Raw genomic sequence first — 72,089 nt, forward strand, 5'->3', positions numbered from 1 at the left:
GATGATATTAAGAATTGTTATTATTTTTTTCAGTTGTGATAATGATTGCCTAGTTATCTTTCTTATAATAGAGTCCAAATATATAGATACTACAAACTAAAATATTATAGATGAAATAATGTGTCTGGACTTACCAAAAAATTGGGAGGGGAAGTAGGTGGGGGTAGAAAAAACAAAACTGGTCATGAGTTGAATTGGTCATGGGAACAAGGTCATTATTCATTATCTCATTCTTGTGTGCTTTTGTACACATTTATAACTTTCCATAACCCAACAGTGAAAGAGAAAAAAACAAGTAGCCACTCAAGTAGGATGACCAGCAGGATATTGTGATGTCATGAAGCCTAGGGAAGGATAGGTTTCATGAAGGAAACTGTCCACTGCTGCTGCGGGCAAGGAGGACGGGACTGAAAGCGGACCGCTGGATGGGACAACATGGCTGTCATTGATGATCTTGTAGAGTCATCTTTGGTGCAGGCAAAGCCTGGTGGGAGGGGGTCGTGCAAAGAATGGAGGGGGAGTGGAAAGAGAAAGACCAACACCATTACTCCTCTAGAGAAGAACAGAGAAATGGGGAAACAGCTAGAGAGGGGAGGGGAGGAAGGAACTTATTTAAATAGGTCACATTAGGACTTATGAATATGTTGATTGGAAGGATCCAGCAAGGACAAAATTGATGGTGTGGGAGAGGTGGCTGGATGGAGAACATGAGGACAAGGGCTGGCCTTGCATGGGGGGCAGGGGTTCTTCTTCCTCTGTCCCAGCTGATAAGATAAAGTATGTGGGTCTAGACACAGGTTTCCGGGTTGGTGGTGGGAAGATAAGGAAGTTCTCATGTGATCATAAGTATCATCCCAGTGAAGTACAAAATGAAGTCACAAGCTGAAAAAGCAAGGTTTGAGGTGGGAAGAGAAGGTTATTATTATCCTAATAATCTTCTGGAAGAGGAAATGTGGAGTCCCTTAGGAACTGTCATGAATTTAAAGTAAAAAAATAAAACAGTAGGATGGTGTGAAGGGCTCCACCCAGTCTCAGCTGCTGCAGGGATGAAGGAGGCAGATGGCTGGGTGTGGCCAGGGGAGGAGCTTTACCAAGAGAATCCGGTGGTGGGAGAGAAGCACAGAGGCTTGTGGGGAAGAGGCTGAATTAATGGACCACAGGCTCTAGGCCTGGGAAGGAGGGAATTGAGTGAGCAGCTCTGTGTATGGGCTGGTGTGTGCGTGTGTACATGAGTGTACTGGGGATGAGAGGGCCTTATGAGATGGGAGGGGGGCTGAGTGAAAGAGTCAGGAAGTGAGGAGGGGTGGCCAGGAATAAATGAGTGTTTGAAGTACAGAATGAAGGTGAGGTGGGTTACTGGAGAATAGAGAGTTCCCCTGTGCCTGTGCGGACAGATGACTGAGGTGGGCAGAGAAAGTGACCACTGGGGTCAGAAAATAAGAAGCTAAGAGACTGGGTTCTGCTCCCTTCCTCCCCATCCAGGGTCAAGCACAGGGCTTGTTGACTAAATGTTAGGCAGGAGTCTGGGTACAGTGAGGACAGGGAGCAGGAATGGGATTTAGAAATGGGAGAAGGAGAGTAAAAGAGGTAAGAGCTGTTTCTAAGGGTGCCCCAGCCCCTTGGGTCTGCCTAGAATGCTGCATTTGTGGTAAGTCTCCGCAGTCTAATGGAGCAATCAGAGAAAAGCACATTCAACCCATTCCATATGAGTGTTTATGAGCACTCACCATGTGTAGAACAGCAGGCTGGGTGCAAAGAGTCCCTGGGGAAGCTGGTAGTCTAGTTGGCCAGAGAGCGTAACATGTGCATAAAACTGTCAGGCAGTCCATGCTAAGTGCCGAACAGTGAATAATTAGCTTTGGTGAAGTGAATTCTGGGAGAGGGTTTTGGAAAACAAGGGTCTCAGGAAAGCCTGCTTTAATTTGCTGTGTAACTTAGACTGAGGAGGCCACAAATCAGAAACGTGCCAACTGACAGACCTGGATTGTTTATTTAGTAATTATCTTCCACACCCTCCTCCCACCCCTTTCCTGAAATGTTCCCCAAACCATGAAGTATTAGAGTTTTCCAGAGAAATCAAATCAGGACACACAGACACACTGACACACAGACACACACACACAGACACACACACACACACACACACCATGGGTAGACGGCCGATTGCTGTATTTTAAGGCCTTGCTCATTGGATGTGGAGACTGGCAAACTTAAAAGCCACAGGATAGGCTGGCAGGCTGGAAATTTCAGTATGAGTTGCCATTGCTGTCTTGAGTCCAAATTCTGCAGCCAGCAGATAGGAAGCTTGGGCAGAGTTTCTGTGCTGCAGACTTGAGAATTTCTTCTACTTTGAGGAGCCTCAGTCATTGCTTTTAAGGCTTTCACCTGACAGGGTGAAAATGAGAATCATCTGCCTTACTCAAAGTCTACATATTGAATCTCAGTTTCATCTTAAAAATACTTTCACTGGAACATCTCTACTGGCATTTGACCAAATAACTGGGCACAATGGACACATAAAATTAACCTGTAAGCTACTCAGCATTAAAGGAGTCTAAGCCCATTTTACTCCATCTAGAATTCAATTCATTTCTTACAGAACTCCTAGCCTGTAGGTCCCAGCTGGAAGGCCTGGGAGTGAGAAGTAGACAGAACGGAAGAGGCATTACTACCCCAGAAGCAGGTATCCCTGAAGTCATAGTCATTTTAAGCTGTTAGCTGAGTGTTCCAGCCCTGTTTCCTCAAATATAAAATAAATGTAAAATGAGAACAATTGTGCTGTTTTTTTTTTTCTTTGAGAATCTTAGGTTTGTTGGGAGGGGAAGCTCTATTTAACTCATTTTTTAACCTACTCCCAAACTTATCAGAAGTTGCCGTGCCATCAGGGCCTTTGCTACACAATTCATATGCATTACTATTATTACCCTTTTATGGGAAGCAAAGGAGATTGGGGAGCCTCCTAGTGTGCAGGGCTGCTGTAACAAAATCCCATAGACTGGGTAGAATATAAACAAGAGGCATTTGTTTCTTCCTGTTGCAGTGGCTAGAAGTCTGACATCCCAGGGTTGCTCTCTGGAGTCTCTATAACTTGCACTGATCTCATGACAAGGCCTCCACTCTCATGACCTAATCACCCACCAAAACCCTACTTCTTAAGACCATTATCTTGGGGATGAGATTTTCAACATATGAATTATGGGGAAACACAAACCCTCAGTCTACAGCAGAAAAGGTAAGTGGACCTTCTGGACCTTCCATGGAAAGGGTGATGTGGGATTCAAGCCCTGGTTGGCCTGCTGCTCAGGCCCACATGACCTCCTTTCAGAATGTTCTGGCGTTTATTTGTGATTCTCTCTGCCATGAAGGCTCTCCCTCTACCTGGGGTTCCTGCTTCTCTCCCAGAGCCAGCTCCTGTCCCACTGCTTCTAAGAATCTGATGTGCTCTCCCCCAGGGACGGCCAACCCAGGCTGGCCAGGACAATGGTGCTGGTTGTGTTCTGGACCCAGGAAGGGGTGGGATGGAAATTTAGCCTCTATTTCCTGGAAGTTGGTGAGCCCTAGCTTATGGAAGGGACACCTTATTGTGATCCCAATACCCAGAGGGGCTTATTCTTCACACAGAGGTACCTAGAGTGACCATTTCTTCCTCCAAACCTCACCAGCTCAAGTGCTCAGGAATGCCCATCTCCTGTCTCCATCTACCAGTAGTGGCCCTCTGGAGGGCATGATCCGTTTCTTTGGTTGCCTTGTGTAAACTCTGTCCAGCATGGGGACTGGCACATGCTGTTCAAAGTTCGTTGAGCAAAGGGACAGAAGGAAGAGTAAAGGAAGGGAGGAGCCCCGTTGTATTTCTTAGAGTTGACAACAAGTATTTTTAAGTACCTATGACACAGCAGTCATAGTGTAGACAGTGGAGATAAAAAGACACTTAAGATGTCCTGGTTCTGGCCAACAAGGAGAAAATCATTTATTATTTTCTACCACTTTATATCAGAGAGGAAAAACAGCAGTCATACATACCCTCCTATGTTTCCAGGATTTCATGCTTGTAGGCTCCTAATTACTTAACATGGTCTAAACAGAAGAGTCTTTTTATGTGCACCAGGGGAAGGAATTAAAAAATACTGACATCTGTGGGACACAGGAAGTCCAGATTTCAGATGTCTCCCCTCTGTGTGCTTCCACCCTTCTTGTTTCTCTACAGTACCCACTGCCCCCACCAGGACAAAACCCAGAGCTCTCCTCTCCCCAAAGCAGCTGCCCCCTCCACCAGACCTGAGGGCAGCACTAATTTCATTCCGGACTGTCAAGAGGAGGCTTGTGGCTCATCTGTGAGAAGCAAAGTGAATTCGCTGGCCCGGGTAGCTCCCAAGTGGATTGGTGCTTGGGACCTCCCCATGGATTTGGCTGAAATAATGCAGTTGCCTCGGCTTTGTGGAATTCTTAAGTCTCCAGCTATTAAAACCACTGCAAAATGCTCTTTAGAAGCTAAATACACGATACCTCTCCTAATGCTGTTTTCTCAGACCAGCAGCTTGCTGGCATTCGACTGCACACACCCACTTTAGGAGGCACCCACTGCCCCTATCTTCAGAGCTGGGAAATGAAGAGAAGCCAGTTGAACTAAGGAAACAATAGCACCAACTTAATGTGAGAGTCAAGTCAATGCTCACCAATGCCGGGAAGTCCATAGTTTCTGTTCGTAAGTAGAAATTGACATTTCCTAATACAGCTGAGGTTGGCTTGTAGTGTCAAAGAAATGAATGATTTGCATCCCCAGCATTGGCTAGTGGTGGGAGGGAGCACAACTACTCAGCATTCCGGAAACGCAGGCTCCTTGTCATTCCAATACTGTCAAATGGGACGAGAGCTCCAGCCAAGGGGTCACCTCCAGCCATGAGGTGTGTGTGAAGTGCCCAGCATGGGTCTGGAACTTTAATTTTAACTGAGTATGTGAATATTGGGAACATGTGTCCTTCCTAGAGCGAGAGCTCGTCAGAGTAATCCATCCCGCAGGTCACGAGGGCCTGAGAATCCATTCTGAATTATTCAGACTGGGAAGTTTACACAGGTGGTGGAAGAGCTGGTGAGACCCAGCAAGGAACTGAGGCTACTGCTGGGCCTGGGCTGCCAGGACACAGGAAGGGGACGGAGTTCCAAAAGCCCAGGGGTCACACATATAGAACACTCCATCCCAAAGATAAAGAATATACATTCTTCTCATCATCCCATGAAACATTCTCCAAAATTGATCATATCCTGGGACACAAAACAAATATCAACAGAATCAAAAGAATTGAAATTTTACCTTGTATCTTCTCAGACCATAAGGCACTAAAGGTGGAACTCAACTCTAACAAAAACGCTCGACCCCACACAAAGACATGGAAATTAAACAATCTTCTGTTGAATAACAGATGGGTGCAGGAAGAAATAAAACAGGAAATCATTAACTTCCTTGAGCATAACAACAATGAAGACACAAGCTACCAAAACCTGTGGGATACTGCAAAAGCAGTTTTGAGAGGAAAATTCATCGCTTTAGATGCCTACATTCAGAAAACAGAAAGAGAGCGCATCAAGAAACTCACAAGCCAATGTGAAAGAAGTGGATCAATATTTGGAATCACACCCTCTCCCTAGACTCAGCCAGGAAGAAATAGAGCTCCTGAACAGACCAATTTCAAGCACTGAGATCAAAGAAACAATAAAAAAGCTTCCAACCAAAAAATGCCCTGGTCCAGATGGCTTCACTCCAGAATTCTATCAAACCTTCAAGGAAGAGCTTATTCCTGTACTGCAGAAATTATTCCAAAAAATTGAGGAAGAAGGAATCTTCCCCAACACATTCTATGAAGCAAACATCACCCTGATACCAAAACCAGGACCCAAACAAAAGGGAGAATTTCAGACCAATCTCACTCATGAATATAGACGCAAAAATTCTCAACAAAATCCTAGCCAATAGATTACAGCTTATCATCAAAAAAGTCATTCATCATGATCAAGTAGGCTTCATCCCAGGGATGCAAGGCTGGTTCAACATACACAAGTCTATAAACGTTATCCACCATATTAACAGAGGCAAAAATAAAGATCACATGATCCTCTCAATAGATGCAGAAAAAGCATTTGATAAAATCCCACATCCTTTTCTAATTAGAACACTGAAGAGTATAGGCATAGCTGCCACATTTCTAAAACTGATTGAAGCTATCTATGACAAACCCACAGCCAATATTTTACTGAATGGAGTAAAACTGAAAGCTTTTCCTCTTAGAAATGGAACCAGACAAGGTTGTCCTCTGTCACCTTTACTATTCAATGTAGTGCTAGAAGTTCTAGCCAATACAATTCGGCAAGACAAGGAAATAAAGGGAATCCAAATGGGAGCAGAGGAGGTCAAACTCTCCCTCTTTGCTGACGACATGATCTTATACTTAGAGAACCCCAAGACTCGACCACAAGACTCCTAGACGTCATCAAAAAATACACTAATGTTTCAGGATATAAAATCAATGTCCACAAGTCAGTAGCCTTTGTATACACCAATAACAGTCAAGATGAGAAGCTAATTAAGGACACAACTCCCTTCACCATAGTTTCAAAGAAAATGAAATACCGGGTGGTGCCTGTGGCTCAAAGAAAATGAAATACCTAGGAGTATACCTAACAAAGGAGGTGAAGGACCTCTATAAAGAAAACTATGAAATCCTCAGAAGGGAAATAGCAGAGGATATTAACAAATGGAAGAACATACCATGCTCATGGATGGGAAGAATCAACATTGCTAAAATGTCTATACTTCCCAAAGCAATCTACCTATTCAATGCCATTCCTATCAAAATACCAACATCGTACTTTCAAGATTTGGAAAAAATGATTCTGCATTTTGTATGGAACCAGAAAAAACCCCGTATAGCTAAGGCAGTTCTCTGTAACAAAAATAAAGCTGTGGGCATCAGCAAACCAGATTTTAGTCTGTACTACAAAGCCATAGTGCTCAAGGCAGTGTGGTACTGGCACAAAAACAGAGACATAGACACTTGGAATCGAATTGAAAACCAAGAAATGAAACTAACATTTTACAACCACCTAATCTTTGATAAACCAAACAAGAACATACCTTGGGGGAAAGACTCCCTATTCAATAAATGGTGTTGGGAGAACTGGATGTCTACATGTAAAAGACTGAAACTGGACCCACACCTTTCCCCACTCACAAAAATTGATTCAAGATGGATAAAGGACTTAAATTTAAGGCATGAAACAATAAAAATCCTCCAAGAAAGCATAGGAAAAACACTGGAAGATATTGGCCTGGGGAAAGACTTCATGAAGAAGACTGCCATGGCAATTGCAACAACAACAAAAATAAACAAATGGGACTTCATTAAACTGAAAAGCTTCTGTACAGCTAAGGAGACAATAACCAAAGCAAAGAGACAACCTACACAATGGGAAAGGATATTTGCATATTTTCAATCAGACAAAAGCTTGATAACTAGGATCTATAGAGAACTCAAATTAATCCACATGAAAAAAGCCAACAATCCCATATATCAATGGGCAAGAGACATGAATAGAACTTTCTCTAAAGACGACAGACGAATGGCTAACAAACACATGAAAAAATGTTCATCATCTCTATATATTAGAGAAATGCAAATCAAAACAACCCTGAGATGTCATCTAACCCCAGTGAGAATGGCCCACATCACAAAATCTCAAAACTGCTGATGCTGGCGTGGATGTGGAGAAAAGGGAACACTTTTACACTGCTGGTGGGACTGCAAACTAGTACAACTTTCTGGAAGGAAGTATGGAGAAACCTCAAAGCACTCAAGCTAGACCTCCCATTTGATCCTGCAATCCCATTACTGGGCATCTACCCAGAAGGAAAGAAATCCTTTTATCATAAGGACACTTGTACTAGACTGTTTATTGCAGCTCAATTTACAATCGCCAAAATGTGGAAACAGCCTAAATGCCCACCAACCCAGGAATGGATTAACAAGCTGTGGTATATGTATACCATGGAATACTATTCAGCCATTAAAAAAAATGGAGACTTTACATCCTTCGTATTAACCTGGATGGACGTGGAAGACATTATTCTTAGTAAAGCATCACAAGAATGGAGAAGCATGAATCCTATGTACTCAATTTTGATATGAGGACAATTAATGACAATTATGGTTATGGGGGGGAAGCAGAAAGAGGGAAGGAGGGACGGGGGTGGGGCCTTGGTGTGTGTCACACTTTATGGGGGCAAGACATGATTGCAAGAGGGACTTTACCTAACAATTGCAATCAGTGTAACCTGGCTTATTGTACCCTCAATGAATCCCCAACAATAAAAAAAAAAAAAACTCCACTTTACAAAGAGCTAAGTGTGTGTGTGTGGGGGGGGGGTATCCTGTGACCTACACATGGCACCATTTTCTACATGCCTCTTCCCAATCTGATTGGACTAGAGGGGCTTTCAACACTCATCCCAGCCTCAACACCTCTCCAGAAAGCTGTCTGCTTAGGAAGCTAAGTTGTTCTTTTTTAAGGGAGAATTAAATATGAAAGATTGAAAATTAAAACAAACTAAAATGAAAGGATGCAAGCTCAATGTGAATCAGTTAAACCTATTGAATGTCTTACAGCAAGTGTATCACTTTCTCCCCGAATTTTTAGGTCCCATGGTTGGAGAAGGTAGATGTGTATGAATCCATGTATAGCCTGTGGATGCTATAACAATAACTGTGAACTCAGTGGCTTAAATTAAAGCAAAAGAAATTCATTTGTACACAGTTTTGCAGAGCAAAAGTCCAAAATCGAGGTGTCAGCACGGCCACACTCCTCCCAAAGACTCCAGTCTGGTGGAACTTCCATTGCCTTTCCCAGTTCCAGTGCTCTGGGTTTTCCTTAGCCTGTGGCCACATCACATTTCACATGGCCTCCTCCTCTGCCTGGGTCTTGGGCTGTCCTTTCTCTCTCTTACAAAGATACATGTGATAGCAGTTGGGGCTCATCTGGATAATACCAAATAAGCTCCTCCCCTCAAGATCCTTAATCACAGCTTTTGCCATATCAGGTGATATCTACAGAATCCAGGGTTAGGGTGTGGGTGTATCTTTGGTGCCACTCTTCACCCCACTACTTTAGTTCATTCTCTTCTCTGTTTTATCACAGAACAGTCCTTCCTGCACCTCAAATTTGCTGCTTTCTAAATTCCATGACTTTTCAAGTTTCACTTCTATTCTTCCCCCTTTCTGAATGACCTAAATAGAAATGTGACTCACGTTGACTTCTTCCTTTTGATCTTATGTTATGAAAACAGGCTACTGTCTGATGCTCTAGAAATTTAACAGTGTTTCTGATCTTTTAAGAAACCACAGGTTTACGAGAACATACGAGGGTATGTTTACGAGAACATACCCTCCAGATTCAAGCTTACCTCTCTAAAAGTCTAAGTAAATGGCTCTGTGGTTAGTACAATCATGTAATCAGCAAGAAGCTGGCCCCATTCCTGATCTTAGTGGAAATACTTTCAATTTTACACCATTCGAAATGATATTGGCTGTGGGTTTACTGTCAATGGCCTCTGTTAGTTTAAGAAATATCCCTTCTATGCCTATTTTCTTAAGACTTCTGATCATGAAAGGATGCTGGATATTATCAAAGGCTTTTTCTGCATCAATTGAGAGAATCATATGGTCTTTGTTTATTTTATTGATGTGATGTATTATATTTATAGATTTGCATATATTAAACCAACCCTGTAACCCTAGAATAAAACCAGCTTGATCATGGTGTATAATTTTTTTGATGTGTTGTTGAATTCTATTTGCTAAGATCATATTGGACCCCCACCTTTCACCATTAACAAAAATTGATTCTCACTGGATAAAAGATTTAAATGTAAGACATGAAACTATACAAATACTAGAAGCAAGTGCAGGGAAAACACTTGAAGAAATCAGCCTGGGAGAATATTTTATGAGGAGGACCCCCTGGGCAATTGAAGCAACACCAAAAATACCTTACTGGGATCTGATCACACCGAAAAGCTTTTGCACAGCCAAGAGCACAGTAAGTAAAGCAAACAGACAACCTTCAGAATGGGAGAAGATTTTTGCAGGTTATGCTTCTGACAAAGGTCTAATAATTAGAATCTATGGAGAACTTAAACTAATCAACAAGAAAAGAATAAATAACCCTATTTCTATGTGGGCAAGAGACTTGAACAGAAATTTCTGTGATGAAGACAGGCGCATGGCCTACAATCACATGAAAAAATGCCCATCATCCTTAATTGTCAGAGAAATGCAAATCAAAACCACTTTGAGATATCACCTAACTCCAGTAAGATCAGCCCATATCACAAAATCCCAAAACTACAGATGTTGGCATGGATGTGGAGAGAAGGGAATGCTTCTACACTGCTGGTGGGAATGCAAGCTAATACGACCTTTTTGGAAAGAAGTTTGGAGAACACTCAAAGAACTAAAAATACACCTACTGTTCAATCCTGCAATTCCTCTACTAGTTATATACCCAGATAATCAACAATTATTTTACAACAAAGACATTTGAACCAGAATGTTTATTGCAGCCCAATTCATAATAGCCAAGACATGGAAACAGCCCAAGTGCCCATCCACCCATGTAATGGATTAACAAATTGTGGTATATGTACACCATGGAATACTATGCAGCCATAAAAAAGAAGGGGGACTTCACATCTTTTATGTTTACCTGGATGGAGTGGAAACATATCCTTCTTAGTAAAGTATCTCAAGAATGGGAAAAAAAGTATCCAATGTACTCAATACTACTATGAAATCAATATATAACCACCTACACACTCATACGAATGGCAAAACATAACTATAGTCCAGAAAGTAGAAGGGAAGAGGAGAGAGAGGGGAGGGGAAGGGAGATATCAGAGGAGGGGGGGTATCTGGGGGGATCTCACCTAATGTGCATGATGCAATGGTACACGTCAAAACTATTAAGAAACGAGTATAATTGTGATGGATGTGATACTTAGTTCCATGTAAGCATTTCACATTGCATATCCAAGCAGTACCCTGAACCCCATAAATGCATCAATGTACAAAGTTATGATTTAATAAAAAACAATTTAAAATAAAATAATAAATAATAAAAAAAAGAAGCTTGCCCCAATTCTCCTAACTCACTTGGTCGTCCAGGAACAGACTTTGAGATTTCTTGCAAAATCTCTCACAGGCTGCTGCAAGCTCTTGAGAGGCCCAGAGAAGTTCTGTGCGCCATACAGACAGTGAAGGTGCCGCCGTGCTTTGCTCAAAGTCTCCAGAAGCAACAAATTGCATGTTGTGTTTTCTTTCTCTGCTCCCTCATGATTATCTTCTTTTTTGAGTTGCTGGTATGTTCTCCCTCTACTCTAAATGGTTGGCTTTACTCTTCATCCTGGCAAATCTGTCTAAAATGCATTTCTCATAGCATCTGGCTAAGTTGTATAAAGAAAGAGCTTCTAATGGGTGCTCCTCAGTGAAGTCACTGCCTATAGAGAGCTTAGAGATCTTTTATTTTTTATTTTAAAAATAAAAGAAAGCCTAAGAAGTTTCTCCTTTCCTGAGGTTTACAGGGAAAGGGAGCTTTCTGAGCTCTAGCCTAGGCTCCAGGCGGGTGTGACATTGACTATCTGTGTGCCATGACTGAGCTGCTCACAGGTCTGAGCCTCTGTTCCCTCACAAGCACCATGAAGGATTGGACTCAAGGATTGTTAAGGTCTGTTCCAGTTCCAGCAAACAACCAACAGTGAAACAAACAAAGCCTTCCTTGTTTATTTTTAAGAGCATTTTGTGACTTCCATCCAACACAAGTAAACTTCTCATTGTTTACCATTTTGTGCTTTTCTCAGAGCTCAAAATAGTGCCTTTTATTTTTGGAGAGAAACAAATAGTGCAGCTGGTTGGAGTGTGGAGGAGGCAGAAGGGCAACCTATGGGAATGCAACCCCAAAGGGGGCCTGGGTCTGGACCATGAAGGCAAAACCACTTGTAGACTTGGGCATGAGGAACCACCATCCTGGGGCCACGCTTTGTAGGACCCCTCTGTGGTCCTTGTCCATCCTCTTCCTGTCCCGCAGGGTCTGGGGTTCTGTGGGACTAGGTGGCATGCACCTACCTTCTCTGGCTGTACTGTGCTTCAGAGATCTGACAATGCCCCAGCCAAGTGTCCACAGGTCCTGTGGCTTCTTCCCCAGGGGAATTTCAGCATGCAATGTGTGTAACCCTACCTTCTGGAGATGGCCAAGGGCAGCTGTTTTTTATGGAGACTAGACATAAGGGCTGGTGTGTCCACCTGCCTCAGCGAGGGGCTCCTGAGAGTGTGTGAGGGACTGGGAGAATGGGAAGACCAGAGAAGCTGCAGGCTTTGCCAACTTTGCCTACATGGCCACATTCAACCCCGGACCCCAAGGAGTCTGAGAAGTTGATAGAAAAGTATAATATGGGGGTTCAACAATTTGCAAACAAACATACACTGTTACAAGAAATAGTGACAGTGGTCAGCACTATAAAACAAAACAGAGCAGGGCAGGAGGTAGAGGGTGTGTGAGGGGAATCTCTTTGGGGGAAAGGGAGACCAGGCAAGTTGAGTCTGAGGATATGGCACTTCACCAGGGAAGCAGGGGATGAAGGTATTGGACACAGGGGCCAGGAATAGCAGCGGGGAGTCCTTGACTGTTGGAAGGGCTGATCACACTAGGCCTTTGTAGACCAAGATGAAGATTTTTATTCCAAGGATGTTGGGAAGCCATCGCAGGGATTTGAGTAGAAGGATGACATGAACTGCTTTACTCTTTAAAAAGATGATTATAGAACACCAAGAGCAGAAACATAAATTAGGATGTTACTGAGCATTCTCTTTCCTTTTTTCAGAATTCTAATTAATTTTTCTGAATTATTTTTAAAAATTGTAGTTGAATATGCATGACATAAACTTTATGTTATGTATGACTTAACTGTTTTTAAGTGTACTGGGCAGTGGCACAGTGCTGTGCTGTCACCACCATCATCCACCTCCAGAAGTCTTGTCATCTTGCAAACCTAAAACTCTGTGTCCATTAATTAAACAACAGTTTTTATTCCCCCGCTAAATGATAAACTTAGACATATTAAGGTTTTAAAGAATTTATTTCAGTGGTGCTGTAGGAATTGGGGAGAAGGCTAGTATTGATATCTTAACACTATTAAGTCTTCTAATCCATGAATATGGGATATCTCTCCCTTTATTTTTGTCTTCCTCAGTTCCTTTTGGCAACATTTTGTAGTTTTCAGTATACACATCTTTCACCTTCCTGGCAAAGCTAACTCCTAAGTATTTTATTCCTTTTTTTCAATTTTACAATATTTAATGTTTAAAAATTTTTATTTTTAATTGACACATAATTATACATATTTATGGGGTCCAGATTAACATTTCAATACATGTGTACAATGTGCAATGATCAAATCAGGGTATTTAGCATCTCCATCACCTCAAACATTTACCATTTCTTTATGTTGAGAACATTCAATATTCACTCTTCTAGTTATTTGAAAATATGTTATTTATTATATGGGCGGCACCTGTGGCTCAAAGGAGTAGGGCGCCGGCCCCATATGCCAGAGGTGGCGGGTTTAAACCCATCCCTGGGCAAAAACTGCAAAAAATAAAAATAAAAATAAATTGTTATTTATTATAGTCACCCTAAAGTGCTATGGCATACCAGAACTTATTCCTATGTGGCTGTAATTTTGTGTTTGTTAACTAACCTCTGGCTATCTCCCCCCGACCCCAACCCTTCCCAGCCCCTCGTAACCACTCTTCTAGGCTCTACTTCTACGAGATAGACTCTTTCAGCTTCCACATGACTGAGAACATGAGAAGGACTCAAGAACATGGCATATTTAACCATGCATATGCGGGCTGGAGGAAGATGAAGACTGAGAAAGGACCTTTCCCATGAGGGGCATGGAGGCTGTGGTGACCTTTGAAAGAGCATTTCCAGCAGCACGGAGGAGGCCTCTGTCGGAGCAGAAGCGAGCTGGAAAGCGAGTGGGTGATGGAAGTGCACTCAGCAGCTCCAAAGTGCTCTATCAGGTGGTGTTGCTGTTACTGCTGCCATGGAAACAGAAACCATTTGGGAGAACTAAAAGCCACACAAAACCCCTAACTCCAGCCCGTCATGTTCACTTCATCTCTTTTGGAAGACGCTGCTAAAAATCAGTCTTTAGAAGGGCAGGGCAATTTCAAGTTTCTTCCTTTTTGAGGTAGTCTTAACAGGAAATCTGCGCGCCTGCCCCCCTCAGAAGGAAGCCAGCACCATCATCCAGGCCACTTCTGCAGAACGCCGGTGACCTGCTGACACTTTGTGACTGTCCGGGTACTGGCTGACGCTGTTCACAAAACACAATTTGCTGTTTCACTTATTATTTTAAATGAGCAAGCCGAATTACTTGGAGGAGAAACACAGGAAAGAGAGGAGCGGAAGCCCAGGCAGCTGAGAAACAGAGGCCTGAGGTAAGGATTTTCACCTTCGTTAATCCATTACTGTGAGTTGTGCCTTGATTACCACTTCGTGGTCAGAAGTGTAATTTTTAAAAAGCAAATTTATTTTGTTCTACTGTCAATGTTTTTTCTATCATGATGTGAGAGGTTTTAAAAATGCCAAGAAAGTACCCAAAAAGTTGAAGAAAGCAAAATCCACTACCCCAATAACCTCTACTGACATTTTTGGAAGAATTTTTCCATTCCATTTTCTGTGAAATACTGTGTGTGTGCTTATAATTTTTGTTTTACTTTCATAGTTATGTCCACGTACTATGGACAAGTTTATCCATTGCTTTTATTACAGCCTACTTTTTGTTCATATTGCTATAGATGCTTCACAATAACCATTTAAATTTGCTACATAATATTGAAGAGATTTACTACACTTTACCGGAGAATTCCTCTATTGGGGAGCACATAGCAGCTCTCCTGTTTTTCTGGAGATAGGCTCCTTTTATTATATTTTTTCCATTCAAGTTCTTGTTTGGGGGAAAAGGAGGTTAAAGGCATGCATTTCAGTGGTTTTGGTCAGAGGCATAATGGGAGTGAAAGACCATGTGAATTGTGAGCTTGTTAGCTCTTTACAAGTCCTTTGGACCCTGATCAGAGTTTCTTGACTCTGGGTGCATATTTTACCAGAATCACCTGATTCTGAGGAGATTAAAAATTACCCCTAGAATAATTGAAACTTAACTTTGGGGGATTAGCCAGTCATTTGTAGTGTTTTGTTTTGTTTCCAAAAGCTTCCCAGGTGGTTGTAATGAACGGTGAGTATAAAACAGCCAACCTAGTCATTGGGAATATTTTTTTGCCCCTGACATATACTTGAAAGTGGTATGTACCAAGAAAAAGAGAAGTACAATTTCAGACAAGCCACCCAAACCTCCCTTCCATCACTGTATAAATAATGCAAATGATAGAGTAATTTGTGGGAAACATACGACTTACAGAAATTTCTAATTTCTAGGATCTATCTCAACTCCATAAATTCTTGAGATGAGCTTCTACTTCAGAGTTTCAGTTTACTGATGTTTTAAAGAGAAGGATTTGTTTCCAGTGCTTTGCTGGTTAGAAGTTAGAGAAGTGAAGGGCTTTGGCATGTTCTAAATGTATCAAAACTAAGCCTGTTAGTACCTTCCAAGCCAGCCAGACTTCCTTTCTTTAGCAAACTCTTCAAGGTCAAACACAAGGTGGGCATTTAATAGCTGACCGGTCACGAACACGTTGTAAAGTATTGCGAAGATGGATCAACTTGGATTTGGAGGCAGGAAGGGGCCTACCCCCAGCATCAGAGATGTGGCATTTACCTTCTCTGGGCCTTTGTTCTCATAAAGAAAGTGGACAGAGTTTATGCCGGGGCTGCAGTCTGATTTCTCCCATCAGAAATTGAGAACAGACCTAAAGCATCTAACCCACCTTGAAGCATTTGCTGTATTCATTTATGCCTACCTCAAGAATGTCCTTTTCATTTAACGCAACTCGATCAATACCATGATAATCACATTCTTGTTTTGACTCGGTGGAGGAAAATAACTGTTAAGCATTTTATTGGATGCACATAAATATTCATATGGCACTTTACTATGTAAGAAACACATTCATGTACATCAATTCATTTGATGTGCAGAGTAGTCTTGAGCACTGGAGGGCATAATTCTTATTTTAAAGATGGCAAAGACGAAGTCCAGAGAACATAGGATCTTTCCAAGATGGAACGATAACTGGCCCAATTGGGTTGAGCCTGGTGCCCATGGCCCCTTCCTCACAACTTGAATAATGGCTATAGTAAGGAATTGGTTAAACAAATTTTGTTACATCTGCATAATGGAATTACTCCTTAACCAGTTAAATGATGACATTGATCTTTATTAGTTGGTATGGAAGGGTAAGCATCACAAAGCAATTTTAAAAAGGAGGACATAAAACAGCATTATAGTATACATCCATTTTTGTTTAAAAATATTAGTGTATATTTGAGGAAAGATGAAAGAAAGCATATTCACAAAAATTGAGATGTGTCTGATTGGTGCTAAGTTTCATAATTTATGTTTATTTTAGCTTATGTTACTTTCTTACTTTTTTTTTAACCAGACATTCATTACTTTTATATAAAAGTGTAAAGTTAGTTAAAGGGAATTGTTCATGTCTTTCTTCTCCAAAAGAAATGGTCCTGATTCCTTTCATGTAGCCACAGAAAGCCTCCTGTTTCCTTCTCTGAGTCTTGTGTGTCATTGTCACAGCCGAGACTGTTACTAAGACTGTTAGCCGAGACCGACACCCTGAGCACTTCAGCCTGTGCCACTCAAGAAGTTAGTCACTTCACATCTATTTTCTTCATCAGTACCTACTCCGGTCCTCCCTTGGCAGATGAATTTTGAAGTTCAGCGGAATGGAGTGATAAAAGGGACCAAAAGGCAGAGCTGAGACATGAACCCAGGTCCTTTCTAACTCAAAAGCACACGCCTTTATTCATTTTATGACCCTGCCTCCCCTTCCAGTTGGGATCATAAGAGGAACCCCCATCACTAGGCAACTCTTGTTTTGGAGGAAAGATGACATATTTTAGCAATGTACTCATACAAAGGGATTGCACTGTTATTCTGTGAACTCCGATTAATGAGGTCCCAGAGCTGGATAATGCCAAGAAAAGCAAGCATTTTGCTACAGTTGCTCCGCTTTGCAAGAGAGGCCTTTGAAGCGCATGTCAGAAGCCCCTACCCCTGTGTTCATTTATTTCTTGGGCACCTACCACTGCCTTCTTTGTATTGAAATCACTTATGTGCAGGTCTCAGCCCTCCTATTGGAGTTCCTGAGGATGAAGTCTTTGCAAAATGCATGTATCGAGAATATGTGGGAATGTGTAAATAAATGAATTCATCCATGAATGCGGAGTTCAGTTGCAGTATTTCTGTTGAACTTTAGTAACTTGTTTAAGTTAATTGACTCCTGGGAGAAAATGTAATCTTTGAGGATATTTAAAGGAAAACCTCTCCCACTGGAGGGATGACTTCCTTTGGCAAAGAAGTCTGGACATTAATTGCAGGTCTGAACAGCAAGCCAGCCCAAAGAATCTCAAAGTTGTGTTAATAACAAAGAACTAAACTCAGGCTCAGGGCACGGGTCCCATATACTGAGGGTGGCAGGTTCGAACCTGGCCCTGGCCAAAACTGCAACAACAACAAAAAAACTCAAACTCTGTAAAACAATTTAAAGAGGTTTATTTTGAGCCAAATATGTGCAACTGTGGCCTGGAGAGTCACACCCACAAAGCCTTGAGCGAGTACTCTTTTGGGATGGGGTTCCTCACCTTGGTTGTACATATGATAGGGAGACAGGAATGACATGTAAAGTCATAAATCAATACATGATGTGCATTGGTTTGTCCCCAAAAAGCAAGACATCTCGCAGTGAGGAATTACAGGTTACAGGTGGGTTTAAAGATGCTTTGATTTGTAAATGGTTAAAGAAATGAAGCTTTGTCTAAAGGTGTGGGATGTTTTAAGGTATGTATGTTAATCAGAGATACATCACCAAATGTTTACTGAGACTTCCATGATCTGTTAAGTAAATCAGTGACCTGCAGGTGTGGTTAGGGCTTTCCCTTAGAGCTGTTAATGGGTCACAAAGGACATCGCCAAGAAGGAAGGGGCAGGACCAGGCATGTGGTATGTGTCTGACTTCCCTGCTCATGGCCAGCAGGTCAGCTTTAGGCTATTTCTGGGATCCCCTGGGTCAAGAGGGGTACATTTAGCCAGTTGAGTGGGGGCTCAAAATTGCAAGAGTCCATAGGAAGAGCAGAGGCAGACACAGAGCTTTATGCATCTTTAGTGTGAAGCCTTCAAGGGAGAGGTTTCAAACGAGGGGGAAGAGCAGACTTGGGGAGAAATAAGAAGGAAGGAGTGAAGAGAGGTCAGGGAAGGAGGGGACGGGGGCAGGAGGAGGGGAAGGAAGGTGGCCAGTTTATTCTGGAAGTTTAAAGATTAATCTGGGAGAATGTCAAAGAATTCAGCGCATCCTTACCACCTCTATTGTACATTACAGAAACAAAAATGTTTTAATCATGGAGAAAAGATTATTTCCCATTTCCTCCCGTGAGACTGGAGAGACAGTATTTTAGCTCATTACAACTCTAGGACAGAAAAGCCATGGTCTAAAGAGTATTTGAAGGCTCTGCAGGTTCTTTAAAGTAAGTTGAATTCTTTTTATTTTGAGTCTTAACAATAACTGTTCTCTAGTAAATTCTCTGAGCGATTTGAAGGTGGCTCCCTTTGTCAGTTATAAGAGGCACAAATCCCTTCTGGGAACTCGGCACAAAGTGGAGGGACAGCTTGCTGCCCTCTGAGGAATAGAGTGCTGATTCCTGCGGAGTTTAGCACAGAGCACCACTTGGGTGCCTTTGGTGGCTGTCTTCTGCTCTTCTGCCTTTAACCTTCTATTCCTATTTGACCTTAGATTTGAACTTCAGAGACAGAAAGTTTGCAAGGAAAACACATAAACATCCTTTTATGGCAAAAGCCCATTGTGATTCTTCCCCACCCCACCACCCAAAAGACAGAAGGCCAGGGAGGAGGGGGGTGGAGAATAGCTTCATTAGCTCATGCACGGGCCATGCTTCTGAGAGCATTTATGCATTCCATGCTGTGCTGGGGCCTGGGGAACAGCAGCAGACTAGTGAGACCTGCTGCTTGACCTCAGTGGGTGAATGGTCTGGTGTAGGGATGGGCAGGAGGAAGTGCTGCCCTGGGAGGTAAGTGCTGGGACCGGAAGCCCGTGGCCAGCCAGCTCCTGGAAACCAGAGAAGACTTTTCTGGGAGAAGCGATGTTTAGAAAGATCCTGAGTTTGGGTGAACAATAGCCAGGTGGTGAGTGGGAACTCAGCACGGATAGCTAAGAGAGAGGCTAGTGTGTTGAAGGCATAGAAGTAACTTCCACGCAGCTGAGTGCCCTTTACTGAGAATGTGCTGAGGAGAGGAGATGCTGGATAACAAGACCCATACTGGGAAGAAGCTGAACCTGAACTTTATTCTGAGGTGATGGGTTGTAAGCAGCAGAGTGACATGCTCACATGCGCATTTTGGGAAGACCGCTCTGGCCCCTGTGTGAAGACTGATTTGAGAACAGCGAAAGTGTGGCAGGATCCAGGTGGAGGCTGTGCCTATTGTCCGGGGGTCCTGTGCTAGCTCTATCTTGAGCTAACCCCTGCAGTGGAAGGATGGAGCTGGCAGAGTTTGGGGTAACGAGACCAGAGACCAGTTCTGTCGCAGAGGAGACCCAGGACGGCAGGATGATTTGGGAGAGGAGGGGAGCCTGTGCTTCCCTTTTGCTTCCTGCCCACTTGGTTCTAGGCCGGACACCCACTGTCCCTGTGCTGCTGGTGGCAGCAGAGTGACAGCGGAAGGAATGTGTACCATATGCACACAGTGCCACCGTGCTCCAGGCTGTCGGCAGTGCCACTGCCCTGGGTCCACTCAGTAACACCAGGTGGTTGGTTACTTGCTGACGGCCACTCAGTCAGCCAGGGTAGAGCTAGAATCTGGATCCAGTTGGGATTTCTTCCAGGGTTTTCTGTGATATTGCAGTGCCTCTCTATCATTTCAGGAAACACACAAATGGTTGAAAAGCTACCTGTGACCTCATTCCTTGCTCTGAGAAGTGAATAGTGGAATGTGGAATGCCTGGGTAGAGAGAAGGGAAAGAGAGGGAATTTTAATTTGAATAACTGGGCTCCTGTGGAGCCCCTGATTAGTGTCCTTCAATCACCTTCACTATGGACAGGGAGGTTCCTGACACTGACCAGTAAGTACGAATATATGGGATGAGGAGGACAGTTCTCTGGAATGACACTTGCTGACCCTCTGTCTTGGAAATCAGAAGACTTGGAAATCAGAGACTCAGATGAGAAAAGTTCTGTGCCTTACTCAAGTCACACTCCGGGTTAATAACAGACTGCTTCCAATTGTCCTTAATACACTGATGAAGTACATTAGAAAAGGACAAAAAAAGTTAAGATTTTTCAATAAAATTAAATTCATAATCAGCATTATAGACTCGTGTTATATTAATTAAGGCTAAGGAAAGTTTAGAGAACCAGGGAGAAGAAAACATTTCATCAAAATAGTGCTTTCAATGAGGGAGGCTGAGGCTACAGTGAGCTATGATCTTAGTACTGCAGTCCAGCCTGGGTGGCAGAGCAATACCTTGTGTCTTTAAAAAATAAAATAAAATAAAATAAATGTGCATTGTTTTGTCTAGAACCAGAATAAAACCCCGTATAGTCAAGGCTATTCTTAGTAATCAAAGCAAAGCCAAAGACATCACTCTACCAGACTTTAGGTTATATTTCAAGTCCACAGTAATCAAAACAGCATGGTATTGGCACAAAAATAGAAACATAGACATATGGAACAGAATAGAAAAACAGAGATGAAACTAGTCTCTTATCACCATCTGATCTTCAATAAACCAAACAAAAGCGTACACTGGTGAAAGGAATCTCTGTTCAATAAATGGTGATGGGAAAACTGGATAATCACATGAAAAAGACTGCCTCTCATCACTTAACAAGAATTTACTCAAAATGGATAAAATATCTAAATCTAAGACATGAAATGATAAAAATCCTAAAAAAAGCGTAGGAAAAAATCTTGATGATGTTGGCCTGGGATAAGAATTTTATAAAAAAATACTTCATGGGCAATTGCAACAACAAAAATAAACAAATGGGACTTAATTAAGCTGAAAAGCTTCTGCACAGCTAAGGACACAACAATTAAAGCAAATAGACAACTTTTAGAATGGGAAAAGATATGTGCATGTCACAAATCTGCCAAAAGGTTAATAACTAGAATCTACAGAGAACTCTAATTAATTAACAAAAAAGACCAAACAATCCCTTCTATCACTGGGCAAGAGACATGAACAGAACCTTCTCTGAGGAAGACAGATGACTGGCTAACAAACACATGAAAAAAACCTTCATCCCTAATCATCAGAGAAATGCAAATCAAAACCACCCTGAGATATCACCTAACCCCAGTGAGAATGGCCCACATCACAAAGTCCCAAAGCTACGCACAGATGTGGAGAGAAGGGAAGACTTTTACACTGTTGGTGGGACTGCAAACTAATACAGCCTCTTTGGACAGAGTATGGAGAATCCTTAAAGAACTCAAAATAGACCTTCCATTTGATCCGTTAATGTCATTACTAGGCATCTACCCAGAAGAAAAAAAGTCATTTTATCATAAGGAAGTTTGCACTAGATTGTTCATCTAAGCTCAATTTACAATCACTACAGACATGAAAAGAAGCTAAGTGCCCACCAACCCATGAATGGATTAACAAGCTGTGGTGTATGTATCCCATGGAATACTATTCAGACATAAAAAAAAAAGGAGACTTTATATCTTTTGTATTAACTGTGATAGAGTTAAACACATTCTTCTTCATAAAGCATCACAAGAATGGAAGAGCAATTCTCCAATGTACTCAATACTAATATGAACCCAGCAGATGAAATAATACACACCCACTTAAGAGAAAAACTCAACTCAATTCAAGTTGGAAGGAGGGGGAAGATTTGAGGAGGGGGATTGTTGTGCTCCCACCTAATGGGCACAATATAAGGGTCCTTCTGGGTGGGGGACACAACTACAATAGGGATCTTACCTAACAAATGCAAACATTGTAACCTGATCATTTGTACCCTCATCTTAAGCTGAAATAAAAAATAATAAGATGAAATAAATATTAAGAGCTATTTAAAAAGTTATAATAATAATGTTTTCAAGCTGGGTGTAGTGGCATGTACCTATAATCCTTGCTACAGGAGAGAGGATCACTTGAGCCCAGGATTTCAGGGCCAGCCTGGCCAACATAGCAAGACCCCATCTCTAAAATAATAATAAGTCTTTCAAACAAAAATTAAGTCATATCTCCAAGGACTTCAGAGCTCCCCAGCTATGTTTTCTTTGGTTTGAATTTCTGTTGGTTTATTGCTGTGGCTGAATGTTAGTGTGGATGGATGTGAAAGAGAAGCTAGCTTTTAGAGACTATTAGAAAAAGAAACAAAAGGAGATTTAACAAAAACAGAGATAGAAAGAAGGGTGTTTGAGATAATGCCATGTACTTGTGTTCTTGGAGGCAGAGGCATCCTCTCACGTGCTTGGACTCTAACCTTTTTTTGGGCTCCAGCCCTGCTACAACTCTGGGGATAAGTAGTTTTTCTAGGAGCATTTGTCACCTCCAAACAATTTAAGAAAGAATGAAGTTGTGAAAGTTCTCCAGTTTCAAGGGGTCGTTATTAGTAAATGTGTCCATCATCCATAGGCACCTTTTGGCACAGGAACATTCTCAAAAGGTGAATTTCAATGGACAATGTGCAAACAGACTAATCAAGACAACGGGGGGAAAGTTTGTCACAAAAGATAGAAAAAAGGCAGCTGTTGCTAAACCATCAGTCCAGTGCTGGCACCTGCGGGGTCTGACGTGCTGGCCACACAGACACTTTCCCAGCTGTTGTTTTTCACCCATGCAGGTCTTTGCCCTGACTGTGGCTCTGCCAATACGTATCTTCTTGAGGAGTCTCTTTTCCATCTGTCCCTGTACATGTGGTAGACAATGTCACATCCTGTGGTCTGGACATAGTTCTTCTTTCAGTGGAAAAAGGCCGCAGCCAGCCCCACCCCCGCTGGCCTAACAGTCAATGTTTCAAGAAGGCCCCGCAGCCTTAGGCAAGTGGCTCCCATGAGCTCTCAGAAGCCAGAGAAAGTTCCAGAAAAAGAAGATGGCAGACACAAGCTGAAGGGTGTAAATCAGTAGCTGGGAGAAATTACTGAAAAGTTGGCAACCCACAGGAGGTCTGACTGAGCTGATGCCTGCAGCCAGCCCCAAAGCACAAAATCAGCTTTATGTTATAGGGTTGTCCATGGGGAGTAGCACAGACAGAAGACGTATCTTTGGTCTTCCAGTGTGATTGGAAAATGTAAACGACTTTAATAAAGACAAATCATCCTGTTAAAAAAAAAAAGTTGGCAACCCAATTACTATGTTCTGATTAGACAGCTTACTATTATGCACTATGGCATGTCTGGACTTTGGAACTAAAACAGGAAATGAAGATAATAAAGGTCAGAAGTTATTTGGGGGATTCTGAACTTCCTCTGACCATTCTGGGATTTAGTCAGCAGGCAGATCAGAGAGACCAACTCCTGGTCAAAATCCCCAACATCCCAACATCCCCAACAGCCCCTCTCCCCAGTCCGGGTGGATTTCTGAGGAATCTAAGGAGAGATGGAGAAGAGGGGCAGAAAAATCTGCTTATAAAAGAAGCCAACTATTTATTATTACAGTTACAGACTGAAGGGGGAAGATTCAGGAACCGGCCCCACAGAAGCAGTTTTCGAACATCTGTTTAAGCTGGACAAGTGTACATGTGAAAACGAACCACTGGTGGCCCGTCCCAGAGCCCCATTGGTCTGCAACCACTACACCCAGTTGCCCTAGCAGGTGCACTGAGCAGTTTCTCCCTGGTAATGCCCAGTCTATTAATAAATCAGTCACATGCCAGTGGGGGATATGCAGAGACTAACCCCACCCGTGGTTTGTTTTCCCATGGGTGGTTGTCTGCCTTTTTTTTTTTTGCGGTTTTTGGCCAGGGCTGGGTTTGAACCCACCACCTCCGGCATAGGAGGCCAGTGCCCTACCCCTTTGAGCCACAGATGCAAAAACAGCTGTGGGAAGGTCAGCTCCTGACCCACACTTTTGCGACTGCTATTAAAGCCACCCCACCGTTTATGCAGATCTTCTCCCCGTGAGAAAACAGCACTTTCAGAGACGGCTCCTCAGAACTTCAACACACCCCAGAAATCTGAATCCCGTGAGCTTCTGAGTGAGTCAGGCTCTATCTTGTTGGGATCCAAAAGGAGAAGAACTTAACAAGCTTTGAGACTTTCAAATTGGCATCTTAAAAGAACTCCTAAGAGGAGGGCAAAAATGAGACAGTAAAACCACACCAGCCTCCTTCAGTGGCCCTGCAGGGAGAACTGTCAGGTCCCTCCCTGTCCTGGAGCTGTTGGAGGGAATCTCTGCAGGGGATTTCCAGTGCCATCAATGCCTATTAACAGGTAAATCAGAGCAGATTTGCCAGCAGACACTTTACCCGCGGGCCAAGCTGTTGACTCCCCAGGTAGGCCATGTGTGGAAGTGAGTGGCATTCAGAAAGCATAGGGTCATCAGCCTGGTGGTCCAAGAGACTTGCACTTTGAGGCTTTCTAAGGCTTTGCGGGTGACAAGGTGCAGGAAGAATCAGAATACGTGTTCTCCGAGGTGCTGAGCCCATGGAAACAGTCCTGTGAGGCTCACACCCTCCACCCCACTTACTCCGGAAGCTTAGAGACCAGCTCAGTTCCTTGTTCAGAAAATGTTGTCAGCTTAATTATTTTTACTTGTATTTCTGTTTTGATCTCCAAGAACTTAATGCACTTTATCCCTTCAAAAAAAAAATTCTGAAAGCAGAAGACCATTTCTGAGAGGCCAAAAAGGTCTAGGAAGCTTTGCATGTCTGTGTGACTCTGGAGGGCTATTACAGCTAAGCTCTGAGGGAGCAGCTCAGACTTCCAGAACAGACCCTCAAAATACTCCTCTGTTTTAAGGGGTTACATTAGTTCAGCACTTCGGAGCCTCTGGGCTATGTGCTCGACAAATATGTTGTGGAATCCTTTCTGGACAACTTTAGGGAACCAACTCTGTGAGCCCATGAGTGACAGCAGCCAACACACAAACACATAGACACACACATACACACAGATAGATAGACAGACACATACAATACACACATACACACACATACACATGCGCACACATGCACACATACACACACACACACACACGAACGCACGGCACCTTCTCTGGTCCAGCCCTGTCCTGGCGCCATTCACACCCCATCTCACTTTATCCCCCCAACAGTCTTGCAGAACAAGGACTATCATTAGCGTGATCCGCACTCACTGATAAGGCACAGGGGCTTAAGGTCACCTGCCCAAAGTCTTAGATCTAGTCCACAAGCAGGTGGGACTCTGAGTCCTGAGCTTCGTTCTCTGTGGCCTGCGGCTACTTCCCCGCAGCCCCTCTCAGGCCTGTCATCGTTATTTTGATCATTAAATCATCTCTGAACCCTTGTTTTTATTAATGCCCTGAGAAAATTTTGCCTCCTTCCCACAGTTTCTAAGTCTCAGATTTGTGGTTTGCTAGTAATAGTCCCATCACTGAGTGCTCCTCCTGTGTGACATTCCTCACATTCATCCCGCCATTGCTAGGTGAGGAAACTGGGGCTCAGAGGAGGCAAGTCACCTCCCCAAGTCTCACAGCTACTGAGTGGCAGACTTGGCCCTGGACCTCACACTCACTCTGTCCTGGGAACGGTTCTGGGAACTACCGAAAGAATTCCTGGGGGCCGCAGGCTGCGGTAGCTCTGGGAGCTAAAATGCCATGATGCTGTGAAGCACTTAGATAAAATGAGGAGCACTGTTGTGGAGACAGCTGCAAATTGCAGGGTGGGATAATAAGGCTGAAGCCTCTTACGATGGAGAATTCAAACCCATAACAACAGGGTGGTTAGACAAAGGCAAGAAGCAGCAGCCTAATGGGGCTTCACATTTAGCTGGACCATCAAATCCCGTGGCTCCACGTCCCGCATGCGCTGTAAGAGCATATCAGAGCAACACTCACTTGTCTGCTAATGAGTAGACGGGTCTCACCAAAGACGCACGCAGCAGAATAGGCTATGCAGAGTCGGTAGAGGACTGTTCCTCCTCCAGCAACCCTGACGATCTGGAGCAGCCGACGTGACGTGCCCATCCGGTGTATCTACCCCAGCACGTGTAGAACCAGGGTGAGGCTGCAGCAGTTCACCCGTGAGTGCTGGGGGAGTGGCAGGGGAGAGAGGCTGTGGGAAGCTCCGGCTGGGTGAGGTGACGTGCAGGAGGCACCACACATGCTGCTCAATAAAAGGGTTTGGCTTGGTGACAGTCAGCACTTTGCAGGTCGGGGAAGAGGAGGTGGGAGGTGGATCAGAGGCCAAAAGCAGTGGCGTGGAAGGCACAGAAACGTGCTTGGAGAAGCACAAATCCAGGCCTGAGTTGCCTGGGCTTGATGAGCGGTAAAAACAGTAACAGTGGTAACGGCAGCATCGCGGCCTTCCGGGTGCCTGCATTGTTCTATTTGGTCCTTCAAATACGGGATCAGAGGGCATCATTATCCCCATCTCACAGATGAGCTTCCCCACAGAGGCCAAGGGATATGTCTGCCCAAGGCCACCCCATTAGAAAGTGGCAGACCAGGACCCAACCCTGGGTGTCCTTCCCACCACCTGCCACCTTGCTTCAGGCTCCACTAACTGCTGCTGGCTCTCATGGGGGGACACACCGGGCCAGGTGGTAGAAAGTCTTACATTTCTGGTTTAGGAATTTGTATTTGGTCTGATAGGCTCACAGTGAAATGGAGATGGCATTGTAATTGGTTAAATCTAGCAACAGAGTACAGTTTAACTGGGGACTCTCTGTAAGCAGAAGATGCCATGGTGTCTGGCATCAGCCAATAAAGTCTGAGGAGGCCAGGGTGATATTTTACACATAGGGTAAGGATAAAATACAAAACATCATGTAAAAACAACAGAGATAACTCTGCCATTTGTTTGAGTATGAGGTGTAAAAGAAAGATCTAGAGAAAACACCCCAGTTGTGGTCAGCAGCTAAGTGAGATCAGCTTGAGGAGCAGGATGAATTCGGGTAAGGTTTGAGGCAGAGGCAGAATCTTCATGTCAGATCATCTTGTGGGCCACTAAAAGCATGTGAATATAGATCAGGTTAGCATTCAGGAAAATCCACTTCAGTTCTCCCACTTTCTCGTGTTTTATTTATTTGTAAACTTGAGATTAATATTGCCAATTTAGCCTATTTAGACAGCCGAGTAGAGTAAATGAGATAACAGGAAAAAATGACGTGTACATTAGGAGATGAAAATGTGACACATCGAAAGGCGTATCTTGGAGACAGAGAGATGGGGCAGAGTCCCCAAGGGGGTGGCCCTGTGAAGAGACCTGGGGGCATGAGCTGGGGCGCACAGTGGGGCTGCAGTGGGGTGGCTCCAGTGGGGTGGGCGTGGTAGGGTGAAGATGAACTGATGCTAGAGCTGCAGAGCTGCCGGAGACAGAGGAGTGGAGGCTCACATTCTACAGAGCCACCAAGAAGGAAGTTTGAGCAAAGACCAGCGGAACAGGCTGGTGCAGAATAGATGACCTCATCGTCTTCGTCTGTGAGATTAGAGGTTCTCATCAGGGGTAGACAGGCCGGGGCAGGGCAGCCGGAGTGCTGGAGATCAGGAAGAGGACAGAGAGAAATGGCAGCAAGGAGCCCACTGGTTTAGGGTGTTTGGTGTCCAGTGACGAGGAGAAAGGGGATGGCGTTTCAGAGGTCACAGAGTTAGGTGAGGAGCAGAGGACACTAGCATTTGGCCACCCAGTGTGCAGAGGGTGTGCAGCAGCCAACACACGCACTCATTCAAAACTCAAAAGGTTTAGGCACATAAGCGGGCAAGAGAGATTGAATAGAAACTTATCTGAAGACAATGGACGAATGACCAACAAACACATGAAAAAACACTCATCGTCTTTAATCATCAGAGAAATGCGAATCAAAACCACTCTGAGATATCACCCACCTCCAGTGAGAATACCCCCACCACCACCAAATCTGCAGATGTTGGTGTGGATATGGAGAGAAGGGAACACTTCCACACAGCTGGTGGGAATGTGAACTCTAATACAACCTTTATGGAAAGAAGTATGGAGAATTCTTTAAAAACTAAATGTTGACCTTCCATTTGATCCTGCAATCCCATTACTAGGTATCTACGCAAAAGAACAAAAATTATTTTACCACAAAGACATTTGCACCAGAATGATTATTGCAGGTCAATTCACAATTGCCAAGTCATAGAAGCAACCCAAAAGACCATCAACCCATGAATGGGTTAACAAATTGTGTACATGTATAGCATGGAATACTATGCAGTCATAAGAAAAGATGGAGACTTTACATCTTTTGTGTTTACCTGGATAGTGTTGAAAGACATTCTTCTAAGTAAGGTATCTCAAGAATGGGGGGAAAAATCCAATATACTCAGTACTAATATGAAGCCAATATATAAATAACTACACACCCACAAAATGATAAAACACAAATATAATCTAGGAGAGGAAAGGGGAGAGAGAGGGGAAGAGCAGAGCAATTGGCTGGATTCCCCCTAATATGCACAATGTGAGGGTGTTCAGCAGCCTCTTAGGCAAAGGGCTCAACTACTACTTGAACTTTACCTTAGAATTTGTACCCTCATATTAATTTGAAATAAAAAAAAGAAAAAATAGATTAAAAAAAAAAAAGCAGGCCAGGTGTGGTGGCTCAAACCTATAATCCTAGCCCTGTGGAAGGCCAAGGTGGGAGGATCACTTGAGCTCAAGAGCTGGAGACCAGCCTGAGCAAGAGTGAGACCCCATCTCTACTAAAATAGAAAGACTAGCCATCATGGTGGGTGCCTGTAGTCCCAGCTACTCAGGAGGTGAAGGCCAGAGGATCACTTGAGCCCAGGAGTTTGAAGTTGCTGTGAGTGATACCACGGCACTCTACCCAGGGTGCAGAGTAAGACTCTTTCTCAAAAAATAAATAAATAAATAAGACTCAGAAGAGTGCTAAGATACTGGCTTCATTAGACTTGTTCTAAAGATAGGGAAGCTAAGAGAGCAGAGGTTACACAGCTAGAAAGCAGGAGGTTTGGAGTCCAGCCAGGCCTCCTGGGACACCATGGCCCAGGAGCACGATGTTTGAAGGGAGAGGGGGAGAGAGGAGCAGGGTAAAGGCTGAAGTCACGTGAGGGAAAGAGGCTGAGTGTAGGACCCCAGGTGACCCAGGGAGAAGCAGGCACGGGGCTCACCCCCTCCAGCAGCAAGTCCTTCACAGCTGCTGCCCAGCTGGGGGGCAGCCCTCCCCCTGCTGCTGCTGTCTCAGCTCCCTGGCCCCCACATTCTACACCACCCTGCAATCTCCAACAGCCTCTTACTGCCCAGTTCTCTGATAACTTTTCATCCTGTCGACTCCCTCTCCATAAGGCAGCTCCCTCTTCGCCTCCTCAGCACCAAGCATGCCCCGTCCCCCTCTCCTCCCTTGGCCAGCTTTCTCACCATCTCTCCAGCCAGCGGTTCTCTCTGCCTGTCCCCCCATAGTCCACATCCCTGTGACATCCTGACCCCCTCACTTCGCCACCATCACACTCCCACGGGAGATTCCCCTCCCCTGGGAGATTCCCCTCCCCTGGCTGCTGTCGCTGTCAGGAGCAGACGGCCCCAGCACTCAGGCTGTGCTAGCTTCTCCACCCAGCTCCCCAGGGCAATGGGCAATTCTGTCTCCCTTTTTCCTACCTGCCTTGCTGTTAAGACCTCCACATTTTTCCCCCCATACAGCATCTTCTTCTTATGTCCCTTTTATTAGTGAAAGTCCCTTAGTGTCCCTACTTCCCTCCCAAAATACTTGGTGCACGCTTGACTCCCCGTTCCCTGACCTTCCACATCCAGGCCTCCCAATGCCCCATCAGTCCCGCCCGGGTCTGTCTACCTGCTCCGCCCTGGATCACAAGAGCCTCCCTACCCACCTGACTGCTCATAAGCAGTCCTTTTCTTTCCTTTTCTTTTTCTTTCTTTTTTCACATTTAGGGGGCTCTCACCACCCTCAGGATGAAACCCCAACCCCTTAGTGTGGATAGAGGCCCCTCATACCGCCTCTGCCAGCCCGTCCTCCCTGCCACACATCACCTAGACTGTGGGCTTGACTTGCCCTCGCCCAAACTGGCCACGTGCTCCCCTGGCAGCCTCATGCATCCCGTCCACTGTCTGGAACCTCTGACTCTCTCCTTAGATCTTTAAGAAGCTCCCCTGTCCCTCCTGTGCGCTGTTCCCAGGCCTGTCTTCGTTTCTCTCTGTTGTTCCTTCTCCTCTGACAGGGCTTTGTCCTGTGAGCTTGTCTGACCTACCCTGAAGGTGCCTTTAGACCATGGTGTTTTCTCCACTGGCCTGTACACAGGAGGCTCAGAGCAGCAGGGCGGTGTCGTGACTGGGAGCTGACAGCGGGGGTCAGGCCCCTTCCCACCACTGACCAGGGACCTTGGGCACACAGCTGTTCCACGTCTCTGCACTTTAGTCTTCTCATTTATCATATGGTCAAGGCTGTTAGCGAGCGAGCACACCGAGGGCTGGTGGGCATTGAAGGAGTCGGTGCCTGCGCCCTGCGCGTGAGGAGCGCCGGCTCGGAGGATGCTCCAAGGACGCCCAGCCCCGCGCGCTGCTGCCCCTGGTGGGAGGCAGGAGAGACTGCAGCTGGAGACGGGTGCGCAGGCCAGAAGGGCACCTCCACGGAGCCCTGGGGTGGGTGCCGCAGGACAGGAGGGCAGGAAGCAAGCAGCAATGCGGACGGCAGATGGAACTCAGCAACCGAGGGCCTGATGCGATTTCCAGAAGAGTTTGCAACATGGAGGTCCAAGTCCCAGATTCAGTGCCCAAGCAGGAGCTCCGAATGCCAAATAGCAGCCGCAGGGAGGTGCCACCTGCCTGCCCTTGGCCAGGCCAGGTGCTGCACTCTGCCTCAGGGCTGCTCGTCCGCAGATCTTGGTAAAGGGGAGCAACTGCACCATCCGCTGGTCTTGGTGATAATTTGCTCTTCAGTAACTCACGCAGCATCAGGGCCCCAGGGCGTCTAATCTCACTGCATTGCCGTGTGTCTGAAGCCCTGTGTCTGGGGGCTTCGGGCTTTGGGTCCTGCCGCTAAGTATGGAGGTAGCACCGCTGTGGGCTGGGCCGTGGTTAGTTATCAATGGCGGGGTGCAGGGAAGGGATGCAGGGTCCGTCTCAATGTCTAATGACCCATGAGAATTTCTCAGAAATATTTTTTTCCAAGTATAAATGAAAATAACTTCTGTGAGGTTTTAAACAGTTGCTATGACCATGAAAACATTCCAAGTGTCAACATAAGCCACTCATCCTCATGAGATTTTAACGGGTCTCACAGAGTGACTTCGGTTTTCTTCTAACTCAAACATGGGATCCCCATCTGCTCTCTAGGTTCCTTCTTCGTTGTTTAATTACCAGGAAAGCTACAGGAGATGAAGTTGTCATCTCTTCCTTTGTCTGGAGCCCCCTTTCAGAACACAAACTGTGCTCACCCTCACTGCCGTCCCATCACGGCCGTGGAAATTATGCTGTCAAATTATTTCCCAGTTTCCCTTGAATTCACCTCTTCATATATTTCTCTGCTTCCTGGCATGTACGTAAGTGGTCTGGCTGAATTTTACCATCATCTAGCAGGAGATTTCTTTTTTCTCTTTCTTCCTTTTCTTTTTCTTTCTTTTTTCCTTCTCCTAATTCTTTTTTTGTGTGTGTCTTAACCATATTATTATTATTATTATTATTGTTAAATCATAGCTGTGTACATTAGTGCAATCAAGGGGTACAATGTGCTGGTTTCATATACAATCTGAAATAGTCTCATCAAACTCTTCAACGTAGCCTTCATGGCATTTTCTTAGTTACTGTGTGTAGGCATTTGTATTCTGCATTTAGTAAGTTTTGCCTGTACCCATTCTAAGATACACGGTAGGTGTGGCCCCACCCATTACCCTCCCTCCAGCCTAACCTCCCCCCTCCCTTCCCCTTCCTTGGCCCTTTCCTCATAGTCTTGTGCTATAGTTGGGTTATAGCCTTCATAAAAAAGCTATAATTTAGCTTCATAGTAGAGCTGAGTACATTGGATACTTTTTCTTCCATTCCTGAGATACTTTGCTAAGAAGAATATGTTCCAGCTCCATCCATGTAAACAAAGAGGTAAAGTCTCCATCTTTCTTTAAGGCTGCATAATATTCCATGGTATACATATACCACAATTTGCTAGTCCATTTGGGCACTTGGGCTTCTTCCATGACTTAGCAATTATGAATTGGGCTGCAATAAACATTCTGGTACAGATGTCTTTGTTATATTGTGATTTTTGGTCTTCTGGGTATAAACCTAGTAAAGGAATTGTAGGATCAAATGGCAGGTCTATTTTTAGGTCTCTAAGTATTCTCCAAACACCCTTCCAGAAGGGACGTATCCTAATTCTTTTTTTCTTTAAAACAGTCTAGCGAAAAGGGCGCAGTGTGATGTAGATGAATGATTTATGGGCAGGAAGGAACAATCAAAATATTTTAAATGTTTCGCAGGACAAATTGTTCAACTTAATGGGATTTTGGATCTGGGCTGGTCCCGCATTTTTCTAGTGGCTTTTAGCTATGTGAGGGTTCTAGGAAAGGTGTTTATGTATTTTCTTTCTTTTGCTTTCCAGGGAATAAGATGCTCATGGTATCAAAGGCCCCAGCTTCTGCAGTTACCTTCTCCCTACAGCTGGGACTTCTTGACAACCATGGACCACTTCCACTACCCCTGCCCCTAGCAAGCCCCTTGTGGGGTCTTGAACCAACCCCAACCTCAGGCAAAGGAACTGAAGCAACTGTGGGGTTCAAGGTCACCCTTGGTGTTGGTCCGATCCTGTTCTTTTGCTCTGATTCTAAAATTAGGCTTCTCTCTTGTTCCTGAGATTTAGTTCCTAGGCTCACTGGGGGGAATAGACCCCTGTCTGGGCATCCCCAGTTGGAGTCTCTGTGCCTAAGGCTGCCCAGTACCCAGGTTCTCTGGGACTCAGTGGCCAGGCCTCCTCCTAAGTTCAAAGTCCCCTCCTCGAGGGGTGGCTAGCAGTAAGGGCCTTGCTGCATGCAAACTGACTTCCCAGGGAATTCTGCCTCCCCAGTTGCTCAAGGACTCCTTCATGCTGGGGTCTGTTTGTTGATCCACTTCTCAAATCCTTGGAGGACCACATCTTACCATCTTTTTTGATGGCCTCTTATCTGTGGTCATGCCTGCTGGGTATGGGCCACTCCCCTAGCATCTGTAGCTGACAGTCTCCCTGAAGGCTTGCCACACCCCAGCAAGCAAGGAATCCAGGCTGGGCCCCAGCCCCACCAGGCTGCCCTTCTCACTACAGTCCAGAGTCTCTTCCTAGTCTTGAGATGGAACAAGTGGTAATATTCACAAAGAGTTTAAGGACTTGATTGTTTTCAAGTCTATTTCTACTTTTGCAGGCCCTTCTCTGGTCTCTTACGTAGAATCTTGGCTCCAAAGTCAGGTTCTTTAAGACCAATGTGGGTTCTGCATGGCCACGTGAATGGATAGGACCCTGTCTTTGCCAATAAAAGACCACTTGTAATAGAACAGTCCCATGAAAATTCCTCTGTCTGGTGCCATCTCAGTCTTAACTCCCTTGCCTTGCCTCATAGACCTGTAGGCTCTGTGTATTAACTCTGGTTCTAGTGTCCCTCCCCTCCAGAGTTGACACAGAATTGTGACATTAATCCAACCTCACATTTGTGCCATGACTTGGCTAATGCATGCTGCCTGTACGACCTCCTGGTATTCCAGCTGAGTTCCTTCTGTTCTGCTCTTAGTCCTTCTGTGCTGGCCCTGCCAACTGACAGAAATTTTAGTGCACTGTAATGCTGAGGTGAGACACTGTCTCCAAACTTCTCTTTTTGCTGTATTCCCATTCCTGAGTCAGGCTTGCAGAAATCCAGCCCTGGTGTGACTGTTTCCCTGAACTGCAGCTGCAGCCCTGACCTGCCTCCTGAGCTCTGGAGTACACACTCCCCTCTACAGCTGATGGCCTTGCCATTCTCCTGAAAACCTAAGCTGGATACCTCAGATGTGCTACTAAGGTAGATGAGAAGGAGAGAACCACTATCCATGTGATCAGAACCAAGGCCCCAGGGGGTCATCTCAGACATAGACTTAAACTCTCAGCTCTGCATATGAGAAATTTTGTCCTAGCAGTTGTCAAGAAATACAATTATGCCCACAAAACTCACAGGGGACTAACTGTTAACACAACTACAGATTTATATCGAGAGTGTAATGGGAGAATCTACTTTCACTTTACTGGATTCTTCCAGTTCACAATTTGCAGCCCATTTTCCCAGAAAGACTTGGCTAAGCACATAGGTTATCAGTGGGTTCCCTGGAAGGAAAGAATAGGTCATAGCAAAGGAGCAAAGGAGTCTTGAGAGCTTTTCGTGAGAAACATCTCAGGGTAATCTGAAGGTAAGCAGGGTTTCTGAAGGATGTGCCTTTATAGCAAGCACCAAGGAGTCTACTTCTTACACCCTGGGAATGCAAAAGTGGATGTCATCAACTCATCCCTGGTGGCCAATGGGAGGTCAAATGTTGAAGCTGGATCGTTCCAGCATTCATCCACGAGACCAGAGCAGCTCAGTGCCCAGTACACTGTGAAGTTCATGCTCTTTCTGCTTCTCATGTAATCCTTACAACTCGATGAGACAGATATTATATATTTCCACTGTAGTTCAGTACGTCTGGGTCCTAACCTCACATACTTGTGAATGTGACTTTATTTAGAAGTAGGGTTTCTGCAGATGTAATATTAACATGAGGTCCGACTGGAATGTGGGCGCTAAGCCCAGTAGGACTGGTGTCCTTATAAGACAAGGAGAAGACATAGAGGGACAGTGCCCTGTGATGAGAGAGTCAAGAGAGTTAAGTGAGGTGTCTACAAGCCAAAAATTGCTGGCGACCACCAGAGACCAAAAGACGCAAGGGAGGTTCTTTCCCAGAGCCTTCACAGGCAGTGCAGCCCCGCTGACAGCTGGGTTTCAGGCTTCCAGCCTCCAGAACTCCAAGAGGGAATACATTTCTGTTGTTTTAAGCCACTCAGTTTGTGATGCATGGTTAACCAGTACATGCATCACATGGAAACCAGGAAACCAGTACAATCCTTATTTTGCAGATGCCGTAAGGGGTGCTCAGAGACGCTAACTTACCCGGTAGTGAGGGCTTAGAGACGCCACTCTGCCTTACTCTCTTGCTGGCAAATTTGAAGCATTAAGTAGAGAGTCCCTTTCTTTTCTGTCAAAATTATATTCCAGGAAGATTGTATAATCACTTCAGCATTTTTCCAAGTAAGATTGTGAAAGGGGTCCTCAAACTGCAGCCCGCAGGCCACATGAGGCAGTGTGATTGTATTTGTTCCCGTTTTGTTTTTTTACTTCAAAATAAGATATGTGCAGTGTGCCTAGGAATTTGTTCATAGTTTTGTTTTTTCTTGTTGTTGTTGTCGGGGATTCATTGAGGGTACAATAAGCCAGGTTACACTGATTGCATTTTTTGAACTATAGTCCGGCCCTCCAACAGTCTGAGGAACAGTGAACTGGCCGCCTGTTTAAAAAGTTTCAGGACCTCTGGTAGAACATTACTTCTATAAGATGTTGCCCTGTGTTCATGTGCAAAAAAGTTTTCAGGGTCAAAAGAAGGGAGATAAATTCTGTATAAATCAGGCTTCTTTTTTTTTTTTTTTTTTTTTCTGTAGGACTGCATGGAGCCTTGAAGGCATCATAAATCTCCAAGACAGGGAAACTAGAACTTGCTGTGTTTCTTAGGCTGATTTTCCCATTGGAGTCTTTGTTTATACAGAGGGTCTCATGGGATTCATGTTCCATGGAAGACATTGTGGGAAGTGTTAGATTAAAGAAAAAAAAATCCTGGGCGGCACCTGCGGCTCAGTCGGTAAGGCGCCAGCCCCATATACCGAGGGTGGCGGGTTCAAACCCGGCCTCGGCCAAACTGCAACCAAAAAAAAAAAAAATAGCCGGGCGTTGTGGCGGGCGCCTGTAGTCCCAGCTACTCGGGAGGCTGAGGCAAGAGAATCGCTTAAGCCCAGGAGTTGGAGGTTGCTGTGAGCTGTGTGAGGCCACAGCACTCTACCGAGGGCCATAAAGAGAGACTCTGTCTCTACAAAAAAAAAAGAAAAAAGAAAAAAAATCCTGTTATTTTTTTGCTTTGACATCCTATATTTTTAGCTAACATCCTCACGCAGGTCTCTGAAGGAGAATTGAAAAACATCCTTGCTGCATCAGAAATAATGTTTACAAACCATTGTCTCTTTGGGGACATTAAATTAACTCATGCTTTTCTTTATCATACCTCTTTTATTTGTTAGATCATTATGTGGATTCTCAGGGTCAATGTCTTCTAGTCAAAAGCCATTGGGAAAACGCCTGTAGGTAAAACAAAGTTGGGTTTATGGACCTGTTGTATCCAGGGAAAATATACACCATTGGAAACAGGGGTGTCTCAGGAAGGAGGTATTACAAAGGAATTGTAGGATTCTGCTAGGTAATTTGAAGGTAGGATTCCAGGAATCAAGACTTTGTAGAAACAAACATGGTTATTCTATGACAGCCTCTGAAACAGGGACCCAGATTATCACACCCAGGTAATGAAAACATGTCCCCCAAAAATCTACCCCTTCTTTTCCAGACATCCAGGCAGCTTTCCCCCATAGTCATGGTTGTTCTGTGGTATGCATGCAGGTACCACAAAAAATGCTTACTTTAGCATTAATTTGCCTTTGAGGAGCTAAGAAGTTAGGTGTTATGTGATTATCCAAGACAACTCCGCCTGATGAGTTTAAATTTAAACCTAGGCTTCCAGAGCAAAAGTTGTATAGCTGTAACTTTGCCAGCATCAGGGACTTGCTTTGGATGATCCTTGCCAGTTGCACTGTCCTAGCCACGGTAGACGTTGTGCACATGGTGTGATGGTTCATTTTAGGTGTTGACTAGACTGGCTTCAGGAATACCTGTTGCTTCTGCGAACATCTGCGAGGTGTTTCCAGCGCAGATTATCGTGCAAGTCGATGGTCAGAGTGGGGAAGACCACCGTAGGGTGGGTGGGCAGCATCCAGTTGGCTGGGGGCCCAAATAGAGCAGGAGAGAAAAGGCTTTGCTCTCTCTCCTGACACAGGGATGTTCCTCGTCCTGCTCTGGGGCATTAGACCTCCAGGCTCTCCCAGGGCCTCAGATTCTCATGCTTTCAGCCTCCGACTGACAATTACACCATCAGCTTTTCTCGTTCCAAGGTCTTTGAACTTGGACTGAGCCACACTACCAGCATCCCAGCTGCTCCAGCTTATGGACAGCCTGTCATGAGACCTGTCAGCCTCCATAATTGCATAAACCAGTTCCCCTAATCAATCTCCTGTCATATCTATCTATCTATCGCCTAGCTATCTATAGCATCCTATTGATTCTGCCTGTCTGGACAACCCTTGACTATGACACACAAGCATGTGACAGAGGGAGGCAGTTGTCTCAAGAAATCTGTGCTTACCTCTTTTGGAAGTTTCTCTGTATTCGCTTTAGGGAAACGTGATTCATCAGAGCGGTAGTTTTAAGCATTTGAAATTCTCTATTCATTTTCCTGAATACACAGGATGAGTCGGTGTGTGGCAGGTGTGTCCAAACAAGAAGCATTGTTCTAGGAGGGCAGACTGTACTGACACTGAGAATTTAAGAATCATTGATCACAACAGGAATGAACCTTTTCCTTTCTTTGGTGTGGGTGTGTCACTTGAGGGGGATGGATGCCTTCCGATGAGTCAAACAGGTCCTTCAAAACAGACTGGAGTGTCTCTGAAGGAGTAAAGTATTTTTATCCAAGATACGCTGGATCTTTGTTCTGACTCCTGAAGGGCTAGGTATCACCAACAGGGTTGTAAGGACCTCATCAGAAGTGTTTTGTTGACACAGGGTCAATGTTCAATTTTTTAAGACCAAAATTTAGAATTCATTATTTGAGGAAAGCAAATATCAAAAGGGATAGGTAGAAGAAAATTTATTTTTGAAAATTTTTTTAAGACTTATTAGTAACCGGCCAGACATGGTGGCTCATGCCTGTTATCCTAGCACTCTGAGAGGCCAAGATGGGAGGATGCCCTGAGCTCAGGAGTTCCAGACCAGCCTGACCAAAATCAAGATCCGGTCTCCATGAAAATAGAAGAAACTAGCCATGGATTGTGGTGGGTGCCTGTAGTCCCGGCTACTCAGGAGGCTGAGGCAGGAGGATCACTTGAATAGAGGTTGCTGTGAGCTATGATGATGCCAAGGCACTCAACACCAGGGTGACAGAATGAGACTCTACCTCACACACACACAAAATAAAAGAAAAAGAAAGAACAGTAGCTGTAGTCTGAGGGATGTGACAGGGAGTTTCATTTTTTCTCAAGTAGCAGAAGACCATAGTGGGTCAAAAATAATAGGGTGAAGATGAGGGAGGTCACGTCAGGTATTAGAGGTGGCCAACGTACAGTAACAGTCAAGACAGCTGGCTGAGTAAAGGGGAAAAAAGGGTGCTGAAAAATCAGAAAATTACTTTTGCTCTGTCTTGTGTGAAAACTGTGTCTTTAGTCACAGTTTGTGCCACTGTTCTGGGCAGAAGCTGTCCACTTCTGTAACTCTTCTGGTGAACTTCTGAGGTCTCCCAAAGGAACGGGTTTCTCTTCTTGGGGGGATAAAGTTATACACATCATTTTAGTTGAGAAACATGAATCCAAGGTGCATGTGAAGATTCCAATCCACGATTAGGACTGGAGACTTAATTCTGCGTCGGTTGTTAGCAATACCTAGTGAAGTCCTCCCCACAAAGTTTCTAGAGAAGTTTTTCTCTGATGTCTTCTGCAAAAGACTAAATATCTAGGTTTCAGAGCACACAGAGGCTACCTGTGTGGATGTTTTGGAAACGCTACTTCCCTGCAGTTGTCACACTAGATCGTAACAGGGTAGAATCAAAGACGGGAAATAATTCCCAAAGACATGAGGCAGCCTCTTAGAAACTCAGATGGAGATGAGTTGGGAGTCCGAAAGGAGATTGATCTTATCAAGATGGAGTACTCAGGCCACCGAAAAATTTGAAGGTTCTAGAATTCCTTCAGTTCTCAATACTTTTACTGATGTTTGTGGGCAGCAAAGTTTTTAAGTAAAAGTAAGACTCTGGAGTTCTTTATTAATTGTAAGCGTGAAATGTGTGGTTCTATTACGGGAGAGACAAGTTGGGATTTCCAAATTGGTAACTCACATACAGAATTAAGCGACTTTTTTTGCTACCATTACAGACATAGCTACTCAGTAAAGAAAGGTCTTAACACTCTCCATGAGTAAACAACACCAGGACATATTAACAGACCTGCTGGACAGTGTTCAGAGGGGCCTTGAGGCTTTGGTTACCTACGTTCTACCTTGGATTGTATTAACATGAATAGGGTGCCTATTGGGACGTCCTCAACAATAGCTTTAAAATCACTCCAGAAATGTTGGTTTAATATCATTGCCAATTTATCTCTGCTACTGTAGAAATACCATGAAGCAGTTTTGCTAAATTCTGCTTTTACTGTAAGTGTTTCCTTAGGCAACAGCAAAGCATCTCAAGGTTCTTTAATTTTGTCTTATAGGAGTTCTTATAGTGTCAAGAAATCTCTTTATTTCTAAAGCATTTTGAATTCATGGACTAATCTAAAATCATATCCTTTATATCATTGTGTAAGTCTTTGTTCTTTAATCTTTTTCCAGCAGACAGGTCTAAATGAGGGCAATGAATTCAGCCATTTAAACTTATATTATTTCTTGAAAAGCTTGTATTTCAGGGTAAATTCAAGTCACTGAAAGCATAGCCTGCTTGGGAATTTTGAGTATTTCTCTTTTAGTATGAACCAACAATAAGCAAAATTAAAATGGGGATATCCAAGGGACACTCTGGAAGGCCCATGCAAGGGGAAGAAGTAACCAATCCTGGGCTTCTTTTTCCATAGATGAGGGCAGGAGGGGAGCTAGGTTTAGTGTGTTACTATAATGTGTGATGCTATTTGAGAGACCAACACAATTTCATAAGAGATAAGGTGACTAGCCGGAAAATTCCAGGTTTTTTCTATCAATTAAAAACAGCAGGAAAATTATTAAGTTCAGTGGAGACCATAGAACTAGCGGTTCATACACCTCACTGTGTGTGCTATAGTTCTTTTTTTTTTGACGTCACAGCTCACAGCAACCTCCAACTCCTGGGTTTAGGCAATTCTCTTGCCTCAGCCTCCCGAGCAGCTGGGACTATAGGCACCCGCCACAACGCCCAGCTATTTTTTTGGTTGCAGTTTGGCTGGGTTTGAACCCACCACCCTCAGTATATGGGGCCGGCGCCCTACTCTCTGAGCCACAAGCGCTGCCTGCGTGTGCTATAGTTCTTACACAGGATGGCTGCGTTATGGTGTGGCTGCTAAGTCTAAGGAAAGACTGAAATAAACAATAAATCTCTGATGGTGCCCGTGTGATTGAGCCTGAACTGGTTGTACGACAAAAAGGAAAAGAGGGTTTGTGATTTTAGAATACTGGGGGGAAAGCTATTGATACATAGTTATTATAGTTCTGTATACTTAAATGTGAACATGGTCATTTTAACTCAAAAACGTATATAATTCTTGAAAACTTAACAGCTTACCTTGGAAAAAAATCAACTTTGTATTTATCTGCTTTTTGTCACTCTTTTGATAAACAAAAGAACTCTCATAGTCATTTTATTTATTTATTTATTTATTTTTATTAAATCGTAGCTGTGTACATTGATATGATCATGGGGCATCATACACTCGCTTCATAGACCGTTTGACACATTTTCATCACAATGGTTAACATAGCCTTCCTGGCATTATCTCAGTTACTGTGCCAAGACATTTACATTCTACCCCTTTACCAAGTTTCGCAAATACCCCTGTAAGATGCACCACAGGTGTGATCGGCCCCTCCCTCCCCTCCCTTTCCCACTTCCCCCCATTGTTAGGTTGTAACTGGGTTATAGCTTTCATGTGAAAGCCCCAAATTAGAATCATAGTAGGGCTGAGTACATTGGGTACTTTTTCTTCCATTCTTGAGATACTTTACTAAGAAGAATATGTTCCAGCTCCATCCACGTAAACATGAAAGAGGTAAAGTCTCCATCTTTCTTTAAAGCTGCTTAATATTCCATGGTGTACATATACCACAATTTATTAATCCATTCGTGGATCGATGCGCACTTGGGCTTTTTCCATGACTTAGCAATTATGAATTAGGCTGCAAAAAACATTCTGGTACAAATATCTTTGTTACGTTGTGATTTTTGGTCTTCTGGGTATATGCCTAGTAGAGGAATTACAGGATTGAATGGCAGATCTATTTTTAGATCTCTGAGTGTTCTCCATATATCTTTCCAAATGGAATGTATTAATTTGCATTCCCACCAGCAGTGCAGAAGTGTTCCCTTTTCTCCACATCCACGCCAACATCTCTGGTCTTGAGATTTTGTGATATAGGCTAGTCTCACTGGAATTAGATGATATCTCAAAGTAGTTTTGATTTGCATTTCTCTGATGATTAAAGATGATGAGCATTTTTTCATATGTCTGAAGGCCATGCGCCTGTCTTCTTCAGAGAAGTTTCTCTTCAAATCCCTTGCCCAGCCTGTGATGGGATCCCTTGTTTTTTTCTTGCTGATGCGTTTGAGTTCTCTGTGGATTCTGGTTATTAAACCTTTGTTAGAGATATAACCTGCAAATATCTTCTCCCATTCTGAGGGCTGTTTGCTTGCTTTACTTACTGTGTTCTTGGCTGTGCAGAAGCTTTTTAGTTTGATCAGGTCCCAGTAGTGTATTTTTGAAGCTGCTTCAATTGTCCGGGGGGTCCTCCTCATAAAATACTCGCCCAGACCGATTTCTTCAAGGGTTTTCTCTGCACTCTCCTCTAGTATTTTTATAGTTTCATGTCTTAAGTTTAAATCTTTAATCCAATGAGAGTCTATCTTAGTTAATGGTGAAAGGTGTGGGTCCAATCTCAGTCTTCTGCAGGTTGCCAGCCAGTTCACCCAGCACCATTTGTTAAATAGGGAATCTTTTCCCCACTGAATGTTTTTAATTGGCTTGTCAAAGATCAAATAACAGTAAGTAGCTGGATTCATCTCTTGGTTCTCTATTCTGTTCCAGACATCTACTTCCCTGTTTTGGGGCCAATACTATGCTGTTTTGATCACTATCAATTTGTAGTAAAGTCTGAGGTCTAGTAGTGTGATTCCTCCTGTTTTGTTTTTATTTCTGAGTAATGTTTTGGCTATTCAAGGTTTTTTCTGATTCCATATAAAACGAAGTATTGTTTTTTCAAGATCTTTAAAGTATGACAGTGGAGCTTTAATAGGGAGTGCGTTGAAATTATATATTGCTTTGGGTAGTATGGACATTTTAATAATGTTGATTCTTCCCAGCCATGAGCATGGTATGTTTTTCCATTTGTTAATATTTTCAGCTATTTCTTTTCTTAGAGTTTCATAGTTCTCTTTATAGAGATCTTTCACGTCTTTTGTTAGGTAAATTCCCAAATATTTCATCTTCTTTGGCACTAGTGTGAATGGGATAGAGTCCTTAACTGCTTTTTCAACTTGACTATTGTTGGTGTATATAAAGGCTACCGATTTATGGATGTTGATTTTGTAACCTGAGACGCTGCTGTATTCCTTGATCACTTCTAGGAGTTTTGTAGTGGAGTCCCTAGTGTTTTTCCAGATACACAATCATATCATCTGCGAAGAGCGAAAGTTTGATCTCTTATGACCCTATATGGATACCCTTGATTGCCTTTTCTTCCCTAATTGCGGTGGCTAAAACTTCCATTACAATGTTAAAAAGCAATGGAGACAGTGGGCAGCCTTGTCTGGTTCCTGATCTGAGTGGAAATGATTCCAATTTAACTCCATTCAATATGATATTGGCTGTGGGTTTGCTGTAGATGGCCTCTATCAGTTTAAGAAAAGTCCCTTCTAGACCAATTTTCTTGAGTGTTCTGATCATGAAGAGATGCTGGATATTATCAAAAGCTTTTTCTGCATCAATTGAGAGAATCATATGGTCTTTATTTTTTAATTTGTTTATATGCTGGATTACATTTATAGATTTACGTATATTGAACCAGCCTTGAGACCCTGGGATGAAACCGACTTGGTCATGGTGTATAATTTGTTTGATGTGTTGCTGGATTCTGTTTGTTAGGATCTTGTTGAATATTTTTGCATCTATATTCATTAGTGATATTGGTCTATAATTTTCTTTTCTTGTTGGGTCTTTTCCTGGTTTGGGGATCAGGGTGATGTTTGCTTCATAGAACGTGTTGGGTAGTCATCCTTCTTTTTCTACCTTTTGGAACAGGTTGAGTAATGTAGGTACTAATTCCTCTTTAAAGGTTTGGTAGAATTCTGACGTGAAACCATCTGGTCCCGGGCTTTTCTTTTTAGGGAGGTTTTGTATAGTTGATGCTATTTCTGAACTTGATATAGGCCTGTTCAGTATTTCCACTTGACTCTGGCTAAGTCTTGGAAGGTGACATGCTTCCAAGTATTGGTCAATTTCCTTCAGGTTTTCATATTTCTGAGAATAAAGTTTCTTGTAATATTCATTAAGGATTTATTGGATTTCTGACGAGTCTGTTGTTATTTCATCTTTGTTGTTTCTGATTGATGATATTAGAGATTTTACTCTTTTTTTTCTGATTAGGTTGGCCAGAGGTTTATCTATTTTATTGACCTTTTCCAAAAACCAGCTTTTTGATTTATTGATCTGTTGTATTATTCTTTTGTTTTCAATTTCATTTAATTCTGCTCTAATTTTGGTTATTTCTTTTCTTCTCTGGGTTTGGGGTTGGAATGTTCTTCCTTTTCCAGTTGCTTGAGATGTCCCATTAAGTTGTTAACTTCCTCTCTTTCCGTTCTCTTGAGGAAGGCTTGCAATGCTATAAATTTCCCTCTTAGAACTGCCTTTGCGGTGTCCCAGAGGTTCTGATAGTTTGTGTCTTCATTGTCGTTTTGTTCCAAAAAATTGGCGATTTCTTTCTTAATCTCATCTCTGACCCAGCTATCATTCAGCATAAGGTTATTTAACTTCCATGTTTTTGTATGAGTATGCAGATTCCTGTTGTTACTCAGTTCAAGTTTTATTCCATGATGGTTCGAGAAGATGCAAGGAATAATTTCTATTCCTTTAAATTTACTGAGGTTAGACTTGTGACCAATAATGTTGTCAATTTTGGAGTAAGTTCCATGGGCTGATGAGAAGTATGTGTATTCAGTTTTGTTGGGATGAAATGTTCTGTAGATGTCTGCTAAATCTAAATATTGGATGGTTAGGTTTAATTCTAAGATTTCTTTGCTCAGCTTCTTGCTGGAGAATCGATCCAAAACTGCCAAAGGAGTGTTGAAATCTCCGACAATTATGGAGCTGGAGGAAATCAAGTTACTCATGTCTGTTAGAGTTTCTCTTATAAATTGAGGTGCATTCTGGTTGGGTGCATAGATATTAATAATTGAGATCTCTTCATATTGAGTATTACCCTTAACAAATATGAAGTGACCATTCTTGTCCTTCCTTACTTTTGTTGGTTTAAAGCCTACTGTATCTGCAAATAAAATTGCAACACCTGCTTTTTTCTGATTACCATTTGCCTGAAATATGGATGACCATCCTTTCACCCTGAGTCTGTATTTGTCTTTTAAGTTAAGATGTGACTCTTGTATGCCAAAAATATCTGGCTTGAGTTTTTGTATCCAGTCAGCTAACCTATGCCTCTTTAGAGGACAGTTTAAGCCATTCACATTAATGGAGAGTATTGATAAGTCTGGTGGAATTTCGGGTACCGAGTTTTTCAAAGGTCCAGTGGACATTTTTAATCCTTTCACCAGTGTGGAAGTTGGAGTTTGATCCGAAGTTTCTCAGTGAGTTTACTTTTGTGGTATAGGATTGGGTTGGTCATTGTGGAGGATAGGTCTGAGAATATCCTGAAGAGCTGGTTTACTTATGGCAAATGTTTTCAATATATGAATGTCTTTGAAGTATTTAATTTCTCCATCATAAATGAAACTCAGTTTAGCTGGATACAAGATCCTGGGTTGAAAGTTATTTTGCTTTAGGAGGTTAAAAGTTGATGACCACCCTCTTCTGGCTTGAAAAGTTTCAGCAGAGAGATCTGCAGTTATTCTAATATTCTTTCCTTTGTACGTAATGGTTTTCTTTCACCAGGCTGCTTTGAGAATCTTCTCTTTCATATTAACTTTAGTGAAGCTAATTATGATATGCCTGGGGGATGACTTATTGGGGTTGAATCGTGCTGGGGTTCTGAAGCTGTCTGCTATCTGAATTTCAGATTCTCCAGGCATGTCTGGAAAATTTTCTTTCATAATTTCATTCAGAAGGGCCTCTGTGCCCATCGAGGCCACTTCATCATTCTCAGGAGTCCCAATTATTTGTATGTTGATTTTCTTCGAATTATCCCAGAGTTCTCTGAGTGAATGATCCATTTTTGCTCTCCATTTCTCTTCCTCTTTGAGAGATTGGGAGCATTCGAAGACTTTATCTTCAATGTCAGAAATCCTTTCTTCTGCTTGCTCCATTCTGTTGCTGAGGGATTCTACTGTATTTTTCATATCTTTGAGGGCTGTAAATTCTTGCTTCAGTGTGTCTAAGTCTTTGGTTGTTTTGTCTTTAAATTCTTGAGACAACTTTTGAATTTCTCCTCGAATTCCTAACTCCATTTTATTAATCTTGTCTGCAGTCCAAATTCTGAATTCGATTTCTGACATCTCAGCCAGTTGTTTATGAATGGGATCTTCAATTACATCTGCCATATCTTTTCTTGGGGGGGGTTGATCTATTCTGGTTATTCATGTTATCAGAGTTTTTCCGCTGATTCTGCCCTATTGTTATTTTACTCCCTTTGATTTTTCCCCTGGGGCTTTATCCAGGGCCCGTACAGTGTTGTGGCCTGAGAAACTGGGGCCCTGTCTTGTGTGGTGGGGCGAAGTGGTTCTGTCTTGTTTTCAGCTGGTTTCTGTTCGATCCTATTGTAACATTTACTCTGGCTTAAAGTCTCAGCTGTGTGGAAAAACCAGCAATTAATTCACCCCACCCGCCCACCTCTGGAACCAATTGGAAAAGGAAAATCAAACCTTCCTACAACCACATACCCAGGGCACCACCTGAAAAGTCCTCAGTCTATTAGTTCAGTTCAAAAGGTCCAAATCGATTGTCTCAATCAGCACCTGTCCCGGGTGGGAGAGTTCAAGAGGTCTCTGGGAACTGGATTGCAGGGATCTGGTGACTACCCTGATATGGCTTACTCCAGTGCTGCGTGGAGTCAGGAGGAGCCACTTAGCAAATAGATCAGTCTGGGAAGGTTGATGTCTCCTTCCCCACTTTGACCCTCCGTTGGACCCAGTCACTGGTATCTCTGCATATGGCTAACCCAGTTGCCTGTAGTGAACAGATACTCCAGGGGGTTGCACCTGCCTGAATTGCAAGGAAATCTGCCAGGCCCCTGCAGTCTGCCACTATCTAGCAGGAGGAGATGGGGCCTGACATCTTTGAGTGCTTGATGCAGGTGGTGTGAGGGAGGTGTTCACTCAGGCTTAGCCCTGTCCCTGATTGATGTTGCTAACAGAACAGAACAGAACAGACAACTTTGCGGGATTCTGTCTCTGTTTCTGCTAAAATCGCCTGCAGAAGATGGGCTGTTCTGAGTTCAAACGACTTTGCTGCTGGAGGTTTGTGTCTGATTACCTCTCTGAGTCAGCCCTGCCCTGGAAGCTTCCTGGGTTTGTGAGCAGTGTCAGGCAAATCCTTTGCTCACTGGTGGCCTCCTCTGGTTGCCCAGGGAGACAGGGGGTGTGGCTTCAGAATATCCAGAAGTGAGCCGTTTTGCTGTTAAAGAAAAAACAGCTATTGATCTGCCTCCAGGAACTGCTGCTCTGGTGTGGGCACCCAGCCGACCCTTTGCTCCTCTGTCTCGTGCCCCAGAGTCAGCACTGACCGGCCACAGTTTATGCTCTGTCCACACCCCTCGAGCGATCTTCCAAGAATCCGGACTCCTGGGGGGCAGGCCCCCAGACCCCCGAGTGAGAGTTGGGGGGAGTGCTGGGAGCTCAGCACTGGAAACGGGGAAGCCTGGCCATATTGTTGCCCAGGGAGGGCTGCTGCACCGCGCCACAGGGAAGTGCCACCAAGGCGTAACTCCCCCTCAGCCGAGTGCCCTCTCCTCATTCGCGTGTCTCAGAGTCAGCACTGACCAGTCGCAGCTAGGGCACTGTGTACTCCCCTCGAGAAATCACCCAAGGATCTGAACTCCTGGGGGACAGACCCCCAGACCCCGAGTGAGAGTGGGGGGGAGTGCTGGGAGCTCAGCAGGGAAGCTAGAGTTTCATTCAGTTTTATGCCTGGCCGTATTGTTGCCCGGGGAGGGCTGCTGCACCGCACTGCAGGGAAGTGCCGCCGAGACGTGACTCCCCCTTAGCCGGGTGCCCTCTCCTCACTCGCATGCCTCAGAGTCCGCGCTGACCAGTTGCAGCTCGGGGACTGTCTACTCCCCTTGAGAAATCACCCAAGAATCCAAACTCCTGGGGGACAGGCCTCCAGACCTCAGTGTGAGTGGGAGGGGAGTGTTGGGGGTTCAGGGTTGCCGGCAAAGGATATTTAAAGTTTTATACAGTTTTATGCCTGGCAGGGGGATGTCATGGCACCCTAGTAGGGGTGGTAGGTCCAGTTTTTAGAAGGTCTCTCCCGTGGAGTGTAGTGGGAGGGCCTTTAATTTCTGCCCGTTTGTTTAATTGTGGGGCTCTTGAGCCGGTCTCATGGGGGAGGGGGACTCCCATCCACTTCGTGATGGATTTTGTACCTTTTGTTTGCATCCTTGTGATCACAGTTTGCCTCAGTGGTGTTGCGTGCATTCTTCAACCTTCTCTCTTGGTGCGGCTCAAATCCACCAGGATACTTACTAAATTTTTGTCCCTTAACTCTCCTTCTGGATGGGAGCCTCTGTGGAAAGCTGGCTTCAGTCCACCATCTTGTCTCTCCCCCTCTCACAGTCATTTTAAAGTAATTAAACTTCAAAGGATATTTTGAAATCTAATTATTCCCATTATCCCTCTATCCATAGGAGGAAAAAACAAATTTTGTGTTATCCGATAACTACTATTGTAAACTTTAAGATAGTTTAGACACAAAATAAATATTAATAGTTTGATTATTATAAATTTGAGGCCTAAATTTGGAAAAGGAAAGTCAAAAATAATTGTTCAAGGAGATAAAATATAAGTCATAATTGTCTACAGTTGAGAAATAATTTAGGTGACACCATAAGAACACACCACAATAGTTTTTAAGATCTTTTTTCAAACAAGAAATTTTTCAAAAAATTATTTAGGCTTGGTGCCTGTGGCTCAAGCAGCTAAGGCGCCAGCCACATACATCTGAGCTGGCAGGTTCGAATCCAGCCCGGGCCCACCAAACAACAATGATGGCTGCAACAACAAAAAAAAAAAATAGCTGGGCATTGTGGCAGGCACCTCTAGTCCCAGCTACTTGGGAGGCAGAGGCAGGAGAATCGCTTGAGCCCAGGAGTTGGAGGTTGCTGTGAGCTGCGATGCCACAGCACTCAATCCAGGGTGACAGCTTGAGGCTCTGTCTCAAAAAAAAAAAAAAATTATTTAAAAGTGTCAAAAGCACTAAAAGTTAACAGAATATTTTATTGACAAAAAGAAATTTTTCCTAATATGGGCATGAAATCACTTATTATTTTATGTTAAGAAGACCTGAATTCTAATTTTACTTTTTTATGCACATTATTCATGTAACAGTCTGCAGTAAAGAATTTATTAATATGCCTTTACGTGTATGCATTTAGGCATACCCAGATATATAAATACACAAATAGATAATAAATTTAAAATGTTAACTATAGCTTTAAAATGAAATAAAATAAAATAATGTGTGTATTATAACAAATTTACACTCTGAGAAAACTTCTCTTAATAAATAAATAGGAAACCATATTTATTATTCTATATACATGCTTGTATTTCCCTGTACTAGCCATATATATTAATTATCATCTTTAATCAAAGTAATCAACTTTCCTATTCTTTAGGCTTGAAAGAGGAGAGAAAACCAAAGTTATTTAAATGTTTTTCTGTCTACTAGTATTTATTTTGTACAATTTAAAGAAGTTTGATGTCTAAGTAAATAATATTGTCATTTTTAAGAAATAAAGTTAAAATTTATATTTAATAACTAGTGTTTGTTCTTACTTAGAATTTATCCAGGCATCCAAAGATTATTTATTAGTGAATTATTTGCCTAAGATCTTAAAGTTACTTAAGAATCAGGAAATCACAATTTTAGTTAACATGTTAAATCCCTATAATTTGTAGCATTGTAAAAATTAGAGAAAACTAAGCCTTTGAAAGTCATTCATTATTATCATTCATACAATACTATGTGTACAATTTTAAATTATAAAAAGTCATGGATATACTGGAATTTTGTTTAATTCATACAACCAATATAGAAAATATAGTTTAATTAATAAAAAAATTAACTCTAGGCTTTTATAAATCAAAATATTGTATTGAAACTAGTTTTCATATTAGTTTTTAGAAGACTCTAATTCATGCCAAAACTTTAGTCTTCTTTTACATTGAAAATAATGCCTTGTCTTCTTTTTTAATAATCATAATAAAGGTTATTATGTAAATATACTTTTAGTGCCCACAAAAGGAAATACAGTGTAATAAAACTTTCTTTCTTTCAGACATTTTCACTGTTTATCAGAATTCCTAGAATGTGCGCATGGAAAGTAAATGGCTTATTTGATAAGGTAATCATTCATTTCAAAGGGAAGGGAAAAGAGAGGAGAAGGAATAGAGAAAAAAAATGAGAGCATGGAAGAGAGAAAGAGAGAGAAGGGCGTCTACTTCAGATTAATATGAAATTAGCACTGAAAAGGCTTGTTGCGTTCTCTCTGAAAAGAGAAGAAAGAAGGCTATATGTAGAAACACAGATTTTGAAATATAACATTAAAAAAGTAACATTACAAATTGGCTTAAATCCTTGGAGATTTTATCAATTAATCTAATTTAAAAAACAGCATTTATTAAAAGCTAAATTATGGAAATAGAGGAGGGGCTATCTCCAACTTTAAACAAAATAATCTTAGACAGACAAGGCAATCACTTGCCTCTCTGGAAGTTTCTTCACTTTTTGTTCTAAAGTGCTTCTCAAGTAAACAATACTGTTTATGTCAAAAGTTCCCCAAGGTGGCCGTTGCGATTCCAGATCACCTCTGGTGAAATTGTGACAGCTGTAGGGATTAAGCACGCACATTTGTCTTTCAGTGAAGACAGCTGAAGCACCCAGGTACTGGCTTGGACGGTGTGCACTTTTAGGTGGAGGGGAGACCACGAGGGCTAGAGTGGTGGGTGATGATGGCTCTGGTCTGTTCTTGCGTCTCTGGAATTGACAAAGAGCAATTATCTACAATCAGGGCTAAAACCAAAATAAAGCAGTTCTCTCATCTCACAAAGACAGGAAAAAGTCCTTGCAAGTTTTGAAATGCTGTCCTGACACACAGTTTGTCCAAAGGATAAAGTTTGTCCCCAAAATGTCAGTCCTTCTGAACTCTCAGCCAGAGGACTGTTTATGGGGCCTTTCCCTGTACTTTCCTTATAGACAGCACTCAGGACAATAGAAAAGATGATAGAAGGCTAGAAAACAATTCTTCCAACTGACCAGATTTACAAATCTGCCCAGATAACTAAAATGTCTCAGAGGATTTGTTCCCGGGAAAACAAACTAAACACACTTCTGAAGGTTGTTGACAGAATATCAGAGCTCAAGTCAGTCAGCACCTGTCTCCAGCCGTGGGCAGGGTCTCAGATGTACACATGGCTATTGAGTTGACAGTATTTTGCTCAGGTCAGCAAGGAATCCAGGTGAATCTTAGTGAAACTTCATTTCCGTCAATCGTCCCCATTCCGAGTGCACCAGAAACACATCTGTAATTGAACAAAGTGACTTTAATATTAATTGCCACAAGGCTCCTGAATGCCTTCTCTCATCTTCCTTGGGATCATCGCTGTAGATGTGCAGTGTGGGCAGGATGGAGAGGAAGGATGTGGGAAGAGCACCCTGTGACATCTAAGTGTTTTCCTGACCACAACAACTATTGAGCAGCTCTAGATGGAATTTTGCAGCTGTCTTAAGGAATCCTGTTCAAACCACATCAATTGTGTTAATTGTATGCATTTAGCGTTATAGTTTCTTCCCAGCACTGCTCTTGTTGTACCTCAAAAATTTTGTTAGGTCGTATTTTCATTTTCATTTAGTCAGTATATTGTTTTGTTTTTCTCAAGACTTATCTTTGACCCCTAGATGATTTACAAATGTGCTGTTTAGTTTCCATGAGTTTCGAGTCTTTCTGATTATCTTTCTGCAGCCAATGTCTAGGATTCCACTGTGGTTCGAGAACACATTCCATATGATTTCAATTATTATAAATCTGTCGAAGTTTGTTTTATGTCCCAGGATGTTGTGATGTCTTAGTGGATGGTCTGTGGACACTTGACAATAATGTGTATTCTGCTCTTTTTGGGTGAAGTGTTCTATAAATTCAGTTAGGTCCTGTTGGTTGATGGTGTTTTTAGTTTTTCAATATTCTCACTGAGTTAGTAATCTATTTGCTCTTTTAGTTGTTGAGAGAGGGTCTGGAAGTCACCGACTATAACTGCGGATGTGTCTGCCTCTGCCTTTGTTTCTATCAATGTTGTTTCACATATTTTGTAACTCGGTTCTTTGGTGCATACTCCCTTCAAATTGGTATGTCTTCTTGGTGGATAAGCCCTCTCTGTCTCTGATAATTTCCTTTTCTCTCGGAGCTACTTTATCTGATACTAAAAGACCCATTCCTGAATTCCTTTGATTTGAATGACGCATATTTTTCCATCCTTTTACTTTCAACCAGCCAAAACTCCTATTTGAAGTGAGCCTTTTTAGACAGCATATAATTGGGTCATATTTTTTCATATTCCAATTTTCCAATCATCTTTTAATTAATATATTTGGAGGACTTATATTTAATGTAACTACTGATAAATCAGGAACAAATCTGCCATTTTACTTTTTGTTTTCTGTTTACGTTGTTTTCTTTTTCCTGCCTTGCTCCTTGTTACCTGACAGTTTACAGTTCCATTTTGACTTATTCTCAGTGTTTTTGAGTGTATCTCTTTGTATGGTTTTTCAGTGGGTTCTCTAAGTATCACATTTTGTATATATTACTAATCACAGTCTGTTAGCATCATCTGTTTACCAGTTCAAGTCGGAAGTGTACCTCCCTTTATATTCTTTATTTTCCCTCATTTATAATACAATAATCTTAAATACTTCCCTGTACATTTAGAGCCACACCAGGGAGTATTATAGTTTCTGTTTCGACCATCCAGTGAAACATAGACTCAAAAAGAGAAGGAAAGACTATTGTATTTATTCATGTTTTTGCTTACCATGTTCTTTTTTCTTTTTCTTTTTTTTTTTTTTTTGCCCAGTGAGATCTTTTATTGTGAAATAGTATAGGCTTTTGACATGAGGTTTCAAGTCTTATCTCTGTTTGATACAGTTGATATTATGGTGATACAGCAAAAAGAGATTAAAATTCAATAATTTTGCACATGCTAATAACCGTAGCCTTCAACAATTAAAAATGAAGGGATGTAGGGCTCAGAAACCCTCACCTCCAAAAACCGATGATATAAAGACAATATTTAATCTGCAATCTTGTAAGAACAATGCTGATTGATTCCTCCCCTCTTAGGAATCTGAATCATATGTTACATCTAGATGACAAACCCTGATTTTGTTCTTTTCCCGTAATTTAACACGTCTTGGGCTAGATGGGTTTAACTCTGGTTAGAAAATGCCTTAAAATAGCATGAGTTCAGGCGGCACCTGTGGCTCCCTGGGCAGGGCGCCGGCCCCACATACCGGGTGGTGGGTTCAAACCCGGCCCCGGCCAGCGAAAACAGCTGTGGTAACTGCAACAATAAAACAGCCAGGCACCACGGTGGGCACTTGCAGTCCCAGCCACTCTGGAGGCTAAGGCAAGAGACTTGCCCAAGCCCAAGACTTGGAGGTTGCTGCGAGCTGTGACACCATGGCCCTCTACCAAGGGCAACAAAAAGTGACATGGGTTTTGATATCTGTGGAATATTTTATCGATAGCAGCTTGATTTAGTTCTCCCTCCTCCTTGCTGCCTCCTCTGGAGAGGAAGACTGTTACATCTTCACACAAGGGGAGGCGGACCTGAACGTGCAAGCCTGTTCTTCTGTCTTTTCTAATGTTCTGAGGTGCATTCTATTATTGATTCCTTTCTGTTTGAAAAACTTCCTCTAGTCATTCTTTTAAGATCTATCTGCTGGCAAGAAATTCTTAGTTTTCTATCATCTGAGAACATCTTAATTTCTCCTTCATACCTGAAGGATATTTTTGCTATATATAGAATGTTAGGTTGACAGGTCCTTTCTTTCAGCACTTGAGAAATGTGCCATTTCCTTCTGTCCTCAATACTTTCTGATGAGAAATCTGTTCTCCAGTAGATTTAGGCTGGAGTATCACAGGGAGGCACTCATGTGAATATGGACACTAGGCCACAAATTCCCCAAGTTTAAGGCCCCGTCTTCAACCAAACAAATTAGTGGTTATTCTACATTCTACAAAATAGGAAATTTATTATTCAATGTAATGCCGTATATAGTAAAAACTTAACCAATATTTTTTTAACTCAACTTCAAAGAAAAACTAGTATTTCTTCTTGTTTCACTTAAAACCTAGGAAGATGTAATCAGTGATAAAGAACGAAAATGGAAACAAAATTTAAAGAAAAAAATGAAAAAGGAAAGTAATTTTTTTGTCTGTTTCTTTTAAACCCAGCACTGAAAGAAACATATGTTTTTGCCTGTACTCATCTCCACATCGGAAATGGAACCAAACAGCACCTTCAACAACAACACCAATAAGAATGAGAACTGCACAACTGAAGACTTTAAGAGAGAGTTTTACCCAGTTGTATACCTGATAATATTTGTCGGGGGAACCTTGGGAAATGGCCTCTCCATATATGTTTTCCTGCAGCCTTACAAGAAGACTACGTCCGTGAATGTTTTCATGCTGAACCTGGCCATTTCAGATCTCTTGTTCACAAGCACACTTCCCTTTAGGGTTGACTATTACCTCCGAGGCTCTCACTGGATATTTGGGGACCTGGCCTGCAGGATTATGTCTTACTCCTTGTATGTCAACATGTACAGCAGCATTTATTTCCTGACTGTGTTGAGTGTTGTGCGTTTCCTGGCAACTGTTCACCCTTTTCGGCTTCTCCACATCTCCGGCATCAGAAGCGCCTGGATCCTGTGTGGGATCATATGGATCTTCATGATGGCTTCCTCCACGGTGCTTCTGAAGAATGGCTCGGAACAGAAGGGCAATGTTACATTATGCTTAGAGCTGAATGTCACTAAAATCTCTAAATTGCAGATCATGAACTATGTTGCCTTGGTGATGGGCTTCCTGCTTCCATTCTTCACACTCAGCATCTGTTACCTGATGATCATCCGAGCCCTGTTAAAAGTGGAGGTCCCAGAAGCAGGGCTACGGGTTTCCCACAGGAAGGCTCTGACCACCATCATCATTGCCTTGATCATCTTCCTTCTGTGCTTCCTGCCCTACCACACGCTAAGGACCCTCCACCTGCTCACATGGAGCGCGGGTATATGCAAAGAAGGGTTGCATAAAGCTGTGATTGTCACATTGGCCTTGGCAGCAGCCAATAGCTGCCTAAACCCTTTGCTCTATTACTTTGCTGGGGAGAATTTTAAGGACAGACTAAGGGTTGCACTTAGAAAACATTCACAGAAGGCAAGGACAAAGTGCGACTTTTCTGTATGTGTGTGGTTGAAAAAGGAAACAAGAGTGTAAAGTGATGCCTGTTTTTGTATTCTTGTGTCCACCTTCCATCACTCACAGTCTCCAAATAGTTTTGTATTTACACCATTCCCATTAAGTATCAATTCTCAATATTTAATTGACTGTGACTTTTGTTAATAAGACCTACTTCAAAAATCTTATTAGGTGTATTTTCAGTGATTGAGTCTTGATGAGGAAGATAGAGGCGAATATCCCTACTCAAGTCTCACAGGCTAGCATGTCAGACTGGTGAGAAAATGCAGAGCACAGTGATTCTGTATCAGACCTGTGGCCATCAGGCATCACAAATCCTTAACTTCAAGGCAGCCCCAAGTTCCCCCAGCAAAGCTACTGGAGGCCCCAGAGCAGATAAGAAGCACATCGTGAAAACCCAGGACAAGACTGTGAAGAAAAAGGCTTGCCTCTGACAAAACAGAGCCATGGTCCAAGTAGGAGCAGAGAGAGAAAAGACAGGGTATAGTTTGAGGCAAGAGAGAACTGGTTATAAATAGGGAAGAGGAGGAATTTCACTGTGAAGAGGGAGAGAAGACCTTTGCCTCTCTTTGCCAGAGGAGTGGGAAGGCTGGGCAAAGTAGGAGGAAGCCCTGCAGTGTTTCCCTGTAATGGAGTAATTTTACGTGGAAGAGGGGAGAATTGGGGTTGTGGGGGCAAGGACATGTATCTCAATTTTACTTTGAGATTTTGGTTTTGACTGATTTCAGTGCACTTCTCACTCCTTCCCATTAATCCACGGGGATGGTAGCCAAAATCCAAGAAGGAGCGCTAAGGGGTTGGGTTGAGCACTCAAGGAAAAAGTGGAGGGCAAGTTGCAAAGGCCGGTGTATCCCTGAAATTCTATTAGAAGTTCAAGAGAATGTGAAGAAGGTGATGCTTCCTCCCCTTTTGAGAGAGTATAGAAACACACTAGATGGATATTTTATCCAAAGCCCCATTCTATCCACTGAGACAAGGCGAAGAACACTATCTGCTGCTACCACCGTGACACAAGTAAGTGTCCTCCTCATGTTGGGCAGACTCTACGAGGCCCTGTGCACTTGTTAATCCCATTTAGCCATCACACCAAAGCTCTGAGTTCCCATTTTGCAGAGGAAGAAATTGAAGTGCAGTGAAATTAAGACACTTATTCAAGTTCACACATCTAGTAAGAGTCTTAAAAACCTCCATGCAGAAGTGTTGTCTGTGCTCTCCCCATCATTACCCTAGTAAACCTCCAGGAATATTGGCTGAAATTCTGAATATTGGGCCCTCTACTCCACTTTTGCAAGAAAAGCAAGGTTTTCTCTTTGTGGTTATTCACCCAGGCCCGGTGGAGAGCAGAGAGGAAATGGTACTCTGAAGCTAGGAAGAGACTCAGTCCTTTTTCCTACTAAATAAAAACCCCAGTGCCCTTCCCTTAGCTGCTAGAATGATGACAGACAAACTCATACCCTGTCACAACAGGACCCTAGGATCTTCCTATGGGGACACTGCCCAGTGTGAGAAAAAAGGCTAACAAATACACCATTGGGAATCTTCCAACACAAAATCTGAGTTTCTGCCCTATTACCCACTTCACAGTGAGGCCCTCAATGCAACTAAGCCCTTTCACTCTCAGAGAGCACCTAATCAACCTGTTAGAGTCTCGCTCTGAATGATGAACAGCTGTAAATCACCACTACACATTTGAAGAAAACACCTTAACATGAAAGACGCCAACAAATAAATGAGAGGGTAGATAGGGACATTTGATTGGGTATAAGAGGCCTCAACATTTTTATCACCTTTATACTTTTATTAGAAAGCTACTGAAGGATGTGTTTCCTCAAAATAAGAGAGTAAACCAAAACAGAGGAACACATGGCAGCTAGGAATCCAGGAATCCAACACAGGAGAAAGGCGAAGAGGACTCCCAGGACGTTGGTATGTAGCAGGCTTAGAAAGCAATTCATTCAGGTTGGGGCTGCCTTTCAAAGGACTCTAGGAGGGATGCCTCGAAAACAGGAAAACAAAATAAGCTAATGAAGAGGGAGTTATATTTCTCTTGGAGAGCTGGGGATGAACTAGTGACAAATACATAGAAAAATATACAATTGAAAAGACTGCTGATATTAAATGCTCAGGGAAAATAAACTGTCTTATAAGAGAGGAAATATAAAACCATAGTACACTATATGACTCAGTTGTGAATAATATTGACCTAGAGAATAATGTAAACACAGTAGTGTTTATCCCCCATCTGCAGTTTCACTTTCCACAGGTTCAGTCACCCATGGTCAATCATGGCCCAAAAATATTAAATGGAAAATTCCAGAAAATAAACAATTCTTAATTTTTAAATTGCATGACATTCTGTGTAGTGTGATAAAATCTCATGCCATTCCTCTCTGTCCTGGCCAGGATATGACTTGTCCCTTTGTCCAGCGTCTGCAGGCAGCGTAATACCCACCTGTGAGTTATAGCCATCTCTGGGATCAGACTCACTATCCTGGTATTATGGTGCTTGTGTTTAAGTCACTTTATCTTACATAGTAATGCCTCCAAAACACAAGGGTACCAATGCTGGCAACTCAGATATGCCAAAGAAAAGCCACAGAGTGCTTCCTTTAAGTGAAAAGATGAAAGTTCTAGACTTAGAAGGGAAGAGAAAAGTTGTATAATGAAGTTACTAAGATCTACAGTGAGAATGAATCTTCTAACCATGAAATTGTGAGGAAGGAAAAAGATATCTGTGCTAGTTTTGCTATTGTACTTCAAACTGCAATAGTTATAGCCCCAGTGCATGATAAGTCCACAGAGGGTCTCGGAACATGTTCCCCTTGGAGGAGGGAGGCTACTCTGGGGAAATACTGTGATAAAACGTTTTTCAGGAAACAAGGGGAGAGGATGGGTGTGCTCATGGGAGAAGCCTAAGAAAGCTAAGTCTCCTTCTTCCATCACAGCAAATGCATAATAACTAAAGATGGAAAATTATCAATATTGGGAGAAACATGTAATTTACCAATTCTATAAATTCCAGGAAAATTGGGGAAAAGAATGGACAAGAATAACCTAGAGAGAGAAGTCAGAGCAGGAGGGTAGGATGGGGCTTCTCTTTTCAAGAACTGTTTAACTGTCTAATTTGTGAATATGTGTTGATAAAGTAAATTAAAATGTAAGTTAAAGTTCAAAAGAATTCTGAGATTTTTGAAAAACAAGTCAAGAAAGGCTCCTAGAAGTGGAAACTGAATGCTGACAGGGATAAAGGAAGCAGAGGAAGATGAGGTTTGGACTCGAGTTCTTGAGGAAAGCCTGCCCCGTCCTGCGGTGGGAGGTGAGTCTTCTCTTAGGTGTCTGACATGCTTTGATATGTCACTTAGGATATTTTCAGTTTCAAGAAAAGTTAACCCATTTCCAAGTGGCTTACACAATAAAGGCATTTCACTATCTTATAGAACTGAAATATACTAAGGGAAGTTGGACTTCAGGTCCCCTTCACACATGGCTCTGGGGGCTGTTCTCTGCAGGGGTTGGCTTTGCCACCTGGCTGAGTCCCCTCATGGTAACAAGCTGATTGCAAGCGCCTGAGGCTACCTGCTTCCTGATTTATTTCTAGAAAGAGAAACAGGGTGTCTCCTGCCCAAATAATCTGGCTCAAGTCCTAGGCTTTACTTTGATAGGACCTGCTCAGATCACATACCTTTCATGCCCTGCAAAGCAAGGTAGAGAAGAAAGGGTTATTCTGACAGAGTGAGGATACTCAGAACCCACACTTGGAGTAGGGTGTGTGGTTAAACCCACTGAATCTCCGCTGGGAGGAGGGTGAAATGGGGCTTGCAGAGGGCACATGTGCCCTGCAGATGAGGCAGAGAGAGAGCTGCCAAGCAGTCAGGTGTCTGCGCTGTGTGGGGGTCACACCTGAGCAGCAGGCCCAGCGATGCAGGAGGGCTCAGGAAGGACTGGGCTCCAGGAAGAAGGGAGAAAGCTAAATTATGAGTTTCTATTGTGGATTTTCAAATAGAAGTCTCAACAACCTTTCAAGGGTAAGATAGCCCAGACAAAACTGGGATTAATTGAGAGTAACCAAGGTCTCTTGGATGAGCAATAATGGATGGGATGTGAGTTATTAGTGTCTTTTAGCGTGTGGTGTGGTGTGTGAGAGAGAGAGAGAACAGAGAGACACAGACAGTGACTGAGACTTCATGACTTACTTTTCCTTCTTCCAGCCAAGGGTGAGTCCTCTTATTTGGTGAAAAATGTTTTCCTTGGGGAAAGAAACAAAATGGAAGTCTTTATTTACCAAAGTGAAAGCCCAGAGTGTGCTGAGTCTTAGATAAAACTCTTTTTGTTTGAAAGATTAGGTATCTCCCCTCAAGCAAACACGTACAGAGTTCAAGTTCAACTGGGAGAACGGATTTTTGCTATGTAGACTTTAGTAGAATTATGATACTGGAATTGTGTTGTTTTTGATACTGGAATTGTGGTGGTGTTTTTTTTCCAGTGGAGACCTAAGAAACAAACACCGTTATGTTTTGTAACTAGATTAAGTGACCAATTCTCTGTTTTAGATGTCATTGAGCCAATTGACAATTTATTTGCAAATAGAGATGATGTTATATTGGCCAAAAGTGGGTAAGGAGAGAAGATTGGCAAGGGACATGGATTTCTACAGAAAGTTCATTTTTATTCTTGGAAAAGAGCTTGATAAATAGAGACCTAGTCCAGGGAGAATGGTGCAGGCAGTGGGGTAACCCTAGGGATATGGCGATTGGAAATTCTTAATCTGAAGACCTTTCTCCCACAAGTCGATGGAGATAATTGCTTAACTTGAATTAAGGCCAGAAGGAAAAACATAATGAGAAAACGTGTGAGAACGTTAATTATGTATTTTAAAGCTCTAATAATTATTTTTAAAGTATGGCACTGGCATGAGAATCCACAGAGAGATTAAATAAATAGAAACAGATAATAATTTACATGGGGGGTAGGGATCAGAGCTGCATAATGTAAGGAGGCTGACTTCTGAGCCCAGGGACCTGCACACTCCACCCCAAGACCCCTGCATGCCAAACGTGGGGTGGGCACAGCCTGGCAGGCTGGACAGAAAGAGAACACGCAGCTGGGGTCTGTGGACCCATGTAGACTAGTGGCTGTGGGCCTCCCTAAAGAGCTGGCTCATGTAGGACCTCAGGGCCTTGCCTAACCCTCAAGTTAGGAAAAAAGCAACCTGTTGCATAACTTGCATAACTGTCAAGTTGAGCAACCCTTGTAACCACCACAACTGAATTTCCCATTAGGCTGGTGGGATGAGAGCATAAAGTCTGATGTAAACTAATATTCTTAAAATAAAGTGTGATTCTTTGGAGCCATTTTGAGTAGAAGTTTCTATTTATTTATGTTCACAAATGAGGCTATTCATTAATCCAGCATCCTTTGTTCTAATGCTTCTTGTCAGCAGCTGCCACCTGCTCGTGTTTTTCCCCAGATCTGTCTCTGAGGTATCAGTTTGTGGCCCCATGTGAGCCCTTTCCACTATTTTCAGTCCCTCCAGGGTTTGGAGGGTCGGAGTAGCCACAATTTTTGGAGCCTCAGCTGAAACAGCTGGCTGTGACCCACTTTCTCTGGTGACCCCTATAGATCTGGGTGGGGCCAACCACAGCCCCATCCAGAAGGCTTCCGCTCGCAGCAGAACCGATTCTCAGTGCAGGGAGCAGCTCTCTGTGCTCGTCCAGCCTGACCACATCTAGACACCTGGAAACTGCCAGCTTCCTGGACTTCCTGCTAGTCCCTGCCTTTAAAGGTAACTCCAACCATTGTGTGGCCTCCACACTACCAGCCAGGCAAAAGTCTCATTTATTAATCCATAAAATATTTCATACAAACAAAAGTTTTAAAGTATAAATTGAAGAAAAAGAATAAAATTGTTCCTCCGTCCCTACACCCTAGTTCAAATAACAGAATATCACTTAAGTGCCATCTGCCAACTAAAGCAAACAATACTCAGGTCTGCAGAGAATTAAAGCAAGTTTTATTCAGGAGTCCTACTGGGGTGCTAGCCTGAAGACTGCAGTCTAGGAGAAGTGGTTCAGGGACACCCTGGCACATTGTGCCAGCACGGTGTTTATACAAGGATTGTGGAAGTTTAGTTTATGCAGAATCACACCAAACTTGCTCGGAGTTCCATTAAAGCAGAGTCACATCAATGTTTGGGTGCAAGAGCACTTCTGGGGATGGATGACAGTCATCGCTAATCCTGCCAGATGTTCTTACTTATATGAAAAGGCAAAGACTGAGGTCATTTATCTTTTAAGGCTGCGGTCCCCAACCCTGTGGATCAAGGACCAGTACCATGGCCTGTTAGAGAGCAGGCCACGTGGGAGGTGATGAGCGGTGGGCGAGTGCAGGTTCGTCTGTATTTACTCCGCTCCCCAGCACGCCCACCACCACCCAAGCCCTCCTTCTGTCCTATCCAGGCAGTATTAGAGTCTCACAGGAGCACAAACCCTACACGCCCTCTTGCCTTCTTTGTAATCCCCATTTTGGCAGCTCAATTCTACCTGATTTTAGTGTTACAGTATCCAGGGATCCTGGTGAGAGGAACGTATTTGCTCAGAGTTTTATCACTTGGTATCAACTGATTTATCGTTGCAACAAAGGTGGTATCTCCCCTGCAGCCTCCTTCCTTGCCAAATTCAGCGGCCAGTTTCCCTAATCAGCCTCAATAGTCACACCCCACCCCTGCCTATTCAGACACAGCATTTTGTTGGCTACAATGTAAAGAAACTGAAAAAAGTTTCATATTCTCTCCAGTCAGACTTTTAAGAGAATTCTTTAAATTCTATTTGAATCAAACTTCTAAAATATGGGAAACACCACTCAAATTTAATTTCACAAGTTATTTTACTGGGTGCTCGCCAATGATGTGTCAGACATGGTGCTGGGCACCCCAGCGATGTAAAGATGAGTAAAATATGGTCTCGCAAAGGACTTAAAACATGTCTACCAAAGACCAAGATGTAACTGAGGAAGTGATGGGTGTCACAAGTCACAAGTGAGGTAGAGAGACACTCCCAGCAGAGCACAAAGAAAAAAGATTCTGATTCAGGCAATGGCTTCATGAAAAAGGGACTATTTGGCTTAACCCTTCATGAAAAGCCAGAATTTAGCAGAAAGAGATTGAGGGAGGGAAAAATAAAGGGAAGGACATTTCAGGGGAGGGACATGGATAAAGACCCAAACAAAATTTAGTGCTTTTTGGAAATTGTGAGCCCCCTGATGCGGACTGGTGGACATACGGGTGCCCAGAGGGCAGAGATGTGTAAGAGCAGGTCAGCCGGGTGGCACAGAGGATGTGAAGCTGGGCTAAGGGGCGGGCTGTTATCCAGGAGGTGAGGAGGAGCCATGTCATGACTCTGGAAGGGACACATGGGCTGTATTTTCAATAAAAATATACAGCCGTTCCTCAGAGCTAAACAACTTATTCTTGATTGTCTCTAATTGCACGTAATTCATTCTCTCTTTTCTGCTAGAGGAGATAAGCACAAATTAATTTTATTCGTTTGCCTGGGAGGAAATGACACACATCTCTGAGCACAGAACACTTCACTATGTAAACCCACAACTCTTCCTTAGAGCTCAGGTCGCCTCGTTCTGGCCACATTGGGGTCTGTGTTTTTCAATTTTGGCTGAATCGACTCTTAAGCATAAAAAGAAACAAACGACAAAATCTTATTGCAAAATCTTGTTGACAGTATTTGTAGTCTGGCGTGATTGTACGTGTGTGTGTGTGTGTGTGTGTGTGTGATGGTTAATTTGAGGTGTCAACTTAACTGGATCCTGGGCCACGGGATGTCCAGACATCTGTGTGTGTCTGTGAGGGAACATATTAGCATTTGAATCAGGAACATATTAGCATGTTCCATATTTCTGGAACATATTAGCATTTGAATCAGGGAATCACACTCCCCACAGTGAGTGGGCATAACCCAATCCAGAGGGTGTCTAAACAGAACCAAAGTCAGAGGGAGAATTCTCTCTCTCCTTATCTGACTGCTTGAATTGGGACACTGGTCTTCTGCTCTCACTGGGACTCATCATCTGCGCTCCTGTTCTCAGCCCTCAGACTCACTAAAATCACACCACCAGCTTCCCTGGGTCTCCAGCTTGTAGACAGCAGACTATGGGACTCCTCAGCCTCCAATTCCTCATAATAAATCTCTTAATGTGTAAATATAGATACTTAATGTGTAAATATAGATATAGACACCATTACAGATATAGATGTAGATATATTCTCTTCTTTCTGCTTCCCTGGAGAACCATGACTAATGAAAAAGCTTCCATGATGACTCTGATGAAATATGTACTTACGTCCTCTTTCTGGAAATTCTCAGAGCCGTAGCTACTCTGGAAATCAAATGACCTTTTATAAACCATACTCCAGAATAGGTTCTAAACATCTGAGTTCTGTTTCAAGGGAAAATATAAACCTGAAAAAGAAGTATGCTTAATCAAGAAAAGTGTTTTTCTTTTGTTTTGTTTTTCCAAACACAGTTTACTAATACATCTTGAAACTGTACATTTTTCCGAATTTCAAACAGTTCGGTGTAGATTAGTTTTTGTTAGAACCATTTTAAATGGTGATTTAGGGAAAACTTCCAAGTGAACGAGATACTTACTATAGGTAAACATCCTGACGGAGCTAAGAAAATTTCACCCCAAAATAGGATTTCTTGGTATAAAGAATATTTTAAATTAAAAGGCCATCTTTGATCAGAAAGCATTGGCCTCTCCACTATAAAACCTGAGTAATCTCTTAATCAAGGAAAGTGTTTTTTGAGGAGCCCAATGAGCTGAAGTCTAGCCTGGCCTCTGACACTTTGCAGCTATATGACCTTGGGCAAAGACCTCTCTCTTGCCTTAGTTTTCTTATCCAAAACATGGGAATAACGATATACGCCCCATCTTGCAAAGTATTTATGAGGACAAAATAAGTTCTAAAACACATCCATAAAACCCTACAGACATGCAAACAATCACATGCAACTTGATATTTTGTATAAATAAAATCTTTATTATTCAAATTGCATTTTGAATGCCTTTGGGGAGTTTGTCACGCAAATGACATTGTCAGTGAATCATTTCTTAAAACAAATAATTATTTTGTGCTTAGAGTTGTTCTTTAATTTGTCTTTGTATTTGAATTGTCCTACTTTGAAGGCTCTGAAAATAAAGCACACTTGTGTTTCTACTTAAAAGATTGCAATGATTATGAGGGCAACGATTATGATTTGAGCGCCCTGGGCAGCAGGAGCTCAGAAGTGGGCATTTGCCCTCATGATGAAGACGCAGGCATTCTGAAACTCCTCCAGATGGCCCCTTGGGGCTCCTAGAACAAATGGCTTTAATCCTGTCTGCGTAAGAAATGATGTCAGTGAGGCCAAACTCATTATGACTTGAAGCAGCTCTGGGTCTCCTTAACCTCCCCACAATGCAGACATCTATAAACAACCTCTTACATAAATATATCTGGATCACTTCTGGGAATTTGGGAATAAAGACACAGTCTCAAAAAAGAAAGATTAGACCACCAAAGTTGTGTGCTGGAAATTATAAATAACCCAAACTTGTTGAACTCAGCCCTTCTCTTCAGGGATGGTTGAAATCCACCATCTATACCACAGGTTTGCAATTCCGTGTGTGTTTGTTTTCATTTGGCCGCAAAAATGCAAGAAAGAGAAAGCCACAGAATTGTGAGGCGTGGGCTACGGCCAGGGGTTCTGGGACGTGGTGAATAGTTATGAAGAATCTTCTAATTTTGAAATGTCACATTCCTAAAATGTTTTCACTACTGTTTTATGTACATACATTTTAAGAAATATGTGTCACGAGGGATGACCATCTACCATTCTATCATTCTCAGTACAATAGCTTATACGTAGATGATGTCGGCAATTATCAGATTGAATTTTACATCTAGAACTTACCCCAAGAGCACCGACGTTATCCTCCCCATGCTATAGATGGAGAGCTACGCATGCACAACTTAAGCATCCTGGATTCCAAATCACCCCCTGCCCTGCCCTCCTCCAAACAAAACTGCCCCTCTTAGAATTCAGAGGGGGGCAGCTTACTGGTAAGGTGGGCCCAGCCCAGGCCTGCCAGAGGCCCAAAGTCACAGTAAGAAAGAGGCCACAGAAGGGACTCATTGGACTGTGCGTTAGTCAGCTCAAGTGGCCACAGTAAAACACCACAGACTGGCTGGCTTGGATAACAGCCATTTCTCTATTCATGGCTTTGGTGGCTAGAAATCCCTGATCAAGGCACTAAGGGGGCTGCTTTCCTGGGAGGCCGCCCCGTGGCTGTAGGCAGCCACCCTCTCCCTCTGTCCTCACACGGCCTTGCTCTCTGCACACTGCAGAGACGGCTCTCTGTCTTCTCCGCTTCTCACAAGGACATCATTCCCATAGGTTTAGGCCTCACTCTAACTTCACTGAGCCTGAATTACCTCCCTGTCTGTCTCCGAATACAGTCGCCCTGACAGTCAGAGCTTTGATATATGACAGGCTGCGGGCACAATTCAGTCCAAACCAGAGTGCAAAAATACACCTGCTGTGGGGCAACAAGGCCCTCCTGGGCCCAGTGGTTCCCTCTTGATGGCAGATTCCTCACCCTTCACGTGCTATGCTGACCCAGACTTGGGGCACACTGTGAAGAACACAGGGCATATGAGGAAGTCTTATTTCTTTGTTCTTGGTCTTGTGAATGGCCTTTGCTCTGTTTGTTGGTGGGTTACCAGTAAACTGAAGAGTCCAAGCCACCACTTTTGTCCATCTTCAAAATTAAACTAGCTCGTCTTCTTCTTCTTCTTTCTTTTTTTTTTTTCTGACAAGGTCTCATTCTATTGCCCTAGAGTGCAGTAGCATCATCTTGGCTCGCTGCAACTTCAAACTCCTGGACTCAAGCGATCCTCTCACATTGGACTCCCAGACTGCTAGGATTACAGGTGTGAGCCACTGTGCCTGGACAAAACTAACCCATCTCTCATAATAACTATGTGAAGAGGCAGTGTGGTACACAGATAAGCTCACAGTACTGGAGTCAAAAGTCCTGGGTTCAGATCCTAACAGCTTTCCGTGGCTCATACCCTCCAAGTAACCAATCCCCCCACCAACCAATCCTCTCTCTTACTCCTTCCAACAAAGCTGGCTTCCGTCTGCTGCTCAGGTCAGCAAGCATGCTCCCAGGCAGGGGCTTGGCAAGAGATGTTTCCTCTACCTGGAATGTTCTCCCTGGCCAAATGCTCGGCCACTTCCCCAAAATGACACACCTTCCCCATGTAATAGTCTGGAGAATACAGAGGAGGAAAAGCAGTGGCTCGTGGCCAATGGACATCCTGAACGCTTGGAACAAAATGGAAGTGGGAAGCAAAGTGGCCTTGAAGGGGGAGCGGTTTGCCAAAGACAAAGCACCGGGCAAAATTCTGTCCAGTCCACATTTGCCCAAGATAAAAGTGCTTCTGGGATGGAGGCAGGAGGCAGATGAAGCAGATGAGCCCACACGTTGGTGCAGAAAGGGAGAGGGGCAGCTCCATGCGGTGAGGCTCACGGCTCTGTCCCCAGGACCGAGAGCAGTTTCTGGCACAATCTAAGGGAAGGTGTGTTTAGAGGGCACACTGCAGGGATGTGGGGGATGGGGCCTGGCAAAGGCAGCACAGGGAAGGCAAGGAACAGGGGCAGCATCCAGTGAACAAGCTGTTTAAAGAGACATCAAGGGATGAGAGTCAGACAGCCACAGGGTCACACGCTGGTATCAGCCACCACTGGCATGAAGATCCCAGGCAAGTTAATTCTTTTGTGCCTGATTTTTCTTACCTGAAAAATGGATCTGATGTTACTTACTTTGTAGATCGCATCTTAATCATAGGTAAGAGAGTCCAGCATGGCCCTGGAGGGGGATGGAAGAAAGGGTGATGGAGAGCTGCCTTGAGGCAGGGAGAGAGCTGTCAGGGGAGAGGAGGATTCAGGCTGGGCAGCGGGGGACCAGAGGACAGCAGTGTTAGAAAGAGGTCTGGGAGAGTCCAAATGATGAAGGAACAGGAGCTTTGTAGCAGGGCTGAGCTTTGTAGCAGGGTTGAGCTCTCAGGAGGAGGAGAGGAACCTGGCAACCCACGTGAAAAAGCCCCTGACAGAGACCTGTGAGACAGGGACAGGGACACAGCCCGCCCCGTGCCGCTGCTGAAGCGTTGGCTCTGCTGGTTGGTTTATTCCCCTGCGACAGCGGCCTAGGGCTACCCGTGCCACCTGGCACTGAGTGCTGTGCTGGGCAGACAGACTCCAGGTAACTCAGCCCCATGGGAGCTGCCCAGGCCCCAGCGGGAGGCAGCAGTTTGTTGACACAGGACTCAGCAGGCCCGGACGCCTGCTGGGGAGGGAATGGAAGCACAGTGAAAACATCTCATCATCAAAAGCAGGAAGGAAATGACACATTCTGGAAGTCATTGAAAGGCATGTTAATTTGAAATGAAATTTTGGTTAACCAACTGCTCTCTGAGTGACTTCTTGATTTGGTCTGTTGGAGACAGACATTTGCCTGCCATACATCAGAAGTTCTGCAATCTCAGGACCGGGCCAGCTGGGCACTGTCTGATTCATCTACATGCCACTTGACCTGTTGTGCTGCTGGGTTCTCTGCAAGCTGAGTAAAACCCCAGGGACCCTCACAGACCCTCATGTCTGACACCTCCTTCCAGGATCAGGGTACCTCCCAGCATGTCCAGGGTTCCAGGCTGTACTTGCCACCCAGAAATTTGGATAAGATGCTGTTACAGCCTACCTATACATCTACAGGAAGCGATGTGATCGTTGCAGCTCGTGGGGCATGGAGTTCGACACTGTCCATGATATGCTGGGGTGTCGTTTGCACTTTTCACCCCAACCGTTTCACCAGTTGAGTTTTCTACAGGCTGTGTGACGTGTAGCATCACAACAGGGGGGGTGCAGGAACAGAGATGCGAACCCCACTGTCTCCTCTTAAAAGAGACTTGCAAAACTGGAAAACACTGTTACCCTTCACACTGAATACTTTTTATTTTGAAAATATAGTTATCGTTCTTAAAAGCTTTGTGTGTGTTAGCAGGCGATAGGCTTATTAATTTTTTGCACTAACCTAATAAAATGCTTAACTAGAAACAACTGAAAAAGAAATGTTAGTCTCCAGTATGCCAAGTATTGACAGGTGGAACCAACATGAGCAGAAGCTCTTTGGGTCCTTCGTCATTTTTAAGAGTATAAAGAGGTTTTACAACAAATACAACCCGGGACTGCTGCCCCTCTTGAGGAGAGGTCACCATGGGGCCTTTTCTGTTATTCAGGACAGATCTGCGCGACAGAGCCTGCATCTCCAGCTTACAGGGGACGGACGAAAAGGACGCTCAGGGGAAACGCAGGCCTCTGGAAGGGACAAGGCTGGGCTGCCGCGCCCTACTCTACGCACCTGCACCTCCTCCTAACATCTGCTGGAGCAAAAGGGTGTTTCATGGGAGAAAACTGCAACAGGCAGATTTTGCAGGGAGCAAGCTTCACTCTGCAGCGCCTTCTGAAAAGTACTGTCTGTGTTCCTTGGTCACAAGGCGGGGGAGGCCAGCCCAGCTCAGGCCGCTCTGGAGCGGCCCGGGCGTGGTCAGCGGGAAGGGTCCGAGCGCCGCCGCACAGCGCCCTCTGCCGGCGCCTCTCCGCCGGTCCGGCCCCCTGGGACGCAGCTCGGTTCCGGCGGGGACCCCAGGCGGCCTTGGCATATCCCTGTAACCGGTTCCATGGGCAAGAAAACGTTTTAAAACAAGGTTTTTAGTTTCCTATGTTTCCAGTGAGTTTTTAGTGCTCACATTGTCGCCAGAGCTGACTGCTCTCAATGGCCTTGAATTGGCGGCGCCATAGACAGATGTTCTCAGCACCAGGAACTTAGCAATTCAAGGCCGTCAGAAAAGATAATAGAGAGCCCAGCAGGCTCAGTCGGATGTGCTGACCAACACTTGGTGACTTTCTGTCGCACCACGCATTGCCTTGAGTTTCTTTCCCAGAAGCAGCAGAACCTTCCTGAAGCCAGAGCCTCACACCACGTCTCCTCCCGGGAAGGCAGGTGCATGACGCCCACGGCAGACCATGCCCGGGGGCCCCCTGAGCAGCCCACTCCTGCATCCCACCTGCGCACCAGGCTGAGAGGATGCCCAGCATTGCCCCCAAGCGCATCATATTCCTACGATCCCTGCCTGGGAGGGGCCTGACTGGCATCTTTGATCATGGGGCATAGGTACCAGCGTGAATTCTCACCCCACTGGCCACCCTGCGCTCCACCCCAAACGTCTACTGCTGCTCCCCTCACACATTATTCATTTCGCCTCCAGAAATTCCCTAACCCTGTTGGTCAGAGAGGTGGATGTGAGGCAGTCTGTACCTCCCCCTCCCTCCTCTACCATAAATCCTTTTCTCCCTGACAATCCTCTTTGTGTTACTAACTGGCTTTCTGTACAGCGAGCAACGTGAACCCCCTTGTGGGTTTGTTAACATTACCAGGGCTTGGGAATTCCTCCAACAGAATCCAGGCTTTTATACCAATACATGAAGCTGCCTTCAACGGTCTTCCCCCTCCCCAGGGAGGCCTTTCCAAGTTTGCAGCTCCATTATTCTGGATTATCCTCCACATTCACAGCTCAGGACATTCACACACAAAAGCTCCCTTCTCCACTCTTGTCATTCGAGGGGGAAACCCAGGACCCACCAGACCTGATTTGAACCCAGGGCCTCTGCCCTATAGGTCAGCCTTTCTGAGTCCTGCTCTCCTCAACTGTAAAATGCAAAAGGTGGTAATTTACCTCCTTGGGAACCTGCAGGGAGTCAATAGGGGAGCACTCAGCCCAGGGGTGGCGCTGGTTTCCAGCTTCCCACCTGTGCTCTGGGCTGCTGGAGGAGCCCCCTCTCTGCACGTGGAGTGAGTCACTGTCCCAGGGGACACCTGGGGCTGCATGAAGCCACACCACAGCTTGGTTTCCTTCTGGTCTTCAGCTCCCACCATGGGCCAGACACTGTGGGAGTCTCATAATATCAAGTCAAAAGAGGTTATGGTCCCTTCTCTCAAGAGGCATACAGTTTAATGCAGTGGTTCCCAACTTTTTAAAAAAATGTTTCACTGGGCGGCGCCTGTGGCTCAGTGAGTAGGGCGCTGGCTCCATATGCGGAGGGTGGCAGGTTCAAACCCAGCCCCGGCCAAACTGCAACAAAAAAATAGCCGGGCGTTGTGGCGGGCGCCTGTAGTCCCAGCTGCTCGGGAGGCTGAGGCAGAAGAATCACGTAAGCCCAAGAGTTAGAGGTTGCTGTGAGCCGTGTGATGCCATGGCACTCTACCTGAGGGCGGTACAGTGAGACTCTGTCTCTACAAAAAAAAAAATGTTTCACAGATCTTTCTTTCCTTAAGACTTCTTTCTTTTAATTGTGTCACCCAGCTAGAGTGCAGTGGCATCATGACAGCCTCAAACTCCTGGCTTCAAGTGATCCTCCTGCTTCAGCCTCCTGAGTAACTGGGGTTATAAGCTCCCACTGCCATCAACAGCTAATTTTTCTTTTTTAAAATTTTACATTGATGGGAAGGTACAGACAATAGGGTTACATTGGTTGTGTTTGTGTTTGTTAGGTAGAGTCTGAGTTGTAGTGGTGCCCCTCAACCTAGAGGTGGGCCATGTTCCCTTACATTGTGCTCCTCAGGTGGGAGCACAGCAATCTCCCTCCCTATTCCCCCTCTAACCTTCCCTCCTACCACCTTCCCTAATTTTTCTACTTTTTATAGAGAGGGAGTCTTTCTATCTTGCTCAAGTTGGTCTAGAACTCCTGGCCCAGATAAATGCCCATGAGGAAGGAGGGGTGGGGCACCATGGCCTGTGTCAGTTAATTTTTGCCTGTCTCAAAAGATGTCTATGTCTTAATCCATGAAACTTTACATGGCGAGAGGGACTTTGCAGATACGAGGAAGTTTAGGGATTTGAGATGGGGAGGTGATTCTGCATTATCCAGGGAGGCCCAGTGTGATCACAGGGTCCTTGTAAGTGACATTTGGAGACAGGAGAGTCCAAGAGGAGCTATGACAATATGAGAACGGAAGGACGGTTGGCATCAGAGATATCTGAAGCTGGCAGGCTGCTGGCTTTGGAGGTGGGGGAAGCTATGAGCCCGGAGGGTAACTGAGAAAGGGGTGCTACCAAAGAGCCCTCAAAAGGAGCACGGCCCCACCAACATCTTGATTTTAGCCCAGTGAGATGTGTGTTGGATTCTGACCTCCAAAACTGTAAGGGAAAAAAACTGTGGTTTTTAAAGCTGCTGTGTTTGTGGTTGTTTGTTACCATGGCAATAGGAAACTGCCAGAGCTCAGGGCAGCGCATTCCCAGGTGAATGGGAAAGCCAGCCCAGCAGAAAGAAGCAGGGGTCCTGCTGACCGGGCCTCAGGGTGACAGCAAAGGGCATTGGCTGAGTGGTGTCAGGGCCATCAGAAGCTTTAGCACATTCACTTAGGCTGCAGGGCATTCATGGCCATGCTGCCAGCTTGATTAGCCATGATGGCCACAAGGGAAGAATCACTGTTGGCAGCCTTGGCCCACACAAAGGCTCCCAGATTAGCAATGGTGCGATGAAGGCTGCAGTGAGGTGGTGGGAAGCCCAAGCAACGGGGGAGCCTGGAGTC

At 43.8% G+C, this 72,089-nt stretch overlaps 1 protein-coding gene across 1 annotated transcript; it reads left to right on the forward strand.

The window, feature by feature from the left end:
- The first annotated feature begins 14,345 nt into the window (after nucleotides 1-14,345).
- Nucleotides 14,346-56,859, forward strand: CYSLTR2 (cysteinyl leukotriene receptor 2). The gene is made up of 2 exons (XM_053563626.1): nucleotides 14,346-14,543; nucleotides 54,357-56,859. Exon 2 carries the CDS (start codon nucleotides 54,372-54,374, stop codon nucleotides 55,398-55,400), a length of 1,029 nt encoding a protein of 342 aa, XP_053419601.1. The 5' UTR covers nucleotides 14,346-14,543; nucleotides 54,357-54,371; the 3' UTR covers nucleotides 55,401-56,859.
- The last annotated feature ends 15,230 nt before the right edge of the window (nucleotides 56,860-72,089 follow it).

The sequence above is a fragment of the Nycticebus coucang genome, chromosome 15 (assembly GCF_027406575.1).
Source record: "Nycticebus coucang isolate mNycCou1 chromosome 15, mNycCou1.pri, whole genome shotgun sequence".
NCBI classification, from domain to species: Eukaryota; Metazoa; Chordata; class Mammalia; order Primates; family Lorisidae; genus Nycticebus; species Nycticebus coucang.

Coding starts and splice junctions, on each gene's coding strand:
- CYSLTR2 (XM_053563626.1), top strand. CDS start 54,372: ATGTTTTTGCCTGTACTCATCTCCACATCGGAAATGGAACCAAACAGC.